Source organism: Sminthopsis crassicaudata, chromosome 1 (genome assembly GCF_048593235.1).
Source record: "Sminthopsis crassicaudata isolate SCR6 chromosome 1, ASM4859323v1, whole genome shotgun sequence".
NCBI lineage: Eukaryota > Metazoa > Chordata > Mammalia > Dasyuromorphia > Dasyuridae > Sminthopsis > Sminthopsis crassicaudata.
In genome coordinates this window covers 180,013,446-180,082,816 of record NC_133617.1, presented here as the reverse complement: position 1 = coordinate 180,082,816, position 69,371 = coordinate 180,013,446, and the positions used below count along the sequence as shown (strand labels likewise).

Sequence of the window (69,371 nt, the reverse complement as noted above, 5' to 3'; positions counted from 1 at the left end):
AGAAGAAGAAGAAGAAGAAGAAGAAAAGAAAGGAACATGAGAGAGAAGGAGGGAGGAAGAAAGAAAACATTTTCTAAAACATTGCTTTGTATAGTGATTCAAACTTTGTAAAATACTTTACATACAATATTTCTGGGATGGGGAGAAAGGATTAAATGATTTATCCAAAGTCACACAACCAATAAGAGTCAAGTATCTGAGGTCAAATTTGAACTCATGTTCTCCTGACTCCAGAGCCAGACTCCACAGCAGGAGAAGAAAAAGAAAGAGGAGGAGGAGGAGGAGGAGGAGGAGGAGGAGGAGGAGGAGGAGGAGGAGGAGGAGGAGGAGGAGGAGGAGGAAGAAGAGGGGGAAGAGGAGGAGGAGGAGAACAACAATAAAAACAACAAAAAGGAGGAGAAAGAGGAGAAAAAGAATTGAGATTTATAACCAAGAATATCTTGCTCTAAAAAGCTAAGTTTAATCCTCCAGAGAAGAAATGGGCTTTTAATGGAATAGGAAACTTTCAAGAACTGAACAGAAACTTTGAAAATGCAAACACAGGACTCTAGAGAAACCTAAAAAGGTAAATGTACTCAAGCCATTGGAAGGAATTATATGATGATTCAGTGCAAATATTTTAATATGGTGAAAAGAAACAGTTTCTCCTTAGAACCTTAATGCTTTTTGGAAGGTGCTACTGATAAAGAGTTAAACCAGAAAAGCCAGAGGTCTTGGGTTAGATTGGTTCTATTCTAGGAGTTTGAAGAAGGGAAATAAAAGAGAAAACTATAGCAACAATAGTAATGATGATAATGGTAGCTAACCTTTATATTATACTTAACATGTGCAAGGTATTGTGCTAAATATTTTGTAATTACCATCCTGACAACAAGCCCTATTATTATCTATTTTACTGATCAGGGTCTGAGGAGTCACCCTGTTAGTAAATGTCTGAGGTCAAATTTGAATTCTGGCATTCCTGATGAAGTCCATTACTCTTCAATGAGCCACTTAGTTGCCTCAAAGGGAACTAGCTATTTCTCATAACTGGGGTGCATGAAAAAATAGCATACAATCTTGAAGCAAAAGATGAGAGAAGTAGGCATCAAATGAATCCCCTTAGTTTCTAGTTCTTTACTTTTCTTTTTGGATCCTTTTAACTCCTCCTTTGGGATCAGGAAGTTTATATTTTGATCATATGAAAGACTATCATATCTGCATTCAGAGAAAAAACTGATATAGAAGCATGTATAGAAGAATTTTACATATATGTCTATTTGTGTACAATGCAATCAACTCTAGAGTGGAAATGAAAAGGGAAAAAAAAGAAAAAATGAAATTTACATGATAACTTTATTATATATTTAAAAGGAATCACAAGTTGTACATAACAAATTTGCAGTTTCATGTGCAATTACCTTAATTTTTTTTTACTGTCATGGAAATGCTTGCTTTAGTCCATAAATTAAAAATAAATAATTTTTTAAAAATGTCTATAATAAATTTAAACCATTACTTTCAAAACTCCACCATGGACTAATAAAACATCTTTGTCTCAAACCCCTCTATCATACCATCAATGTAGTTTTGAGACAGAGCCTGAGAATCAGAGAAAGAGAGATTGGAGTGGATACAAGAAGGTGCAGTAAGATTTTAGTTTGCTTATAGGTTTTAAAAAAGTTAAGATCTTTTCTATGTAAAACTCCAAGTAATGGGAAAAAAATAGCTCAGATTAGTAATTGAGAAAAATAGTACTCTGCTTTTCAGGGAACTAGAGCACATCAAACCTAGACCATTTGGATAATTTGGGGGGTACAGAGTTGACCAGCATTAAGATCTGAACAGGTTAATTTTTTTTTGTCTTCTCTAGCAGCAGTTTTGCAAGGAGACAGCTGGAGGTTTGACAGTATCATTTTAGAAAATTCCTCTGAGGTATTTGCAGAAGGAAAGAATGAGACTCCAAAGTCACAATTTTCTGAGAAGTGGGTGGTAAGAAATAGTTGGCAAATTCTGGAAGATGATCAAGAAGTTAGTATCTGGGGATGTTTGTTACATATAAGATATTAACAGAGCTATTTTCTTTGTTTCTCAGCTACATTTATATGCAAATGGAGCAACTTTACCAGTGTCCCACTTGAACATGAAGGGCAATGAAAAAACAAATTTGTATTCATACAAGCACATTTATTATATGCAGGAAAAAACTTTATTATTTTTAATGATAGAAATTATAGGCCAGAGAGGGGATCATGTACAATTGACTAAGATTTGAATTCAGAGGGTCAACAGGCTTAATAGAACTGAGTGAAAATTAATAACCTACTAAAGATCACCAGAAAATATAGTCAGATTTTGGGGATTTTTAGTCTTTCTGAAACAACTAACTTGGTCACAAGCACAAACTCAGACTTATTGATACACTTCTAAGAATAATGGAGAATACTTGAGAAAATTTATTTTGAATCAGTGGAAGATATAGGATGAGTCAGAGATTACAGGAAGGCAGTAATGAAAATCTAAAACAGAGAAATTAATTACCCACAAGAAATGTATTCCAACAAAGTTCAACAGAATTCTCACTAGTAAATTCAAAACACTGTATTAATACTGAAAGGGATTTTTAAAAAAAGGAAATCTTGAGAAGGCACCCCTCTAAGTAAAGATAGATGAGCATATGATAATAGCAGGTGACATTTACATAACTTACTTCCCTAAGGATGGCTAAGCCTTTATTACATTATCTCATTTATTCCTTATTTAACCCAAAAGATCTCCTGAGGTGCTTGGAGGTGAAAGACAATGGCTATAGAATAGTTAATATGTACTACCACACTTACATAACTATTGAGAAATTGTGTTGAATTGCTTTCTACTCTCCTTGTCTTTTAAAAATCTTGTAAAAAAAATTACATACTGAGCAGGAGGAATAGTTTATCGGTGTTACATTTGGCGTGCTTGACCTGAAGTCAGAAAAACATGAATATTGAATCCTCCCTTCCATCATTTCCTAGATATGTAATTCTAGGTAAATTATTTAATCCCTCCTTGTATTTAGTTTTCTCATCTGTAAAATGGGAATAACATTGATCACAGGGTTATTGTGAAAATCAAATTAGATAACACATTTAAGATTTTACAAATCTTAAAATACTATATAAATACAAATATATGTATATGTATATATTATATAACAGATATTGTAATGCTGGAGAAACTTGAGGAAAGGTAAAGATTAGAGAGTATTTAATATTTTATTTGAAAGGGAGAGATTTACTGGGACCAAATGGATCCATGGTTTGGTCCCAGAGCTTGATGAGACTATAGCCTCCAAGAATCCAACAAACAAAGTGAGTTCTCAAAGACATATATATATATGGCTCACATACAGGGGGTAGACTGAGGCAGGGGTGGAATCAGGGTGCTAAGAGTGGGAATGGGACTCTGACAGGGTGAGGGAGGCACTAGAGATGGGGATGACATAATGAGGGGAAGACACCCCGGAGATGGGGAGAGGCATCTTGATAAGAGAGTATCTGATATTCAGATACATTGGGATGGGGAGAGGCATTTGATATTCTAAAATATAAGATCTTTTGTCCTTATCAAATATTCTGATGATTAAGAGGGAGGAGTAGTTTTGCAGGATTGAGCAGAACAATTAGAAACTGAGTCAGGACAATAAAAGAGAACTGTGGCATAATCTAATACATATATATTAATATGTAATAATACATTATTATTACTTAGAAATGAAATTGATGTTATGATAAAATTAAATAACATATGTATACATGCATATGCTTTTATATTTTATAAATGTTTCATTTTTATATTTTATTTTTATTTTAAAATATTAAATATTTCATTTGATCCTTATAATCTCTATTTTACAGATGAGGAAATTAGGGCAAACAGAGTTAAGTAATTTGTACAGGGTCATATAGCTAGTAAATATCTAAAGCCATATTTGAACTTGTCTATTCTGACTTCAGATATGGTATTTTATTTGTTGCTCCATCTAAGTCCTTGCTAGCTAATTCATGTCTAGCAAGCCTTTGAATCTCACTAGACTTCAGTTTACTCATCTATAAAAATGAGTAGTGCTGGGCTTTCCAAACTGATTTTCCCTTGATAGTTAAATGCCTTTTTCTTGGTACTTCTGTAAAATAAGCACATTAGAAGGGAGGGAGGAAGGGAGGGAAGAAGGGAGGAAGAGAGGAAGAAAGGGAGGGAAGGAGAAAGGAATGAAAGGAGAGAGGGAGAAAGGGAGGGCGAAAGAGGAGGGAGGAAGGAGGGAGGGAGGAGGAAAGGGAAGGAGGCAAGAAGGGAGGGAAGAAAAAGGGAAGGGAGGAAGGAAAAAAGGGAAGGAGGGAAGGAAGGAGAGAAAGGAAAGCATCCTCTTTTCTCACCTCAACCTCTTAGGAACCTTAGCTTCTTTCAATCTCTCTGGTCAGTTTGATTTTTTAATTTATCATACTTTGAAGATATATATTCCAGAACAGATTTTATCTATGTATCTAAACAAACATATCATAAAGCAAGGGAAAGACGGTAAGATGTTTTAGGCTGGGTCTCCCAGGGTTTGGCATCTTGGTAGTATTACTGTGATCAAGAATATGTTTTCTCATTTCTAGCTATCTTTATATTCAGCTCTTTCAAGAGTAAACAGTTTTCATATAAATGGCTCATATACTATTGATTCATAAACTAGAATCCCATCTAGAAATTTACAATGTGGCAAAGTCCTGCTACAGATATTGAAATACTCCTAACAGCTAGTTAGTATCTTCCCAGTATCAATATGCTAGAAAATCAAATAAAATAGAAGGATGTTTGGTGATGAAAGAAATTATTAGTTTCTTATTATGGTACCAACTAATTATTAAATTAGGATTGACTGGATTTTTTTTCCCCTTATTCACGGACCAGTCCTTGTAAATTAGTCAACCAGTCTTTGAGAGACATGATTGATAGAGGAGAATGCTCTAATCCTTGGGGAATATGCTCCATAATACTGGATAGGACCCCACTCATGTAGATCTTTGAATTCTTGCCCTTAGGAAATAAGCCTATGTCCTTGTACCACCTCCTCATTAAAATGTTCACCTATCATGATTTTTTACTTTTTAGGATCTCTCCCTTTTCTGAAAGTATATCAAGACTTTGCCATGATTTTGTCTTTGGATACTGAGAGAAGGTATGCACCATAAATTTATTATTGTTAGTCTAATTAATAGATTATAATTACTCAGTATTTCTCAGTAATAGTTAATATGGAAACACATCAAGGAAGCAAAATATTATTTTCATGGAAGTGTATGTATGTTGTATGGTGAGAATTTTTATTACCTTAAGATGGTAGGAATAAGTTTGTCAGTTTACTATAAATTGACATTGTATTGTTTTAAGTCTAAATTTTGTTTTTGAGTTATTTTGAGTAAGTTGTTTTTCAATAAGATAAACACTTGGTGGGGTATGGTATAGTAAACAATATGTGTGTGGTCTTAAGTGATAAGCATATATCTAACCTCTGACATAAAATAAAAATAAAAATAGAAAAATAATGTAACAACTTTATCAGTAATATTATATAATAAATTACTAAATTATGTGGTCAACAAATTAGAGACATTCATATTTAAACTTTAAGAAACTCACTTGAAGCTTTAGCCATAGGCCGGCTTCTAGATTGTGACTGGGACCAGCTCCTACACACCTTGCACTTAAGAGTCCGTATTCATATGAGGACAGTGCCAACTTGCTAAAAGACCCTTCACAGGGGGAGATAAATGGCTTCCAGCTGACAAAGAAGCCCATTAAATAGAAGGCCAAGGCTTGTATTGTTTTCATGTATTGCTTCATAAAGCTGGATGATATGCATTGAAAACTATAAATTTAATTAGTGTTGCTGATTCACTTGTTAGCATATGTAATGGTAAATTAATTATAAGATTTCAGGGTGCATTACATGCTGCTAACATGAAATTAACCCAGTAGGGAATGCTCAAAGACTAGTCTCAACTCAGGAGCCAGGTTCTTTCCCTTCTTTTTACTCTGACTTAATTTGATCCTTACTGCCTGGTGCCCCTGGGCCACAGGAGTCATGTATCTTGCCTATTATTACCATTAGTCCCTCTCTTGAAGACTGAACATGATTATTTCCTTTCTTCCCTTTAGTGTAACAATTGAAACATTGGATTATTAAATGATTGAGGAAATGAAAGAAACTTGAAGAATTAAGAGTTGGGGAACAGAGCATTATTTCATTGGTTTTATATCTGTAGCATCTAGCATAATAGTGTCAGCACATAACAGGTGGTAAATAAATGCTTATTGATATGTCTATGCTGATAGACACTTGATACACATTTCTGATATTGTTTAGCTTAACTCCAGCTTTTAATTATAGTTTTAAACAGTCCACTGAATATTAAAGAGTGGTCTTTAGAAACAAGTATTTACTTTAAAATAAGTCCTTCTAAAAAGTTGAATTTTATTGATGGCTGAGTCTAACATAGAAATAAGCCCCAATCCCAAATTATTGCTAATGGCTACAGCAACTAAGAAACACCACAGTTGTCAAATTTTTATTGACAAATGGACCCATTAACATGCTCAAAGTGCACATTCTTCTAAATGGATGCATGTGTGTACTTTGGAATAAAATCCAATGTCAACTTTTTTGGAAATATATAGGCATACCTGCCATAATTTAGAGGACAACATATGGTCATAGAAAGATGGCTAAATGTGGAGTGAGAAGACTCAAATCTGAGATCAAATCTCCTGATACTTTAATAGATCTGTGACTAGGATCAAATTACTTACCTTCTCTGGGAATTCTCATCTGAAAAATAAGGGGTCAGGTGAGGCTCAAAAGATTAAATAGAAATAAGGAAGTTGGGCAGAATTGAGAGGGTTGGATGTAGGTGCTATCTGAAGACTCTCTCAGCTTTAATGTTGTATGAGATTGACAATTATCCTTAACAGTATGAGATTGACAATTATCCTTCATATCATTTTTATCTAACTGATCATCATTCGTGAAATTAAATTGAAAACTCAGACTGTAACTTAAAAAAGCATTTCAAAACAATAAATAAAACAACAACCACCACTACAAAGGTCAGGTATGCTTTCCTATAGTTTATTTTATAGCAGTGACTGGCTCCAGATTCTTTCCAGTATCCTTTTTGTAATAAATTTGGCCGCCTTTTCCAATTGTTCTCCATCACTTCTATGGTGAAACATTAATTTCTTAGTGTAGCTTTTTAAAGTCTTTCACAATGTGGTTTTGACCTATCTTTCTCCTTTATTTATTCCCCCTCCCACATTTTACAATCCAGCTAGTCTTCTCACACATACAGCATTTCTCTCTCATCTTCCTGCCTTTGCACTAAATAAATTTAGCACAAAGAATAAATATGGATAAGTAGAAGGTATTTAAATACACCATAGTTAGGGAAGGAAGACACTCACATTTAGAAGGATCAGAAAATGTTTCATGTAGAAAGTGTTGCTTGAGTTGACTTTTGAAGGAAGAGTGGAAATCTGAGGCAGAGGTGATAAAGGAATTCATTCCAGCTATGGAGGACAGCCAGCACAAAGATATGCAGATGGGAGATGGGGTAATGGTTATGACAAGGTTGTGCTGGAGCCAGCCAAACCAACTTAAGAGAATTGATTGTTAAATTTTCAGGGTGAGCATTTATACTTTAGAAATCAGTAAATGGTACAAATCAGGCTTTAATTTATGTTTTCTTGACTGTTTAGACTTAAGAAAATGATGGAGAAAATGTTAACAATGCAGATTAAACTTAAAAATGTGTCCAGCAAACTTTCCTCCCAGAGAGTCAAATGTTAAACATTTTTGCCAGCATACACTTGGTTGTGAAAAACAAAGAGATAGCCCATTTATCTGGATTGTAGAGTCTAGGAGAGTAAGCAAGGTACAGTGAGGCTCGAAAGATAGTTTGAGGACAGATAGTTTAGGGATTTAAAAGCTAAACATGAATTTGTATTTTATCATAAACACAACAGGGAAATAATTGAGATCATTGAATATTCAGAAGAATGAATTGGTAAGATATATACTTAAGGAAAATCACTTTCCATTATATTAATAACCAATTATTAAATTAGAATTCAGGTCTTGTTTTCTTGTTTCTTCATTGGAGCTCAGTTCTTGTGGAAGGTCAGCCTCTGAAGGACAGACATGAATGATTGAGATTAACTTTAATCCTCAGGGAAGCTATTTAGTCTTGGGCCAGACCCACTAAATTGGATAGGGAGGAGTGTAAATAGAATCAGTCTGGGCTAGTTTTTGTCCTAAGGAGAACAGCCCCTGTCCTTGTATCCCTTCCTGTCCTTGTATCCCTTCAATAGAATTCAGGAAGAAAACCAATCAGAGTAGTCTGGATAGAGATGGATTCTCTTGTCCTAATTGCTGGAGGTGGCTGAGTCTCATGATCAAGCCATGTTCTCTGCCCTGACTGAAGACTCTCAGCAGACCTCTTCATTAAATGTCCACCAATCAGGGTTAATTTTCATTTCTCAGGAGAATTCCCTTTTAAAAAGTATTTAAAGCTTTCAGCCTCTCTATAGTTTTATCTTTTTTTTTTTTTTTTTTTTGACTCAGTTCATTTCTTATTAGCTAGGCTAATTAATACATTGCTTATTAATTCTCCAGACTATTTTGTTTTGGGGGGGTCTGTCCATTGTCACTGCAGCAATATGAAGAAAGGATTGGAGTGGGGAGAAGCTTGAGGCAGGGAAATTAATTAAGAGCTCATTGTAGGGGCAGCTAGTTGGCCCAGTGGAATAGAGCACCAGCCCTGAAGTCAGGAGGGCATGAGTTCAAATTGACCTCAAGACACTTAACACTTCCCAGCTGTGTGACCCTGGGCAAGGCAATTGCCTCAGGGGGAAAAAAAAGCTCATTGTAGCAATTTGGGCAAGAAGTGAATGAAAGCATAATCCAAGGTGGTGACTATAGAAAGGAAGTGTCAGTTGAAAGATGTTGTGGAGTTAGGAACAACAAGGTTCGGCAAGTGATTGGATATGTGGAATGGAAAAAAGGGAGAAGCTGAGGATAATACTGAGGTTATGAACCTGGAGAACTGGCAGAATGATGGTGACTTTCATAGAAATATGGAAATTTGGTAAAGGGGCAGTTTTTAGGGGGGAAAAGAATGAATTTTACTTGGGACATTTTTGAGATTTCTCCATGGTGTAGTTTTAAATATCCAGTAATCAACTGGTAAACCTGGAGCTCAAGGGAATTGTTGGGAAATCAGCAAGTCATCTGAGGGAGATAAGAGGGTCTTCTCTCAGTTTAAATAATTTGGTTGACATTACAACTAAGTCAGCTAAAAGAATTATGCTGATTAACCTAATCTATACTATAACCTAATTTTTACTTGTCTGCCTAAAGATTCTTATCTGCTTTTAGCAAAAAATATCCTGTGTGTCTAGAATTTGTTTTGTAATAAAACTTGAATTGTGCTTGTATAATTAACACCACACATTTTAAGACCATAATAAGCTGAATCTTTAAAAAAATGTTTTATTGCTATTTTTTGTTTTTATATCACAGTCATTTTTGAATATTGCCCACCTATACAACTCTTCTTGTAACAAAAGAAAAAGAGTTAAACAAAAATGACCAGTACAATGACTATATATAACAATATATTCAATGTCTTAGCCTGCTGGCCCCCTGACTCTCTGCCAACAGGAGGAAGGCATGTTTCCCACCTATTCTCAAGCAACAATACTGGTTTTTACCAATTCTTCCATAACTTGGCTTCCTTTTCATTTCCATGATTTTAGTTTTATTGAATAATCAATTGTATTGATTATTCTGATCCTGTATTTAACTCTGTCCCCACTTATTTACATAAAAGCTTTGAATTTTTTTTATTTCTTATGCTCAATGAGATAAATTTTATTTATTTTTGTTCATTTTTTAAAAATCATATTTTTATTTTTTTCCAAATTCCATGTAAAAATACTTTGAAACATTCATTTAAAAAAACCCAAAAACTTTTGAGTTTCAAATTCTCTCCCTTTCCTTCCTACTCTTGAGACAATAGCAATTTGATAGAGGTCATACATATGTAATCATGCAAAACATATTTTCATATTAGTCATGTAGTGAAAGAAAACACAGACCCCACCCAAGAAGCAAACCTATGAAAAAAATAAAGTAAAAATAGTATGCTTCAATCTGCATTCAAACTCTATTTTTCTTTCTCTAGAAATGGATGGCATTTTTCATCAAAGGTCCTGTGGAATTGTCTTGCTGAGAATATCTAAGTCATCCACAGTTGATCATTGTACAATATTGCCACAGTATTCTTCTAGTTCTGTTTACTATACTTTTCATCAGTTCACCTAAGTCTTTCTAGATTTTTCTGAAAACCATCCTTCTGATTATTTCTTAAAACACAATAGTATTACACTACAATTATATATTACAACTTGTTTAGCTATTCCCTAACTAATGGATGCTTCTTTAATTTCCAATTTGCCACCACTGAAAAGATATGTGTGTGTGTGTGTGTGTGTGTGTGTGTGTGTGTGTGTGTGTGTGTGTAATAGCAAAAGTCACCATTGCTTTTGTTTAATAAATATACATAATGGCAAATATTACTGTTGCTTTTGTTTAATCATTTTCAGTTGTGTTCAATCTGTGCGTGCTTCTTTTGGGGTTTTCTTGGCAAAAATAGTGGAGTAGTTTGCCATTTCCTTCTCCAGCTCATTTTACAGATAAGAAAACCGAGGCAAAGTGAAATGACTTGCCTATGGTCACACAGCTGGTAAGATTTTTAGACTGGAGTTGAACTTGGATCTTCCTGACTCCAGGGCTGGCACTCTATTCCTTGTGTCACCCAAATAGCCATTATTATGTTTCTATTTTCCAGATTAAAAACAACAGTAGAAAACATCTATAGGATTTAATTTGTTCCTGTTTTTCAGTCTTTTTTTTTTTAAAGTTTAATAGGCCTTTAAAAAATAAGTGAACATTCAGAATTTCTGTATTCATAGCTAAAAGTTCTACTCTCTCCATTGTGAAAATTTGTTTCAGCTGTTATTACATTTTACATAATTGGTAAATATCATTACCAGGCAACATTCTGAAATGATTTTTTATTGTTCCTATACTAGAATATAACAACAATGGGTCTTTTAAATAACACATTTGTGTGATACACTTGCATGATAACATTATTACTGTTATTCCATAGACTATATGAAATGTATCACATTGTTGCTTACATGACATTTTTACAGTGTTTTAAATGATGAAACCTTCATCTAAGATGCATTTAAGCTATGGGGTAGAGGCAGCTTTGTGGTACAGTGAATATAGTGCTAGACTTGTAATCAAGAAAATCTGAATTTAAATCCTGCTCCAGATTCTTACACTCTAACCAAGTCAGGTTACTTAACTTTTGTGAGCCTCGGTTTCCCCATCTGTAAAATGATGATAATAACATCTACCTCTGAGGGTTGTTGTTAGAACTATAGGAGAGATAACATATGTAAGGTGCTTTGAAAACTTTAAAGATCTCAATGAATGCTAATTATTATTTTGTAGAATTGTCCTAGAATGATATGTTGATAATTAGATGGATTTAGAAGTTCCAATAAAAATAAAAACAGTAATAATAATAATATTAATAACTAAGCTCTTATCTTTCTCATTTTCCTCTTTCTGGTCAACCAAGGCTTGTAACCTAGTGACGATCCTCAAATTCCCTCTACTACTTATATCCAGTCAAATATCAAGTTTTGTTTATTCTGTTCCACTGGATCAAATCATCACTTCTCACCTGGATTATTGCAACAGATTTCTGGTTGTTCTCTTTGGCTCTCCTCTCTCTTTAACCCAATTCTCTGAGCAACTGCAAAATGATACTCTTAAAGCACTGGTCTGGACCTATCACTTGCTTTTTAAAGATCTTTTAGTTGCCTCTAGTATAAAGTACACCCTTTTCTTTTTGGCATAAAGATCTTCTTAGTCTCCAGTTTACCTCCCCAGGCTTATTGCACATTAGTCTATTTCAACAATATCAAGTATGATAAGTTAAATAGTTCTCAAAGTGTGATCCACAGACCCCTGAGAGTTGCTGAGATCCTTCTAGAGGGTCTACAACATCAGTTATTTTCATGATAATAGTAAGTACTTACTTATTAAGATACCCCTCCCTTTTCCAACTACATGTCTGTATGAGGTCAGATTTTCTTCATGTACTTCAACCAAAATAACATGACACAACATATTGAATATATATACAAATATGAAAATCCAGCTGCCTTCTATTAAGCCAGACATTACAGAGTTTATTAAAAATATATAAAGCAATGCTACTCTTCTTAGTAATTGTTTTTTTTGTTTTGGAAAATGTCATTTTTCTGAAATATACTATTTATATTAACACATAATGGGATGATTTTAAATGAATTGATAAATATTTTTAAATAATCAGTTTTAATTTCTCATAGAATAAATATGATTATAACCCAATAAACAAAAACTCTTTGGAATCCTCAATAATTTTTAAGAGCATAAACAAGTTTTAAGACCAAAACATTTGAGAACTCTCAATCCTACTTCACTTAACATTTTAATCAAAGTTGTCCATTTTAATATTTCCCTACTCACAACATTCCATCTCCTTTCTCTGTTTTTTTTTTTTTGCCTATGCTCTTTCCTATGTTTAGAATGTACTTCCTCTTTCTCTCAAATTTTTTTCTTGCTGTTTTGTTTTCATATCAAAGATATTCCCACTTTGTGAGAAATCTCATGTAACAAAGTAAAAGCTAATAATCCAGGGAGTTCATCTGAAGGTATATACAATATTTCATATCCTTAGCTCCTCCACCTCTCTATTTAAAAAACCCCCCACAAAAAAACCTAAAAGAAATGTGTTTTCTCTCCCTCCCACCTTCACCCCATTGGGGAAAAAAAAATAAGAAAAACACATTTTTTGGTAACAAATATGCATAGTCAAGTGTAATGTTTCGGCCATTACAATTAAGCAAAACAAATTCCCTCACTGACTGTATACAAAAAATATGTGTCTCATGCCAAACCCTAAATCTGCCCCCTTTCCAGTTTATAAAATCATTAATTTCTTTCAAGGATTAGGGCAGGGGCTGTATTGGTTTTATCTTTTTATTTCGGTGTCTTCTATAGTGACTGTCCCATTTAGGTGTTTAGTGAATGATTATTCAATGAATGAATGATCTCACTTGATCCTCACAACTGGAGAAGTTTGCATTGTAGATATTCCTATACCCATTTTATAGGTGAAGAAACTGAGGCCTGGAGAGATTAATTCCCTAGTTCAAAGTCCCATAGCTAGAAAGTGTCAGCAATAAAATTCAAAACCAAATCTCTCTGAACATTTTAGGACTTTTCCTATTATACAACATCATCTTTCAATAGCTGCAATACCCCTTCAGACTGATGATCTCATTCACTTGCTTAGCATTGAGAGGAAAGGCCCAAATGGTAGAATTACACCAAGCAAAGAAGTGCTTAGCTGAGCCTGAACTGATCATAGGCAGCAGGGCAGAAGCTTCCTTATGGGAAGCCTTCTTCTTCCTCCCTCTCTTTGTTTGGACTATATGGGAAACCAGAAACCTTGACATCAACAGTCTCTGTATCCTTGAGTACTAACAGTGGAGCCAAGCAATACATATTGTTGCCCACTGGACCAAATACTGTGGTAAGATCTGTAGAAGGAAAGTAAAGGGGCAGCGCAAAGACTTTTTAAAAAGAATTATCAAAAATAGGGGAATAGCAATTAGACTAGCGTCCCTAGAGTGGACTGCCAGTGAATCAGAATACATCTTCGGGACTGTTGTAGTGTACATCAGACTCCACAGTCCCAAAGACTTCATAACTTTGATTTATTTCACGTGAGGCCGTTTTGCCTTTCTCAATACTTTTTTTCCTTTTCACTTGCCTTCCTGTTTCCATGGTAGAGAGCTGAAACACAGCAGAGTCCATAGAATTAAATCTTTTGTCAATTGAAGTATTATCCTCTCTCACTTCTGCCGTGTTTGAAGGAACAATTGGTGGCAGAGGCCTGTCACTTCTCAGTCTTTTTTTCATTTCTTCACCTTTAACCTGCAGAACAGTGTTGAGGGTAGGACAAATGAGTAAACAATTCCTTTTAGAATCTCAGCATATTGCTCTATCTACTCCTGCCCTCAGGAGTATAATATTATTTTGTTAAATTTCAAGTGCTCTTATAAATTCAATCTGTTATTATTCACTCAACTTCCTCCTCCCTCCTTCCTCTCCCCCCCCCCAAGAGAATCTCTGATTTGGAACTGGAAGAGACCTTAGAAGCCATCTTATCTACACTTCTCATTTTAGAAATGGGAAAACTATTCTTCTACTATTATTTTATATTTAATGTTCTATGGACAACTTTTGCAAAGTTGGATAAGATAATGGCTTATATAATGAGATAGAAACATTGTCTTGTAAGCTAATTTTCCTTAGGCTCTCTGAAGGCCACCTTGAGATAACTTCAGTAGCAGGCAAGATGCCAGGGATGAAAGATACCTCATCTTGTTCCCACAGCATTTTGATGTTCACTAGTAGCTCTCTATAGTTTGAAAGCTTTTCCTTACATGTAGCTTGAAGATTATGAGTCTTTGGCATGGTAGCACCTATTAAAACATTATTCTTCTATTTTTATAGATTGTTGTTGTGTCCAAGCAATTTGGGACTTCAGCTAAGTTTGTGATAATGCTCCATTTGAGTACAGTTTATTTGTAGAATTCCCAAAGGTATTTGAGGTCTATATCTGTACTAGGGAAATTCCTCATCTATTAATTTATGAAAGATGGTAAATTTATTATTGCAATTCTTTATTATTATCAACATCATCATCATTATCATCATCATTGTAATTTTTATTTTATTATTCCAGTTAAATTCTGGTCAGGGCATTCTTCCCAATCTATCTTCCTCCTTTCTCTTCCTCCTTCTCTTCTAATAGCTCAAGAAGCTGCTCAAATTATGATATATCTTCAAGGACTTGAAGACTTAGGTACAAGGTAAACAGATCACATCCCTTGTAGCCAAACTTTTATTTATTTATGTTTTTCTCTTCTTTTTATTTCAGCTTTTTATTTTCCAAACCACCAGAATTTTTCTAGAGGTGAAGATCAAGAATGAGAGGAGAAATGCCCAATGGGACAAATCCATCTCTTGTGGAAGTTCTCAAAACTTTTGGTCTCAAAAGGGTCTCCTTTTATGCTCTTAAAATTATTGAGAAACCCAAAGAGCTTTTGTTTCTGTGGGTTATATCTATTAATATCTACTATATTAGACATAAAATATCTTAGTATTATGACAAAAATAGTTTTGACTTGGAAAACTTGCTGAAATGGTCATAGGGACCCTCAGGAGTCCCTAGATTTCATTTTGAGAACCTCTCAGAAATATGAGTAAGATGTTCAGGAAACTTTCCTTCACAAGTCAAAACTGGAGCACCAAATATCTTGTTTGAATCTAACAGAAATAAGGGGGATATGGCTTGTATCAATGAATTAAACAGTCCTTCCACTTATGAAATTTGGTATTTCCCCCCCCCCCCTTTTCAGCACTAGTCTTCTAACTGACATTTTTCAGCACTGAGATTTCCTTTTTGCTACTTCCCTGTAAAGGAAATTCTGCTTTTTTTTGGTGGAAGGGAAGAATGAAGAGAAGTGGCATATTTCTTATGCTGCATAGATTACATAATTTTTACCTCTTAGTCTAAACCCATAATTGTATTGTCACAAGGCAGTACTAAAGAATAAATTCCCTGTACCAATTCAGATCAGCAGCTGATAACAATAATTTATATTCGACAGCCTGGGACACTGAGGTGGATTCTGAACCCAGATGTTCCTGATTCCAAGACCTTTAAGTCTATTACCCCATACTACTTCTCTCAGGTACAATTAAAATTATCAATTTAAAATTACTTTATGCTATTCCTAGATTTAAAAAAGCTAAGAAAAGAAAATGGACTAGTATTTATTATTTAGGCTTTCTTGAAATGGAAATTTATTATTTTATATATTGAATCTTCTATGTTTTTCTTTGCACATGACAATGTTTTCCCTTCTTTTTCTAATTCTATTTATGTTTTAATTGACTAATAAAAAGAACAATATATAAATAATAAAAAGAAAAAGAAAATTTATGAAAATATAAGCTTTCTTGTAATATTCAATCAAGAGAACTTGTACAATACTCAATTTTATAATTATAAGTCAATTTTATAATAATATAATTCAAAATTATAATTTATAATTTTATAATCCATTCTAATAACATTCAGTCTAAATATTCTTATAACATTCACTCAGAAATACAAAGTCCTGCCACAAGAATTTGGAAGGACAGATTTTAGTAAGTGGATCTTCACCCCATGAACTTCTGGTAAATATAAAAGCAAAGTTACCTTCCTTCTTTCATCTGCAGCCTTCATCTTGTCTTCAATATTTTTTATTGTGAAACCATTTGTTTCCCTTTTGGTCTTAAGTTTTTCTAGTCTGGCAGGAAGCTTCCTGAGAGGCTTCTCATCTGTGTTCACCTGGGGAAAGAAAGTTTTTGAAATAAAAAAAGAATAAACCACAATTTGGTAATAGTGTAAGAAAAAGGAGGTAGCAGGCAGGCACTCAAGTTTTGTTCTGCCCTATTCTTGAAAAAGACAAAAACCTATTGAAGAACTAACGTTATTTAGCAGTACCAGGATAAGAAGTAAATGTTGATAATAATGGAAGTCAAAGAGTTTTAAAAATCACAAAGTATGTATGAAAGAAAAAATTATGGCAAGGCAACAAAACTGTTCTGAAACTAGATTGAAAAGAATAATAATAAGAAGAAAGGAATACTGAGAATAATTATAAGATGGGAAAATGAGGTAAGTTAGCAATTGGTTTGTGGTGGTGTTCAAATGTGTCTAACACTTCATGACTTCATTTAGGGTTTTCTTGGCAAAGATATTGGTATGGTTTGCTATTGCTTTGTCCAGATCATTTTATAGTTGGGGAAACAAGGGCAAGCAAGGTTAAGTGATTGCCCAGCATCACAGTTAGTACATGTCTGATGCTATATTTGAATTTAAGTCTTCCTGATTCCAGGGCCAGCACTTTGTTAATTTCACATAATCCTTCCACTTGACCTCAATCAATAATATCTTAGATGATGAAATTAGTTTTGAGTCATATGTTGGTGTATCTAATATATCTGTATTTATATCTATCTATCTATCTATATCTATAGAGAGGGAGGGAGGGAGGGAGGGAGGAAGAGAGAGAGAGAGAGAGAGAGAGAGAGAGAGAGAGAGAGAGAGAGAGAGAGAGAGAGAGAGAGAGAGAGAGAGAGAGAGAGGTGGGAGGGAGGAAAATGGAGGGAAAGAGGGAAAAAGGAGGGAGGGAGGGAGGAAGAGAGAAGAAAGGAAGGAAAGAGGGAAGGAGAGAGACTATAGTCTTATAGACAATCAGGATAGAGACTAATGCCTGCATATTTTCCATATGGACTTTCATTGTAGTCCTTGTTACCTTTTTATGCAATGGCCCTTATGGTCTTAAGAGAAACCAGATGGTTTCCTGAACTAAGTCTTTGGACGTCAAAGTTTGATCAGAATGGATAGATTTCGATAACCTTGTCTTTCAAGTCTTTGCTGGACCAGGAGTCAGACTCTTGATTTGTGGGAAAGCAATGTCTTGCAATGGTGTGTGTGTGTGTGTGTGTGTGTGTGTGTGTGTGTGTACATATTCCTCCTTTTTTCTTTCTCCCTCTCTCCTCCCCCCCCCTTCATGTGTGCATATATCTCTCTAGTTTTTACTTTTTAAACTCTCCTTCCTGCTCTGCTTCTTCTCTAGAAGCCCTCTCATAGCTGGAATTTTCCATTTGAAACTAGCTATGTCTACTTTATTAACTGACTGACAATCTTAAGGAGGGGAAAACAATCAGACCATCTGAGAGGAACCCCTGTCCTCCCTTTGATTGAAGAGCTAACCTAAACATGGAATGAAGACACATTGAGGAATCTCAGGAAGAAATCTCTCCCAAGACCATTATGGATTTGCTCATGATTCCTCAACAGTATTTTATTTTTCCAAATATATGGAAAGATAATTTTCAACATTAATTTTTTTAAGGTTTTGCGTTCCAATTTTTTCTCCCTCCCTTACTTACCCCTCCCTAAGGCAGCAATTAATCTGATATTGGTTAAATATGTCAATCCTTTTAAACATTTTTCCATATTTATCATGTTGTGATACCATGACCTTTTAACTAAGTTTGATCTGCTGCTTTTGCCCCTTCTGTACTCTTCCCAGATCCACACTGGAGGAATCCTGATACCCATTAGGAGGAAGTGGGCTTGGAATGTCTTCTTGTAGTGTGGAGAAAATCATGGAATTTGGAATATCAGTTTCATTCAGTGAAAATACTGACCAAGAACCCAATAATAAAATTTACAACTATTATACTATATTTATCAAGAAAGGGAAAATGAAAATCAAAAGAAAGGCACAAGAGCCATGGATTTTAGGGAGAATCTGAAACATGCTATATAATCTTGATCAAAACTCTTAATTTTCTTGGGCCTTAATTTCACAAGTACTTAAATTAATTGCTCTCTTAGATATTTTCAAAATTTTCATAAAATTTTATGATTCTGTGAAAACTGTTTATTTTTTTCTTAAGGAGAAAAAAAAAATTCATTTCTTTGGCTCAGTTGCAGCTATTGGAGAGTTCATGTGGTGAGAATTTCTTCTCGCATATAGACCGTGGGATGTGTTTGACAAAAAGGGTGTTTTTTGTTGTTTTTTGTTGTTGTTTTTCTTTTTTTTCTTTTTCCTTTTAATGACAATTGGCACTTGAGCCTCCTGCTGGTGAAAGCCATCTGCTGAAAAAGAAACTACTTGTTACTCTAAAAATGTTGGGGCTCAGAGATATTACAATCTGTAATAGTTGAGTTAGATGAATTTTTTCAATAGCAAAAACTAAAAGGAAAATTAAATCTGTTATCTTATACCAATGGACTCTAGGATTTTGGGTGGTTTTAATTTAGCAATATGAATCTAGAAAAGGTACGCTTTGGATACAAATTGGACTTTCTATCTTATTGAACATTGGAATTTGGCTCCATTCTGATGGATGTGAGATATCATTCCATCCATTCCTCAGTCTTTCTATGGAAAGACAGACCTTCCCTTCACTCTATCTTGAGCTTAACTTCAAAGCCAGATTGGGATTTTTTTTTTTTTTTTTTTTTTGCAACCCTTATATTAATAGAATACACACTGGGTCTGGAATCCAAGAATGTGGATTCAGATCTTACCTCTGCTACTTACTATCTATATGAACTTGTACAAATCACCTTTCATCTCTGCATATTACTTTTTTCTTCTATAAAAAGGTTTGATATCTATGATCTCTTCCAGTTCTAAATATCTGATGCTATGTTGATATCTTAAAATACTAAAAAAAAACCCACCAAATTAACTATCACCAATCTAAATATTTTTTTAAAAAATACTTTCAAGAACATCACCAATTTGTTATTGGAGGCCATTTCATCTTTGTTTCTGTATTATCCATACTTTGTACCTGCATGTGTAGGTGTTTCATAAACATCTCTTTATTGATTGATTGACCAGTGTTCAAGTCTAACAGTCCAACATCCTGGAATAACATTTGATTCTTATTTCTCTTTTTTGAGTCAACTGAATTTCTACATACCATTTCCTGAATCTCCTAGGCATTGCTCAGAAGTCTCCTAATTAGCTATTGACCTAAGTCTGAACCTACCTTGATTCAAGTGCCTAACAGGAACCCTATGCACAGAATGGCACTAGGCCAGAGCTTCTCTTAAGAGATTTGTAAATCTTGTTTTGCTTCTCAAACCTTCTTGGGAAGACCACTGGGCTTTGGCTGGTATTATTCATTCTGGGTCGAGTCAAACTTTCTTCTAGTTAGAAATCTCCCTGTAAGGTTCAATAAAAACCATCAGATAGGTCACTAAATTCAGTCATGTTTATAACAATTTTACTTACTTTGAGGGGAATTATTTTATCCTTTTCTCCTCCACACCCAGTTATCCTAGGCAGTTGACTCTTAATTTTTCATACTAATGAAAAAGACCCATGATATAAAAGATCCAGAAAGTCATTCATATTTACCTTGACAATTCTAACAGAGAGATATGGCATGGCCCAGTAGATAAGACTCCTGAAGATTTGGGTTTGATTTCTGCCTCTGAAACATATGGGGCAGTACTTAATCTCTTGGGGACTCTAGGCAGCTCTCTAAAACTCTAAATTACACTTAAGTAACTTTTACTCAGAGGAAGTTTTTTTTTTTTTCACTCAAGAAATTCCCCACACTAAAGAAACCACAGATCTAGGCCAAATTTTTAAAAAAATAATTTTAATAAAATCAAAATAATATTTTATTTCTCAATTTATCTTGCTAATTGTTTTTATTAACTTAGTATTCTTATAGATTCTCATTGATTCATCCAGTTTTAACTGAAGAAAGGGATTATAAGGATAACTGATCTCATTGTATGCTAAATGGCAGGGAGAAATTCAGGAATAAAGTATTTGTCATATATGGGGGTGGAGAATGCACATATATGTGATTGAGAGTCACCCTCTTCTTTCTCTCTAAATATATCTAGCTATATCTAAGCTTATATCTTGACATATATTTTGATATATTTAGAAATATCTTCAGGATGCTTTAAAGTTGCTAGCAGGTCCATTTAGCATATTTTACATTTAGTTACACTGCATTTTTCATCTAGCACTTTGTGTACCACCTTAAGAGTAATACTTGTGTGTGTATATGTGTATGTGTGAGAGAGAGAGAGAGAGAGAGAGAGAGAGAGAGAGAGAGAGAGAGAGACAGACAGATAGACACACAGAGAAAGACAGAGACATATTTACATTTAGTTACACTGCATTTTTCATCTAGCACTTTGTGTACCACCTTAAGAGTAATACTTGTGTGTGTATATGTGTATGTGAGAGAGAGAGAGAGAGAGAGAGATAGAGACAGACAGATAGACACACAGAGAAAGACAGAGACATAGATAGAGTGACAAAGACAGAGAAACAAAAACAGACAGGCAGGCAGAGACAGACACACAGAAAGAAATAGAGACAGAGACACTCAGAGAGAGACAGAGCCAGAGATAGATAGAGACAGTTGGATAGATAGATATAAAAATACATAGATAGAGACAAGCAGACAGAAATAGAGACAGAGACAAAGAGACAAACACAGACACACAGACATACAGATAGACTGAAGGGGAAGAGGGGAGAAAGGAGAAAAGGGGAAGTGAGGAAGGGAGAGGAAAAAGCTCACAAGTTGCTTATCAAAAAGGCAGAATGGAATTCCTTCAGTACTTAGAAACAAGCAAATAATCGAAGTAAAAAAAAAAAAAAACAGACAAAAGGGAGTCCCTGTGGTGGGCACAGATGCTCCATGGCCCGCCTGAGATTGGTTGTATTCAGACTCAGGGGAGTCTCCCAATTCGGAGGATGGATGAAGCTCATTTACCTGCTCACTGTAACTGTCTTTAGACATAGATGACAAATGGGGCTTAGGATAATGACTTGGGTTGGTGAGGGACAGACCTTCACAGCTTAACAATGTCACCTCTTGAGTAGCTATATAAGCACCATTTTCTAAACCCCTTTCTTATTTATTTTCCTACTTACCTCATGTTATTTTTTTGAAAAAACATTTTTCTCACTTGGTAATTAAGAAAGATCTTAGGAAAAAAACACTGAAAGCTACTTTTGTCAAAATTTATTTTTTTCTATTTCTATTTTAGTAATATTATTTTATCTATTCTAACACTATTTCAATAATTGCTACATACATATTTTCTTTTGCCTTTTTTTTTTATTTGCCCTAAGTGGGGTTTTCCTTTCTATTTAATGCCTTTGATAGCATGTTCAGTCCTCTCTAAAAAAAAATCCCATGTATTCTCTGAGAGGCATCATGGGAAAATGGATAGAGAGCTATTTTTGGAGTCAGGAAGATCCAGGTTCTAGTCCCTTAATGTATATTAGCTTTATGACTATGATTAAATCATTTAACTTCTTACCATATCAGTCAGTTCTCTCAGATAACAAGTTGCCAACTGGAAGAATTGAGAGAAATTTTCATATTGGAAGTTCCCTTATATCAGTGCAATGACATTCACTGTTCAGGAAAAATACATCTCTAAAGTTATTATGTAATGTTTCAATTTTCAACATTGATGACCTATACTTTTAACTCATCCTCATCTTTTTATATAGCTATCATAGCTTGGAACATGGAACATAACATGGAATGTTAATGTTGTTTTAAGCTTTAATAGGTTATATATTTACTTTCAGAGCATAAAACTGCCCTAAGACTTTTGAAACATCCTTTATATGTAAGATACCAGATATTTAACAATCCTACATTCTCTTTTAGCTATATATAGTTGCTATTTATTGACGATTGAGCAATCCTCCCCTGAGATAAGATGTATAGCATAATGGAGAAAGAGTTGGTCTCAGAGACTTGGCCTATTTATTTTTTTTAAGACTCTGGACTAGTCACTTCTCTCTCAGTGTCCTAAGTAACATTCTAAGATTTTAGTTGCAGATAAAGTAAATTAGTAGAGAGAATTTTCTCATCTAAGCCCTCCCAATACTAAGGAAATCACAAATCCAGTCCCTAATTTCCTCCATTTAGATATTTCCCCTTCCTCCCCTCCTCCAGGGACCAACCTGTTCTCCTAATCACCAGATTCACTGCTGTACTAGACTATTAATACTTTTTTGTTTCCCCAAAACTATCCAAGCTCTGCATTGAATTAGGGGTCAGGGAGGGTTTGATGGTGGCACAATTTCCAGGAATATAAAGGGCCTTTAAGTATGGTATGTCTTCATCCTGCCTCATGCCCGAATTATCCTGGGTCACTCTGGCACTCCATTAGAGCTCCTGATTGCTATTTTATTTGTGCTGTGCTCTGCCAGTCCCGCCTCACATTTATATCCCTCTGACAACGTTTTAGCTATGTCTCTAGCAACCATTCTATTTCTAAATAATATGTAAACAGTCTTTATCCTTGGCTGACTTAATGCTATTGCTACAAAGTCAAGTCAGAAGTTCTTTCCTTTTTTTTCCCTACAGATATATTTCTTCTAAAATACATCACATATTAATCTTATCACCACCTTTACTAAGCTTATAATACACTTTTGTCTTTGACATCTGAATCACGGAAAAATATTTTAATGTTATTCCCCTGGCTTTATAATTAACATTCTCATGATATCCTCCTAGGTGGGCATTTGTTAACTCTAGTCATTTGTTAGCATTAGTTGACCTACCACTTTCTCTCAGAGACTGCACAATGAGTTGTCTTCTTTCTTTTGTTGGCCTTCCTTTTCTGTTCTGGGAGACTCACCAGTACCAAAAGCATGCTTCCTCTTCCTCCCCTTGGCACAGTGTTCTGCACATAGTGGGTACTTAATAAAAAAGTTGCTCAGTGAAGGAAGTAAATTCTCCCCCTTTCACATGTGTCTTTGTACTACATCCTTTTTTTTCACATTGCATCCCCTTCCTACTCCAAATCTGATGACATTTAGTAGGCTCTCTAAAATCTTGCTGCTCCATGTAGGACATGATGTGGCTGCTGCTCCTCTTCCAGTGACAGCAGGATGGAGCAGATTGAGCCCTCTGCTTGGAGTCAGGAAAGCCTGCTTCAGGTACCTACAAGCTGTGTGACCATGGGCAAGGTATTCACCATTTCAAGTGTCAGGTTTCTCATCTTTAAAATGGGCATAATGATAGTAAGACATACTTCACATAGCTGTTGTTAAGCTTAAATGATATTAGAGATGGGAATCACTTTGCAAACCTGAAAGAGATCTCTAAGCATGAATTTTTTATTATTAGGGCCCCCAGTTCCTCTACTTCTTATCTTTGCTTCCTACATTTTCTTTCTTTTCTTTAGTCTCTTCCTTCTGGGGTTCACTCCTTTCCTTTCCTTCAAAGAAAAACTACCTTAAAGGACAGGGAGATATCATGTAGATAGAACAGTGATCCTAAAAGTCCAAATTCACATTTGACCTCAGCATTTACTAGCTATGTGACTCTGGGTAAATTACTTAACCCCTTATTACTCTCCCCCCTACCAAAGGCTACCTGAAACAGATGGAAGATGTCAAGGTGAGGATATTTTCTTGAAGCAGGATTAGAAAGAGGTTAAGTACCTTCTCCATTACAAGCCCATACAAAATAAAATGTTCTGATTTCTCAGCCCAGTGCTTGTTTTGTCTACTATTATTATTAAAATACAGGAAAAAATTGTGGCAGAAGGGGAAAGTACTCTAGAATAGGTATTAAAAGATGTGAGTTCAAGTCTTGACTGACCCATATGGCATGTCCCAAAAGTCTTAGTGCAGTTTTTAGTGTAGTGTAATGTAATATTTAATAGCTTGAGTACTTTCATGGATTACAACTGCACTAAGACTTTTGGGACATCCTGTATTAGTTTATGGGCAAATCATTTAATCTCATTCTCTTTATAAAATAGAGATGACAGGGGGTAGTTAGGTGGTGCAGTGGATAGAGCACCAGCCCTGAATTCAGGAGGACCCGAGTTCAAAATCTGATCTCAGATACTTAACACTTCCTAGCTGTGAGACCCTGGGCAAGTCACATAACCCAGCCTCGGGGGGGGGGAAAAAGATAACATTAAAAGAGAGATGAGAGCTCAATCTTTTCTTTAAACCAAAAAGAATAACAACACATCATCTTGGTAAAAATAAGTGCTTTCCATATTTAAACTATATCACATTGCTTACTGCCTTGGGGAGGAGGGAGGTAAGGGAGGGAGAGAAAAAAAATTTGGAGCACAAAGTCTTACAAAAATGAATGTTGAAAACTATTTTTTCATGTATTTGAAAAATAAATACTATTGAGGAAAAAAATAGGCGCTGACCCTTCAGTAAGAATATCTGGGTCAAGTCCAAGTTCTTCCTCTTACTACTTGTATCATCTTATATATGTAACCTCCATCTTATTTGTAAGATAATGAGGTTGGACAAGAGGGCATCTGAGGTCACTTGTGGCTCTAGATCTCTAGATCTCCAAGGATAAAAATGAAGTAAGTCATTACAGGGTAGTGGGAAAACCCTGGATTTAGCATTAGAGGAATGTTTTAAATCTCCCCTTTTGCTACTTACTAACTGAATAATTTTGACCAAGATACTTCACTTCCCTGAGTCTTCTCATTTTTAATATGTGGGTGTGGCTGGGCTAGATGGACTTGTTAGCCTTCATCTAGTTCTAGCATCTTAAGAAACAGAAAAGGGTGTTGTAAACTCTTTTGTAAGCTTTGTAAAAGGTCTATACAAATACAAACTTCTATTATTACAGACCAGGGAAAGTTGATGAATCTCCATTACTGGTATCCCTGAGTCCCACCTGATGCCATTTTTGATCAATAATTTTCCTTCCTTCCTTCCTTCCTTCCTTCCTTCCTTCCTTCCTTCCTTCCTTCCTTCCTTCTTTCCTTCCTTCCTTCCTTCCTTCCTTCCTCCCTCCCTCCCTCCCTTGCTTCTTTCCCTCCTTTCCTCCCTCCCTCCCTTGCTTCCTTGCTTCCCTTCTTCCTTCTTTCCCTACCTCCTTCCTTCTTTCCCACATTCCCTTCCTCCCTCCCTCCCTCTCTCCCTCCTTCCTTCCTCCCTTCCTTCCTTCCTTTTTCTTTCTTACTCATATGTACCTCTTCCTTTCTTATATTTCTTTTGCTTTCCTCTCATCTCTTCCTCTCCTCAATCACAGTACATCATCTTATTCTCTCACCTCCCATCTTCCTACCCCCTTTCAAAATTATTTTCTTTTTCCTTCTCCCCTTCCTGTGGCTTAGACTCATCAGTGATTCCCCCAAACTGTTTCATCTTCTCAGTGGCAGGCTGTCTGGACTGGAGACAATTTTGGGAACTTTTCAGTCTGTCAATGGTGGTCATGGCAAATTCTACTGATAGAATCAAATAGTACAGTTATCTCTTTTACATTATGATTTTCTTCATTGAATTTTCAATATATTGCATATCAGCATAAGAAATTAAATGGGAATATTTGGGGAGTTCTGTGGAAGCTGCAGATGACTTGCAAAGTAGCAGACAATAAAGAACCTATGACCAAATATTTAACCCAAACTTTACAATAAGGTACTGTTAATACCGCCACAAAATAAAAGGAAAAAAAAAATTCAGACTTCTTTTCTGGTAGGAAGGGAGGGTGAAAAAATCCACATGCACCATGTCCCTAGTCCCCACAATGTGTACAGGATAACTATATAGTCAAGTGAGCCAGGCAAACAGATTGGTTTGAGCTGACACATAATTAGCAATAGAGTAACAATCACTATAACTGTAGTTTCCTTTTAGTTTTCCTCAGGTTAGGATGTATGTTTGCATTTTGTGGTTGATAATCTTTACCCTGAAAGAAATAGACTTCTATTTCAAAAGTGCCTTTATTTTCCTCACAATCTATAAGCATTCATAAGCACATTAGTGTTTCATGAATGTTTAGGGCAGCCCAGAAATTAATTGAGAATTTTTCATTGCTAGGGCAGAGGGCATTCATGGGAGAAGGGAAACTAACTCAAAAAGATATTTTGAGAATTATACCTAACAGGCATTCATTAGAGTTTATGCTTTCTGATCAACAATAATACACTGCTTTTTCTTTTAACTACATTTTAAAGTTTATTATAAATTACTTGCCATGACATTATATGATTCTCCATTTCTAAATACTTTACTTTGACTTTGTATTATTCCCTGAATGATCAGTTCCTCCAAGATGTCTGATGACTTTGGTCTCTCTCGATTTTGGAGTTGTTGGGATGTACCGATTAATCCATTGATTACTGGTTCTTAAAACAAAAACAAAAACAAATAACCATCACAGTTTACCTCACAATCACACCACTTTATTTCCTCAGAGCTCTAATACTATGGCCCACAGACTATTCTGGGCATGGAATAAAATCTGTTATTCTTTGAGCAAGTTCAAGTTCTCAGCGTTCCTACTGAGGGAGGGACCATAATGAAGAGGATACCCTATTTATTTGGGAGGCTGCTTCTTAGGAGAACAAAAGGCCTTTCTTCCCTGCTATGCCTGATGACTGTGTTGTCACAACATTCATACACTTGGGTATGGCTACCTGTGTTGCTTGTCCTCATTACAAAGCCAGAGAGCTGTGAAGAGTATGAAATTCTTTGAGTAACTCTTTGCAACTGCAGCTTGGTTTCTATGCTTTGGATACAAATGATAAACAGTGTGATGTTGCCAAGAGATTTCTGGTTCGGCAACCCTGGGTTTACAATTACACCATCTGCTAAATCTATATCAATAGAGCTAGGTCTTCTCTGAAGAGTCTTTGGACCATATCAGACTCAGTCATATAACATCAGCCAATCCTTCAACAAAGCTATTTTTAAAAATCAATATTGAAATAATTTATAGGAGAGTCTTTACCATTAGTACAAATGGTAGAGAAGTCCCTTTGCTAATCACCCAAATAAAAAAGTAAGCCAATAAGCCTCATTTCTGTATTATGCAAATGGACTTGTTTTGGGCAAATGCAATTCTATTTTGTTGTGTTCTGTTCTTCTCTCAGTGACAACACTTTGTATTCTACTCAGAAATACTCTGACATCTATTCTTTATTATAGCTTTTTATTTACAAGATATATGCATGGGTAATTTCTTGCCATCTATTCTTAAAAAGTAAAGGAAACATGGAATAGGAAATATCTAAAAGTAGAAACAGGAAAACTGCTTTCAAGTCCCACCTGTCACCCTTACTGGGTATGTGTCTGATCATGACATCTTTTTGTGTCTTAAGCAATCCCAGGGGACTCTATATATGTAGCCAGGTGGTGACAGGCTCATGTGTGTAGAAGTAATTAGTTCCCACACTGGGAGTTAAAAAAAAAAAAAAAAAAGCCTAGTTTCAGTAGAAAATAAACTCCCTCTATTGAATTGGAGAAATTTCATGGAAATTCTTAACTCATGGATATTTACCATGAAATTGTGGAATAAAACGTAAGAAGACATTATAGATTTATGGCTTCAAGTGCTTTTAGAATTCACTTAATCCAAATGTTCTCATTTCTCTTTAGAAAGCTGAGCATCAGAGAAATTAATTGACTTACTTAAGGTCACATAGATAACAAGTGACAGAGCCAGCATTTGAACTCAGGTATGTGGCTTTCAGATCTAGTGGTCTTTTCACTGTCTCATGAAGTTGTCATTTTCCTTCACACCAGCAAATGTGTGAATATTTTAATTTTAATATTTAAGTGAATATTTTAAAAATCTACTCCTCTCCTTCAGTATTGCTTTTTCAATAAGCCCCTAAGAATATCCAATTAAGTGCATAGTTTCACAGTGTTAACAAAAGGAGTTAAATGATAGCTGTCATAAGAAGCGATTCCCAACTAAAGGGACTCCTTTATCACATAAAAATAAGTATACTCACATATAGAAGTTGATTTCTCAATATGCAATGATTTGGCATGTTTTGTGGGGAGGTTGAGATGACAATACTTGGGATATATTTGAATTAGCAGTTTAGCATATTCCTCAGTAGTTTCAGGGTATATAGTCTGGGATTCACTGGGTCTCCAAGATATCTGCTCTTGGAATTTTCTTCAGTATTTTGATCTCAATATATACTAAACTGAATTTATGATTTTATTATGTAAGCTTATTCTGTCTGTTTTGCAATGATTTTGTCTAGAGAATCACCATTCATCCATCTTTTGAGAGCTTGTTGTTGTATGTAACTTTTTTCTCTCACATTTGTATAATTAACCAATCCTATTCACTTTACCTCAGTACTAGCTCTTATATCTATCTTTTCCTTTCTATTTCCATTGATACCACTCCATTATAGAACCTAATTACCACCCATCTAGCTATTGCAACAGCTTTCTAACTAGTCTCCCCACCTTACTCTCACTTTCTTGTAAGATTTTTTTCATATCACTGCTAGAATAATTCTTAATTCATAGAGCTGGTCATTTTATTCCACTGCCTAAAATCGTCAGTGGTTCCCGAAGATGAATGAAGTTCAAATTTCTTTGCCTGGAATTTAATATACTTCATAATCTGAAAACCATTCACCTTTTCTAGAATGATTTAATTTTATTACCTTCCATGCATATTATAGTCTAATCAACTCTGTTCTCCAAATTCGAATTGCTGTTTGTCTTCTGTACTTTTTGATCTCTGTACCTAGCATGCCTTCTGCTTCCTTCATCACCTTTTGGCTTATTATTTATACTCTAGAGACATTGTGAAGCTTTCCTTGGCCTATGTACATTAATAATAATTTCCCATTTGCACTTTTTGTATTTAATAACCATTACATTGAGACCAAGATTTTTCACCTTTTCTACTTCCTCATTCAAAAATTAACCAGTGTGGGATATCTTGGGCAAAGATTTATTCAGGCTAAGATCTAATCAAAGATGGTAAAATAAATTCCAAGTTTAGATGAATGAATGGAAACCTCATTGTATTTGCTAAAACAGGTCTGGAAAGATGTTGATTCTCCCTTTTGTCAAATTAGTGATATGGAAATTAATAAATTTCTTTGACTAAGATTTGGTTGCTCAGTGTCACATACTTCAAGACTCTCATTATAACATAACCTACTTTTCACTGTAATATTCATTCTCTCATTGTAAATCAGAGTTCATTGCCACCCTCAAGAACACCTAGGTTATATGAGTCCACTGCCATGAAGGATCTTTGGCATTTGAGAGTGTCATTGACCACTTTTATTATAACATGCTGGCATTATTAATAAAATGACTAATTACCCAGAAACTATGTCTCTTGAACTTTTAAAACATCATATATTTTATATTTTAACCAGTCTGTAAGTGTCATTAGAATAATGATTATTTCTTACCTAAATGTTGGTTCTTCTCTAGTACCTTCTGCAGAGCTTTGCTTGCAAGAGGCGCTCAATAAATAAGTAGTGAATTATCAATCAATAGCTTTTATTAAGTGTTACTATGTGCCAGGCACTGTACTAAGTATAATGGACAACCCCTGACCTCAAGGAAATCACATAATTCTAATGGGGAGACAAACATGAAAATAATTAGGTATATATTAGGTCTATAAAGAATAGTTGGAAAGTAATATCAGACAGGAAGGCATTAACATCTAAAGAATTGAAAAATGCCTCCTAAATAGGGTTTGAATTGAGGGAAAGCCTGCATAAAGTTAACTTTAAGAAGAATTAGAGTCATCTTAGAAGCAGTTCAATTTTCCCCACATCTTTAATAGCCAGGTCAAAATCGAAGGAAGCAATATGTTCTCTAACTGAAAAAATTAGAATTACTATAGGCCAAGGTAGCATAGGAGTAGTACAAACATGAAACTAAAACATTTTTTTTCTTCTATGCTTGATTTAAAAACTTGTTGAATGTCACACTTATTGGGATAATGCCTTTCATTTTTATTCTATTTTAAATGTAAATCTGCATATAAAGAGAGGTGAATATAACAAAAACAATGTAATGGCTGTTTCCAAAAATAAATGAACAAACAAATAAATAGATGAATGAATGAATTAATGAATGAGTTTCCTTGACATTTTAACAGGAAAGCTTCTGGACAACACTATTATATTCTAAACCCACAAGGGAGCCAAGTTCCATTTTACTATCTTGGTTACAAGGACCTCATCATGTATGGTACGGCTTGGTCCAGCAACTGGAGAAGACAAAGCTGCTTGGAGGAGGTGAGAACTCTACGCCTGATTTTACCACTTAATTATGTGCATGACCTTGGAAAAGGTCATTTAGATTTAGAAGTCCCTGACCTTTCTTGTAAAAGGAAAGGGCCGCATTAGATTATCCCATAAGGCCCTTCCTAAGGTTAATAAATTAACTAGATAACCTCTAAGTTCCATTTTCAACATTTTGTTCCTGTTTCTTAGGTTACTTCTTAATATCAGCATTTAAAGAGGAAAAGTTGCCTGACTTTTTAATTCAGGTCCAGTAAAATGATGGAGCCATTTCTGATCAACTGTTAAACTGCTAGCCAATTGTTGAATTTTCAGTGTGAGTAGTTATACCTCAGAAATTGGCCAAGGGTTATTTAAACCCTAATTCTACTCCAATTAATATTAATAAGTTTAAGATCTTATATAAATCATATAGGAATTAGATGAGATAGGTTCTTATAGTAAGCTTTTATAATAGGCCTCAATTTTAATGTAATATTTACTATTTGTTTACCAATTATGAAGCTTATTTGCTCCACCACAAGAATGCTGACAAAAATATCTCCATCCTGTTTTGCTCAAATTCCATGTCCAAGCCTAGAGTGGGAGGGATGTCTTGATTCTTTGGAAAGTCCATTAACTTATTTTTGTACTTCTATACCACTCTTTCTTGTCCAATATGAGCAGATGACCCTCTTGTGACCATCATATGACCACTTAATCAGTGGAGATGCCCTGTCCTTTAACAACCCATGACACCCTTGCTGATATATAATTTTTTTTTTGGGGGGGGAGCTGATACATCATTTTTGGCCCTCAAGAACAAGGTCTAGTATCCTGTATTTTACCATGCTTCTTTATATATATGGGTATCAAACTCGACAAAAAAAACATCCTGGGGACCACAAGGAAGATATAAAATCCACTTCATTAGAGGGAACTATGGACCCTATAATAAACTACTATTGGTTAGAGCTCTTCCTCAGTGTTTTTTTTTTTAATAGATTGGACAATTTCAGCCCTCACATGTAACAAATCAGGGCTTTATTTATTTTTTTATTGATTGTCTAGACTTAATAAAATAATGAATTAAATGTTCATGATACAAATGAAATTTAAAAGTGTGATCATATATACTTTTATATATATACATACAGATATTTTATAAATATACACATATATGCATATATGTGTACATATTTATATATACTTATTGTTAAGAAGTTACCAGTATATCAAGGGATGTAACTACTAATGATATTAAATTTACTCATGTCATTGCATAAATTGACTCAGTCATAGAATCTGAGATTTGGAAGGGATCTAAGAGGTGTACTGCTGCAATTTTAGTTGGATCCTTTACCTGTATTTACTTCTTTATTTCTTTCATCAAGAGATGGTGAATTTTCTGGAATGGTTCCAGGTAAGCTTCCCATCAAGACATCATCTTCTATTCCAAATCCACCATCCACAATAGTTTGAGACATTGCTAACCCATCCCAAGGCCCAGAATTTACAGGTCTGTGAGATTCACCACCATCAACCTATGGGAAAAAAAAAAGAAAAAGAGAACTCTTCATTTAAGAATGACAGGTTATTTGAAAAATGTTGGACTCTATTTTGTGAGCACCCCTTCAATTGTTTAATAAATATTCAATGAGCATCCTCCATGTTCAATGATAATGTAATAAAACAGCAAAACTTTGTACTGGGCAGGACATTCAAATTATTTACAAATTTATCATCAAACCAATCAAAATACCAAGTCTTTACACTATAGATCTAGATAAGATGATATTAAAATTCAGTTGGAAGAATTAAAAATTGAGAATCGCAGGAATACAATGAAGGAAATATAGGAATTAAGGGGACTACATTATAATTATCTATTATAATTCCTAGAGTCAGGAAGACTCTAGGTGAGTAATTTGGTGAGTTCAAATCTGGTCTTACACACTTACTAGCTGTATAACTCCAGGCATCTATAAAATTAGTTGGAGAAAGAAATGGTAATTCTCTCTGCTATCTTTGTCAAGAAAACTCTAAATGGTGTCATGAAGAATTTGAAATGACTGAACAATAACAATATAATGTCATGAAATTTTATTCTGTAGTAAGAAACGGCAAATATGGGGAATCAAGAGAAAGATTAAGATTTGTATGAATTTGTGGAAAGTGAAATAAGAACTAAAATAGTAACAACAGCAATAGAAAAGGAAAAGATCACTAAGATGAAGGCAAATTCTAATTAATTGAAAAATCAGTGAAAGCCCATAGTGAAATGTGTTTCCCTTTCCATGTCAGAGAAATGAAAGACTATTAGAACAGTGGTTTTGCATACATTGTCAAATGTACTGAATGTTTGTGCTTAGTTATTTTTCATAAGGAAAGTTTTATCTGGAGGGTAAGCAAGTGTTTTCCCCAGGAAAAGACTGTGACATTAATAACATGCTTAAAAAAATTTAATGGGAACAGAAGTGTCTTTTTGTGTTAGTGTAGCTTTGTGGTACAGTGGATAGAGTGCCAGTTTTGAAATCAGGAAGACTCATTTTGTGGTCATATCTGCTCACATACTATCTGTGCAGAAAATTGCTTAATCCTCTGCCTCAGTTTCTTCAACTGAAAAATGATTTGGAGGAGGACATGGCAAACCACTCCATTATCTTTGCAGAGAAAATTCCAAATGGGGTCACAAAGAGTCAGACATAACTTAAAAACAACTACAAAATAACAAAGAAAACATGTAAGAGTCAAAAACGTGTGGGTTTAAGGACCATCAACCAGCTTTGCAGCATTGACAGACAATTCAAAGATCATTGATTAGAAATGAAAATATTCAGGTTATGGTAATGTTCTCTATGGGTAGGAACTTTGAACTGACTGGTGACTATGGTTTTGTTCTGAAAAAAAGAAAGCATAACAGGCAATGGAACCTCTAAAAGAATGGTTTCTCTTCCTTCCCCCTTTTCTCTCTCTCTCTCTCTCTCTCTCTCTCTCTCTCTCTCTCTCTCTCTCTCTCTCTCTCTCTCTCTCTCCCTCCCTCTTCCTCTCCTTCCCTCCCTGCTTCCCTTCCTCCTCCTCCTCTCTCTTACTCAATTTTATTTTTTCACTTATTAATATTTCATCTTTCCCAGTTACATGTAAAACAATTTTTAACATTTGTTTTTAAAGATTTGAGTTCCAGATTCTCTCCCTTTCTCCCTTCTCACCTCTCTCCATTGAGAAAGCACATGTGAAGTTATGCAAAACATTTCCATAAAAGTCATGTTGCAAAAAAACAAAACAAAACAAAAACAAACAAAACAAAAAACATAGATCTCCAGATGCTCAAAAAAATCCGTCAAGAAAAATAAAGTAAAAATAAAAGTATGCTTTACTCTGTATTCAGCGACAATCAGTTCTTTCTCTGGTATAGATAACATTTTTCTTCATAAGTCTTCACAGTAGTCTTGGATCATTGTATTGCCAAGAATAGTAAAGTCATTCACAGCTGCTCATCCCACAACATTGCAATTATTTTGTACACAGCACATTCCATTTTGCATGAGCTCATGGAGGACTTTCCAGGTTTTTTGGAGAGCATCCTGCTTATCTTATAGAACAATAGTATTCCAACAGAATCATATACCACAATTTATTCAATCATTCCCAGATTGATGCTCATGTCCTCTATTTCTAATTCTTGTCCTGAAAAAATAACTGCTATAAATATCTTTATACATATAAATCATTTCTTTTAAAAAATATCTTTTGAGATGCATGCTTAGTAGTGGTATTGAGAAGTCAAAGGATATGGATAATTATATAGCTTTTTGAGCATAGTTTCAAATTGTTCTACATAATGGTTGAAGCAGTTTACCATTCCACCAATAATTCATTAATGTCTCATTTTATCGACATTGTCTCCAACATTTGTTATTTTTCTTTTCTGGCTCATTAATCAATCTAATAGGTATGAAGCAGTATATTTGAATTATTTTAATTTTTATTTCTCCAATCAATAGTGAGTTAAGAGTATTTTTTTTCCAAAAAAAAATGGTTATAAATAGCTTGATTTAATCTGAAAACTTTTTATCTTTTGATCTTTTATAAATTGGGGAATGACTCTTTTTTACAAAATAAATTTGACTCAGTTCTCTATACATTTGAAAAACTGAGGACTTCATCAGAAAAACTTGCTTCAAAATTCTTTTCACAATTGCTAACTGTATTCCTTCCTGTTTATTCTATTCTCTCTCTTCTTTCATCCTGTTCCTCCTCAAAAGTGACCACCTCATCCCATAATATGCCCCTCATTTCATATCCCCTTCCCCTCCTACTTTCCTACAGGGTAAGATAGTTTTCTATATCCATATAATGTGTGTTCATGTATTATTTCCTCTTTGAGCCAATTTTGATGAGAATAAGGTTCAGTCTCTCCTCCTTTCCTCCCCATTTTCTTCTTCACTGTAAAAGTTTTTTTCTTGCCTTTTTGATTTATGCCATTTGACCTCTCTTTTCCTTTAACCCAGGATATTCCTCTTTCACTTCTTAATTTTTTAAAGATAATATCCCTTTATATTCAACTCACATCTATGCCCTTTGTCTATATATACTCCTAACTTCCCTAATAATGAAAAAGTTGTTTGGTGTTACAAGTATCATTCTCTCATGTAGGAATATAAACAGATTAACTTTATTAAATTCCTTTTGATTTCCCTTTTCTGATTACCCCTTTATTCTTCTCCTGAGACCTATATTTGAAAGTCCAATTTTCTATTCAGCTCTTTTCATCATGAGTACTTGAAAGTCCTTTATTTCTTTGAATATCCATCTTTTCCCCTGATGAATTATACTCAGTTTTGTTAAGTGGGTGACTCCTAATTGCAATCCTAGCACCTTTGTTCTCTGGAATATTATATTCCAAACCTCTTATCCTTTAATGTAGAAGGTACTAAATCTTGTGTTATTCTGTTATTCCACTACACTCAAATTGTTTTTTTTTGGCTGCTTGTAATAATTTGTCCTTGACCTGGGAGTTCTGGAATTTGGGTATTGTATTCCTAGGAGTTTTCATGTTGGGATTTCTTTCAGGAGGTGATAAGAGATTATTTTAACTTCCATTTTACTCTCTAGTTTTAAAATATCAGGATAAATATTATGGAATATTATTGTTCGGTAAGAAATAACTAGCAGGATGATTTCAGAAAGGCCTGGAGAGACTTACATGAACTGATGCTGAGTGAAATGAGCAGGACCCGGAGATCATTATATACTTCAACAGTACTATATGATGATCAATTCTGATGGACGTGGCCCTCTTCAACAATGAGATGAACCAAATCAGTTCCAATAGAGCAGTAATAAACTGAACCAGCTACACCCAGTGAAAGAACTCTGGGAGATGACTATGAACCACTACATAGAATTCCCAATTCTTCTATTTTTGTCAACCTGCATTTTTTATTTCCTTTACAGGCTAATTGTACACTATTTCCATGATGAGGAAAGGGACTTATGTATGCAAAAATATGTAAAACAACTCTTTCATAGTTACCTGAAACTGGAAACAAAGGGGAATAGCTAACTGAGGTATAGGAATGGAATGGAATATTATTGTGCTGTAAGAAATGATACTTTCAGAGGAATCTGTGAAGTTCTCAGTGAATTGCTGCAGAAAAACCTGAGAAGAAGTAGGAGAGAGCAGGATGATTGGGCCCAGCAAAATGGTTCATGGGAAGCACAATAGTGATGACATGATAAAAGATCTGAAGAAACTGACTGCTGTTTAGATAGGCACCCATTGGGCGATACTGAGAGAAAGTATTATTAATAAACAAAAATTTGGGTAGATCCAGAGTTCACCTCTTCTAAATTTCTGATTTTAAAAAGTCCTGTCTCTTGAAGGACATTATTGATAATGAGATTGAATTAACTCTCCTAATTTTAGAGCTCAATCTAATCTTCCAAAGAATTTAATCTAAGGTTGGCAAACATATTATATTCCACTTAGGTTTGGGTGGTATTAAATCCTTTGATTAGATTTCTCAGAGATGCTTGGCTATAGAGATAAGACTTCTGTCCAAGAATAACATGCTGTAACTTTCAGCCCCTCATTTTCATATAGCCCATCTTCCATTAGGTTAGCCAATCAGAATTGACTGCTGTTCTTCTTCCAAAAAACATATAAGCCCTAAGATAGCTATCATAATTCTCTTTGATGGCCAATTGACCATGCTTTTAATAATATTGTTGGTTTTCTTTTTAAATAAAATGATTAAATTACCCAGAAACTATGCCTCTTGAACTTTTTTAATTGTCACAGTACTGAAAAAATGTTGTACAGTCTTCAAGGACCATATTTCCCTGTCTGACTATGATCTATGACAGAAAGAACACAAAGCTTTTTCCTTTTTTTTTTTTTAAGCTTTTTTTTGCCAATAGGGTCATAGACTTGCCTATTCTGCAATCTATCCTCTACTCCCCCTTCCTTCATTTTAAAAGTCTAACTAATAAAAATAATTTAAATGTTATTATGTACAAAGATACATATACAATGACAATATCAAATGACTTTGAAAACTTTACTCAACAGTGCTGTGATAAACACTTCCAGAAGACTGAAGATTAAACATGAATAGATTTGAAATACTGAGTGAAAAATAAATTTTTGGACTTAATACAAATTAGGAAGATATTTCTGTGAAGATACTTGTGAGCCACAGGATGAGTTACAGTGTTGGAGTTCTTAGTGGAGTTCCCTCACAAAACTTAAGAACAAGAACAGGCCTATCGGCTTCCTTCTCGCTTCCTTCACCTGTCTTTCTGTGTTTGCCTGAATCTCCTTTCCTTCTCTTTCTTCTCCCTAGCCCACAGTATAAATACTGCTAGGGGTGTTGTACTAGAACCCACTTAAGTAAGCTCAAACTAACCTAACAGACAATTATTAAATTTATATTTCTAAAATCAACAAACAACAGCTTGTTTTCTTGTCTAGACTTTAAAAAGTTATCAAGAAAATAATGTGTATTAATGTTGTTATTTAGTCATATCCCAAATGGTATTTATTTTCTTGACAAAAATACTGAAATGGCTTGCCATTTTCTTCTCCAGAGTTTAAGTGACTTGCTCAGAGCTACACAACTAGTGAGTATCAGGGACCTTCCCTGATTTCACACCTTATACTCTACCCACTAAGTTAGCTAGCTGCTTCTAATACATATTAATAGTGCAGATTAAATTTAAAAATGCATCACTAGTACATTTCCCACCCACCCCAAAATCCAGTTGTTAAACATTTATGAGCACATCCTTGAAAACTGAACAAACATTCCCACTATTTTAAGGAGGAAAGGAGATATGTATTTCATAATTTAGGAAAATATATATAATTTAGAAAAAACAAAACAGAACCCAAAGAGAAAACTTTATAATAGGTTTGGGGAAGGGGTGAGATGGATTTTAAGACGAATGTAAACAAACAACAAAAAAAACAAGCATGCTGTTCATTTCCTGCAAATATTCATAGTAAGAAAAAGATTGCCACTGCATCATTGGGGAGTGGAGGTAGAGGGGCATTCATTAGCTTTTCAGATCTATCATTTTTTTATACCTGGTAAAGCAAAACATCCCTTAATTAGAAATCATGAAGTTTAGCATTTATAAGTGTAGAATGAAAAAAAATCTTAATTGAAAATCAAGACTTAATTAAAAGGACATATTCAAATTGAGAGCCAATGAACATATTACGGCTAAAAAGCCATATTTCTAATATGCGTCAAAACGACCACTGAGAATCGACATATATTTCCCCTGCTATTATGGAGCAGCCCAAAATTACATCATAAATACTAGACATTTATGACAGGTTCATGTCATCAAGTTGAATTCCAAGGATTATAGGATCATGGGTTCTTATTCAATTTTGCCAACAAGCATGAAAACTCATTCACCTATTACCTGCCCTGGAGAATTATTTAAGGCAACATCATCATGTTTTGATAGATTAAGCTTTGGGTAAGACAATGACATGGTTAAGACATGTAATTTCTCTAGCCAGAAGTCAGGTCTTCTCATTTTCAAAATTGGGATATGGAGAGGGTCACTGAAATGCCTTACCTCCTAACACTGTTTAAGGTAAGAATTAAACTTCTTAAAAATAATCTATATTTCTAATCTAAGGGGAATAACATTTTTCAGAGTATAAGTAGAGTATCCAGAAAGAGGGAGGTAATTCATTGATCTCTGCCCTCAACAGACCCTATCTTGGGAAGAATGATGATAAACAGGAATGTATTCACACAAGTGCAAGCAAGATAATGATTGTATTAAACCTCACTGCATATGAAGTTCAGTTGAAGGGACTGGAATTAATTATTCTGGAAAGAAAAAAAAATCTGTTTCTCTGGGCTATTTAAAGAGGGTTAGCTTCCAGAAATAAGGATGTGAGTTTCCCTCCGTAGTCTGCCCTTCCCAGATTAAAATACCAAATTCTGGATACTACATTTTAGAAAGAACATCAATAAACTGTATTTCTGCAATATTTCAGTCGAGGAAATGGTGACCATGTTTCAGCATAAATAAATCTATTAGTTGACATTTTGTTCTTAGAAGAGATAATCCAGAACTATCCCTTGTACATCATGCTAGGCACTTAATATTGTCAGATTAAACTGAATTAAAATCAAAGGAATTTTAGAAGTAGATTTCAAGGAAGATTTTGATAAAATTTAGAACTATTTCAAATTTAATGGTCTGCTTCTACAAGTGATGGGTTAGCAGACTGAATAGAAAAACTGGAGGCCTGAAGTCAGCCTGACTTCAAATCCAACCTCAGATACTTATTAGCTGTGTAACTCTGGGCAACTCAGCGCCTCATTGGCTCCGTTTTTTCATTTGTAAAATGGAGATTGAAGAGGATTGTGGTCCCTTTAAGAAACTAGTCTTTTCAGATGGATTTATTCCTTTCTGATTCCCAATCCCTCCTAGGTGATGCATTATCAATTCAAGAAGCTAGAACCTTTGATGCACAAATCCTGGTCAAAAGCACCCTTTTGAATTCCAATAGGAGATCCAGGCCTGTCCTAGCCCCCATCAGATCTGAGCCAACTTGGGACTCCACAGCCCCTTTAGCTAAATCTCTCATAAAAGAGCCAAGCTGGAGTCCTCTCTTTGCAGAGCCTTATGTCTGGCATGCCAAGGGGCTCTTCCCACTGGAATACTGTTTTCCGGTGCCACCCTCTCTTTACCTAACACCTTTTACTAACTAGACTTGAACCTCACTTCCAATCCCCATAATAAACCTCTTTTATCAATCTAGGTTTTCGGGTCTGAAAATTCCTTTACAGAGGACTCTTGACCCGCTACTAGACCTACTAGATATACATATACATGTAAAAAATCTGTATGTATACATATAAACATAATTTGCATTTTCATTTCATCTCAAAAATTAGATAGTGAATTTTTTTTGGTAGTAATAGAGAAAAGTATAAGTTTTTGTCTCAAAACACGGTCCATTCCCCTCCCACCCCCCAAAACCCCCAACTTATTTCTGTTTGGCTTTTCTTTTCTTTTTAAAAAAGGAGTAATGTATTTGGAATTGAATAGGTTTGAATCCTAATCTGAATCCTAATTCATGTGTCTATTTCCATAGAAGAATAGGAGGGGGAGGGGAGCAGGTGTTAATGGGATATAGAAACACACTGACTTAATTTACTGCCAAATATTCAGGTAAAATTCTGTTATTTTCAGTTGTGATATTGGAAAGATATGACTTTGAAATTATCCTGTATTTAGAATTGTCATGTGGAATCTAAAATAATGGTTGTAAGAAATCTGAAATTGCTCTCTAAGAATTTAAGTTTTTGGAGAAGCAAGAGTTTTCTATGCAACCAAAAGGACATTATTTCCTAAAGATTGAGGGAGCTGATTGGTAGCCCCAAATTTAGTAATTATAAGTTGGTTTGTAAGTGGATTTGACTGTAAAATAGCTAATGGAAATAGCTTAAAAAATAGTGCTACAGGTACGAGAGGGCAAATTTTGTTTCAAAATTTGATTTTCAAAAATAGTTTAATTTTAGTAAGTAAAAATATATAGGTTCATAAATTCATCCAAAAATGAGTTCTTAGGCACAAATAGATATTTAAAAGTAATTTAGTCCACCCCCTGCCAACACCAAAGGTTATTCTTATCAATGTTCAGAAAATTTATTAGGTAACCTTTGAATTATGCATGTAGGAAAAGTACAATTCTCCCACTGAGAAGAGTTTCAGATGCTTTACTGCACATCATACATTATTCTATTACAATTTCTTCTCATCACTTCAGACTTAGGCAGGAGTGAAGAGAATGCATGTAAACAGGTCTTACTAAGTCTTATTCAGAATATTTTAACGTTGTACAGTTAAAAAAAAGATATTTCATGCAAGGAAATATGTTCATATTGACTCATTTTTAAGGCACAGTTGAAATGCTGAATTTCTAATAAGTATGCTCTCTGGGGTCTATGCATTTATGTAAGCAACTGAGGTATGGCAGAACTGTACTAGAATACTAATGAGACTTCTCCTGAAACAAGATCATAGATTTGAGTGTTTGCCTCTATTTATTTTTATAAATAAATGAAAGAATGTAAAATAAATTAGAATATAAAAGTGAATTGTTAGGGAATTTAAAAATTAAGGTTTGGTTATTGCTATATAAGTTGGCATCAACCTATGTTCAATCCCCTTTATCTTAATGGCTTCCTGGTTTATAGCTCCTCCCTTCTTGAATCCATCTTCCATGAAAGCTACCAAAATAATTTTCCTCACACACAATTCTGACCATGTCATTCCCCTACTTAAGAAACTTAAGAAACATGACTCTCACTTGCCTCTGTAATAAAATAGAAACTTCACAGCTTGATATTTAAAGCCCATCACAATAGGATTCCAATCTAATTTTAGTGATGTCCACATTGATAATGAGATTGACACATGCATTGTCAGAGTTATCTCAGTGTTTAGAAAGCTCTGAAGGAAAGTATGGTAGAGCAGAGGTATTAGACTGGTTACCAAATTGAATGCCTGTGAAACTTGGATAATTTACCAATGCTATGCCAGGAAACTGAATCACTTCCATTTGTCTTAGGAAGATTCTGAAAATTGCTTGGCAGGATAAGATAACTGAGGAAGTGCTCTTCAGAACTAAATTGCCAAACATTCTAACTCTATTGCAGAGTACAACTCTATTGGGCTGGCCACATGGTTTGAATGCCAAATACATACTTGCCAAAAAGATTATTTTATGGATAACTCACATAGTACTCATAAGGTGGTCAGAAAAAGTGATGCAAGGACACTTTCAAGGTCTCTGAAGTACTTTGGAATTGTATGTCATGGGAGATAACAGCACAAGGACTGCCCAATATAGCATGATCTCTTCTCTGATGAGCAAAACAGAATTGAACTAGTCCAAAAGAAATGGGAGATGCAAAAGGTTAAAGAAGCCACTCCAAATGTTCATAGGGGTTATTTGTGTCTGATCTGTGGCAGAGCATTTTGAGTTTGTATTGGTCTGCTCAGTCACAGTTGAACACACTGTAATTAAGTGATAACAGTGGAAAACATTTTTACAGTTAAAGGTTCTGATAAAGGCCTCATCTCGAATTGACTCTATAAGAAATCAAGCCATTCTCCAATTGATAAATGGTCAAAGGATATGAACAGACAATTTTCAGATGATGAAATGAAATTATTTCCACTCATATGAAAGAGTGTTCCAAATCACTATTGATCAGAGAAATGCAAATTAAGACAACTCTGAGATACCAGTACACACCTGTCAGATTGGCTAAGATGACAGGAACAAATAATGACGAATGTTGGAGGGGATGTGGGAAAACTGGGTCAATGATGCATTGTTGGTGGAGTTGTGAAAGAATCCAGCCATTCTGGAGAGCAATTTGGAATTATGCCCCAAAAGTTATCAAACTGTGCATACCTTTTGACCCAGCAGTGCTACTACTGGGCTTATATCCCAAGGAAATACTAAAGAAGGGAAAAGGACCGGTATGTGCCAAAATGTTTGTGGCAGCCCTTTTTGTAGTGGCTAGAAACTGGAAAATGAGTGGATGTCCATCAATTGGAGAATGGTTGGGTAAATGATGGTATATGAATATTATGAAATATTACTGTTCTCTAAGAAATGACCAACAGGATGAATACAGAGAGGCTTGGAGAGACATCAACTGACGCTGAGTGAAATGAGCAGAACTAGGAGATCATTATATACTTCAACAACAATATTGTATGAGGATGTATTCTGATGGAAGTGGATATCTTCAACATAGAGAAGAGCTAATCCAATTCCAATTGATCAATGATGGACAGAATCAGATACACCCAGAGAAGGAACACTGGGAATGAGTGTAAACTGTTTGCATTTTTTGTTTTTCTTCCCAGTTTATTTTTACCTTCTGAATCCAATTCTTCCTTTGCAACAACAACAACAACAACAACAACAACAACAAAAATTCGGTTCTGCACATATATATTGTACCTAGGATATACTATAGCTTATTTAATATGTATGGGAATGCCTGCCATCTAGGGGCGGGGGTGGAGGGAAGGAGGAGAAAATTCGGAATGGAAGGGAGTACTAGGGATAATGTAAAAAATTATCTATGCATATGTACTGTCAAAAATGTTATAATTATAAAATTAAAAAAATGATAACATAGTGAAGTCATTTGAGTCCTCTTTGAAAAGGAAAGACAACAACCAACCACTCTACCTTTCCAAATTAATTGCAAATAATTTCTATTTGTATACTCTAAGTGACTTATTTGTTATCCCCGGTCTAGTACTCTTATCTTCCCTTTTGCCTCAGGGAATTCTTATCTTTCTTTAAAGCTTAGCCAATGTACCATATTCAATAGAAAATCTTCTCTCCTTTCCTTTCCACCATTAGTACTTACTCATTCCTCCTCAAATTGTCATTTATTAAATGTTACATCCTGGCAGAATAATAAGAGAAAAGGGGCTTTCAGAAGAGAAGCTGTTGATTTCTCTTTTTATTCCCAGTGCCTAGTATGGATCTTTTATACAATAACAACTTAATAATGATACACAAAAAACTTCAAGTTTCTCTTGTATTAATTTTTTTGGCCCACCATCAAGTTACCAGTTATTCTCTACCATACCATTAACATAGAGAGGATGAAAATACCAAGAGCTAAAGGAAAAGACACAGCAAGGTTAGCCAGAAACATTTCCAAGGCTACTATTGATAGTTTGCAGTCATGTCTGATCCCTCATGACCCTATTTGGGGTTTTCTTGGCAAAGATATTAGAGTGATGTCATTTCCTTTTTCAGCTTATTTTACAGATGAAGAAACCAAGACAAATAGGGTCAAGTGACTTGCCTAGGGTCACACAGCTAGTAAATGTCTGAGACCAGATTTGAAACCAGATCTTCTTGATTTCCAAGCCTGGCACTTTTATCTACTATACTACTTTGCTGCCCCAGACTCATTCTTTAATTTTACTTTTTTGGAATACTGACATATTTTGGTTATCCGTGGTATTGGATTATATCCAAGATTATAGGATCATCAGTTTGGAATTGAATGGGATACCAGAAATTCTTTAGCTCAACTATTTCATTTTACAAATGAAAATAAGACCCACAGGTAAAATGTACTTGCTTCACTTTACAGAAAATCAGGAGCAAAACTGACATTTGAAACTATTGTCGATCTTTTACTATAGAGCAAGCATAATGAAGGTCAGCTTCCACTACAAAATTTTAGCTAGGGCTAGTCTAACAGTGACCACTCTCTAGTGAACTGAAAAGATTTCTGAGAACATGAACCTGGGGATTGGGGGAGGGAAGGGAAAGTAGTGGCTTTTGCTATTTCCACCAGATTCTCTCTCTGCGACTATCAATTTTTATTATCTTGGTATAATGGAGAAATCAATGGGCCTGGTGTTCAAATCTGATCCCTCAGGCTTACTCCTCCATCATATCCCACCTCCTAGATCTCAGTTTACTCATCTTTAAAACAATAAGATTGCCCCTAGATGCCCACTGGGGTTCAACCCAACCCTTCAACTATAACCCTATGACCTAGAGAGATTTCTAGGGAGTAAACGGTATTTTGTGAAGCTGCTGTAGCATCTTATCACTGTAAGCCGGCAGGTGGCAGCTCTCTGAGAGAGCTCAGCTCTTCCATTTTCCGGGAAACTCCCTACCTGACTATTTTGTGATTCTGTTAAGCCCAGCTACACGCAGGACTCAGCGTTCAGCAGCCAGTATTCCCGTCTTTGTCCTTTTGATTCGACTTCTACTGATCTACTTGGCGCTCATTAAATTAAAGGCTGTCAGCCTTAAACTGGATGGCATCCTGCCAAACCTGCCTGTTAAAAGTGAAATTGCTTCCCTCCCTTCCCTAGGTACCTTGGTCCAGTTGTTCTACAGTTGCTAGAGGTAGTAAAGGGACATTACTTGCTCAGTCTTATCTCCCAGTGGTCTGTATAGGCCAGTATCCTCTCCCCCTCCCCTTAAAGGGGACTTGGGGAGGAAGAGGCTCGCAGTGGCCCCCACCGAACGAAACGGATTGCAGAAGTCGGTTTTTATTTTTACCTCGCTCCCTTCCTCCCAGCCTTTCTTAGGCTCCGGTACCGGTCGTTGCTCTTCCAGAGGCTTAGAAGCCCCCGCACCCCATCACTCTTGTTGCTCTCTTTGGCCTCCTTGGCCCCTCGTTCTTGTGTCCTCCCCTTTTCCCTACCTCACTAGCCCCAGCAGCCTGCAGCCGGGACCCTGCACGCTTCCAGCAGCGCCTCTTTTATAGGCTCTGTAAAGGAAGGAGCTGGGGACTTCGGGCAAGCGACCAGGAGCTGTTGCTACAATAAAAGGCGTCACAAATACCCTTCGGGAGTTCCGGACCCGCAACGGGGTTCGGGGCCCAGCTTTCTTTTGTAAGTAAGAACTCGAACGGGCAGACGTTTGTTTATAGGGACTAGCAACTTGGGGCGCTGTCCATGGCATTCCAGCGTGGAGGGGATACTCCTCACAGGGGTGGCGGGAAAGCTCTGTTAAAGATCAATTGTAGTCAGTTTCAGTCAATCAACAAGTATTTATGGTGCGTTTAATATGTACCTGGGAATATGGTAGACATTGGGAATACAAGGCAATAAATTTAAAACAAAGGAGTAAATAAATGCATAACAAATGGATAGGTAGATTGATGGACAGACGAATAGACAGACACATATATAAAAAGAGAGAGGGAGAGGGACAGGGAGAGGACAAGGAAGAGAGAGAAAGAGGGAGAAGGAGGGGAAGAGGGAGAGGGAAAGGGAAGGATAGAGGGAAAAGAAGATGGAAATGGAGAGGAGAAAGGAAGAGGGACAGGGAAAAAAGAGAGGGACAGAAACAGGGAGAGGGAGAGGGAAAGAGAAGGGTGAAGGAAAAAAGGAGAGAGAGAAAGAAACCCATACACTTTCTGCCCTCAAGAAACATATTGTAATGAGTGAGATAATATACATACAACTATGTACATACAAGACACTGGGTAAATTGGAGTGGGAAAGGGGAGGCCAGGAAAAGTCATTTGCAGAAGGTGAGATCTGAGCTGAATCTTGGAGGAAACCAAAGAATGCAGGACATGGAGTAAGGAGGGGAAGCAAAATGCGGGAAAAAATCTGGAGCCTGGAGATAGGCCTCTCTGGAGTATGGGTCTAAGAGGCTTTAAGACCAGTATATAAAGTGATCCTAGAGTATATGGATGGTGTAAAAGTATGAGGACTTTAAAGGTAGGAAAGTACAGGCTGTGAATGAATCTATTTCTCTTTTCTGACAGATAAAAATCTGTTCAGAAGCTTGGCATCAGGTCCACGAAGTCTATTTTATTTTCACCCAGAATGAGGGAGCCTGGGAAAGACATTTACTGATAATCGAATACTTCCCAAAAGGACTGGTGAGCAGAGAGACAGGAAGACATATACATCAAGTGGGTCATAAAGCAAGCACTGTGTGACCTCAGAAAGGGCCCATACTATGAAGCACCATTTACTTGTAACAGAAACTAGTAGAATCAAACAACCTGTAAACATGTATTAAATTCCTATTATATACCAAGCACTGTGCTAAATGGTAGGGATACAAAGAGGCAAAAAACAGTGCCCATTCTCCATGCTCACAATATTTCATTTCAATGAAGAAAATCAGAGGCACACACCCATAAACAGCCACTAAATAATGATGCATATTATTTCTGTTGAAAGTCCAAAGAGAGCTAAATAGCATAAATACATAAGCCTTTCACCAATTTACTTTCAGACAAATATAAGCCAATAAGGCAGACTTAAGACCATCCAATAAAATGGACAATAAGTTTTCTCCTCAGAGCATAGTTTATTCCATGTATATTTCTATATTTAATGACACTTTGGGAAGCTTTTGGATTTCCTAGTGCTAGAATGCTAAAAATATAAAGGACCTCAGAGATCATCTAAGGTACTAACCCTTTCATTTTAGAGATGAGAATCCAGTTATCCCTTCTACATAGAGGTTTCCCTCACTATAGTTTTGACATAACATAAATTGTCATAAGAAATTAATGCAAATTGAAATTTCTTGGAAGTTTTACAGAAGCTTTAGATTACACAGAAAGGCCAGCAGATGATACAGAAAAGTTTAGAAATTTAAAAATGCTTTACCAAAATTTTACAATAGGTTTCCTGTATTACCTTATATTGTAGGAATATTTTTTGGATTTATGTTTGAATATATCTGTTATATATTCTTCTGGTAAACTCTCCAAGTTCCCTGGTAAATGGGATTATATTGATAAGTATATGTTTATCCATGTCTTTATCCAATGCACTAATAACCAGTCAGTCCCTTGTATATATGAATTTAATAAATGTTTGTTGATTGGTTTGAAACATTTAAAATAGAGTACTTAGCCTGTTGTCTAACACCAGAAAAAAACATATACATATATTCCAGGTGTAAAATTTTAAGTATATATACACACACACACATATATACATTCTTATATACATATAATATCTATATAGCCTGAGATATATATGTATATATATATATACACATATGCATGAACTTATACATAAATACATATTCATGTTCATTATATACATGTGCATATATGCATATATGTGTGTACACATATATACATATACATATATGTGTATATATATGTGTGTGTATGTTTATATATATGTGTATATATATAAATATATATATATATATATATATATATATCTGTTGTCTAACACCAGAAAAAAACATATACATATATTCCAGGTGTAAAATTTTAAGTATATACACACACACACACACACACACACACACACACATGGTACTTTTCTGGTGTTAGCCAGTAAACATTTATGTTCTCTGTCTTAATTAAAAGCAATCCAACAGTATACATGTCAAAAATCTACCTGCAATATGCTTAAATCATACTAATAAGCCATTTACAGGACTGTGTCAAAAAGTTTAGTCTGGCATATTTGTTGTATAAAGACTCTAAGAACTCAGAGAAAAAAAAATCTACTTTGGACTCAGGACTATCTGGAAAAGCTCATGGTCTATGTCCTTCTCATGAACTGTATGTATTTAATTTCCTCTGCTTCCTTGAGTAATTAATCACTCATTTTCCTTCCTTTTCCTGACTTCAGTTGGTCTGGGTATATTTGCCTGATGTCATTGCAGTTACCCTGTTTCCCTCCCCCTTTTGTTTGAAATCTCTATAGCTAATGGACTATTTCAAAGGTATTTTAGGGATGTGATTAATCCTAAGCCATTTTGAAAGCTTATTTGTTGAATCATCATTCTACCTATCTACTATAATTTAACATATAATTTATAATATAAATAAATTGTATACTATATGATATATACTATATTATTATATAAAAATTTTAATGTACTATAATTAATTTAAACCTGGATCCTCCAAGTATCTTTGCTATGTGCTCTCTCTCTCCCTCTCTCTTACTATGTATTCTCTATGCTCCTCCTTAATGCTATATAGTTTATGTAGCTCATCTCTGGGTTACCTCCCTAACTAAGCACTCACAGGTTGTAGGTTGATACCCACAGGAGGCAACTTTATCAGATTTAAGGTATTCCATGCATCTTTATTCCTAAAATTATAACTCATGAGCCCCACAAACATGCTTACCTTTATTATGTAGACAATAGATACAATTAGCTCAAAGAAAGGGCATTTAAGGAGATAGCATAGTAAGAACAATAGCTATAAAACATTCCCACCTCATAAAGGTGGGGCTCGTTCTCCTACAAGTAATACAGTATCTGTGGGAAGAGTAAGCCCATACATAGACTATACTGGTAATGAAGTACACACATAAAGAACACAAGTGGCTAAAACAACTCAAGCCTCTAAAATTGCAGGGCCTCAATGTCCTTTTCTTCTTATGATATTTTTATGCTGCTTCTCCTGCTCCTCTCCAAAGCTCAACTTAAAACTGCCAATGATAATTAAATCTGAATCCATTTTTCTCTACCGACAGGTGGGTCAAGGTGCCTCTGATGACTATCTTCCTTGATTGTCTGGGCCTGGTACCTGCTGTGTGTGCCATATACTCCAGAAGCAAAATTCTCTCTCAGAACCTGAGATTTTATTCCATAGGTGTCTTTCACTTATGCTTGCCAGGAGCAAGTCCTTGCAGAGTTGGCAACCTGGAATTATAATCTTCAAGTCATCCTTGACCCTTCTCTCTTCTTCACTCCCTCCTTAGCAAAGTCTTGCTAATACTATTTCCATATGTTTCACATCTTTTGTCTTCTCTCCACTTCCATAGACACTACTCTAGTAACAGAGCTCTCATTGCCTCCTTTGTATACTATTATAATAGCTTGTTGTCTATAATTACTCTCTTTTCTTCTAGCCTTTCTTCTCTTGATTCAATGCTTTATACATGTCAAACTCAAATATAATTGGGGCTACCAAGCCATATATAAAGATTCCTGTACCATATATTGATTTAGAAAATCATAGATTAACATGATTTGCATCATATTGTATTTTCATCAATTTTGTTAAACACAGCATAGAGCTGTACATAAAGTAAATGCATAATGTGTCTGCTGAATTGAATATTGAAAAGCATTCACCTGTATTTTTTGTTCAACAGAAATGCCTGTTTAGCTTCAAAACTACAATACTTGTGTTTCTTTTCATGTTTGAATAGAACTGAGAAGGCAAAAATGAAAAAAAAAGGTGAACTCGTAAATTGCACAGGTTAGACTATTTATTACATTGTTTGCTTGCTCTTTGGGGGGCCGAGAGTGGTGGGAAAATCATTGAACTGGAAGATAAGAAATCCAGGTTTAGGTTTGACTCTGTCATTAAGTTATTTTGTGAATTTTGGCAAATCACTTAATCTCTCTGAGCCTCAGTTCCTTTATCTGTAAAATGAGATAGGTGGGGTTTGGACTAGATCTCTAAAATCCTTTCCAGACCTAAAATTCTGTGACTCTAAATTTAATTCCTTTCTAACACTTCCCCATCCCACCCTCCCCAGAGATAAAGGTGTTATATGAAGAGCTTCTGAACAGTAATAACTTAAGGAGAAAAGAAATAAGAAAAAGTATTGAGAGCAGCTAGGGCAGTGGATAGAGTGCCAGGTCTAAAGTCAAGGATATTAATCTTTTTGAGTTCGAATATCTACTCAGACTCTTAATAGCTATGTGACTCTGGGAAAGTCACTTAATCCTATTTGCATCAATTTCCTCATCTGTAAAATGAACTAGATAAAGGAAATGGCAAATCATTCCAATATCTTTGCAAAGAAAACCTCAAATGAGGTCACAGAGAGTCAGATACAATTCAAACAACTAAACAACCACAAGTGAGGGTAACATAGAAACATTCTTATGGCATCTTTGAATGTCTTTTCTATCACCTAGGACAGCATATTACACAAAGTAGGCATTTACAAATGTTTGTTAAAGTTTGATTACTGGTCAGTTGATGTGAAAGATGCTAGAGAGAAAAAAAAACTATGTACAACATCATTTTTTTGGCTTATATGTTCTCTCAAGCTAGAGGAGTGAATGTCTAATTTTGAAACTTCGTCATGTGGCAACATGATGTGAGGATGAGGTTGTTAAATTAAGTCGAGGCAGCAAGCATCTGGGGTTCCTATTGCTATCAGTCACACAATGACTGCTCAACTATCTATTTCACTTAATCATCAAGTGGTTATGAAGGACATACTATGTGCAAATCACTCTGCTAGGTGATGGGGATGTGAAGACAAAGGGAGAACAGTGTTGTTCTCAAGGAATTTCTATTTTAATGGGAGCAGCAATAGACACATATATTTGCATGTATAAAACAGAAACAAATTTCCCTTGGGGAGGATTGCACCAGTCACTGGGGGCACTATAAAAGGTCTCAAGCAGAAAATGTCCCTAGAGCTGAACCTTGAAAGAATTCAGGAATTTCAAGAGGCTTAAGCAAGGATGGAATGTGGACTGTGATATGGAAGACAACCAAATGCAATGATGCTTAGAAAGTCATTCTATATGAAGCATAAGAGAAGGATGGAGTATAGATATGAGCAATATATACTAAGGCAGGATAGGTAATAGGCTGAATTGTGAAGCACTTTATATTCTAAACTTTGACTAATTCATATTTGATTTGTAGTCTTGATTGGCTGTGCTTTCTCCAGATGTTGACAAAGACATGAGGATAATAGAGATGGAGGCCTTTGGGTTTGCTGTGGAAATCTCCAATATTCTATTTTATCCTTTTCTTTGAGAGTCTTATCATGATCTTTGGGCTGACCTGGGAGGATGTGATTTTGACTTTTTCTATCCTATGCTTTAGGTTTGTAGGAATGAGGAGGAAAAAACTCAGAATCAGTAATAGTAGACGCTTGAGGAGCTGAAGTGGGAGAGGGGTGTATATCCATTAGGTTGCCAACATCACATTAGTGGATTAAGCAGATACTGGGGCTGAATCCTGATTTTAATAATCTGTTTCCTACTTTAGTGTATTCATAATAGCTTGGAGTATATTCCCAGTTCATCTCTACTTTTCAGAATCTTTATCTTCCTTCAAAGCTTTGTTCATGTGTTATCCCTTCCCTAAAGTCTTTCTTGTATCCTCTAGCTGAAAGTTTTTTATGCCTCACTTAATTCTCTAGAATATTTTATTTGAATTTCTCCTTTACTCCTTTATTCCCTGTTTTATTTAAACTTATTTGTATACATCTTATATTCTCTCCCCACTCCCTTCAGTAGAATGTATTTGACTCCTTGAAGGCAGATACTAATGCTGATGGGGTACTTAAGCATCAGGCCCCTAAATATATTGGGGTTCCAGGACAGTACCACCAAATGTTGGGGAGAGGGATTTGAACCTTAAAACCATATGAGAGATATAGTCCAGTGTTGAGTGGCATCTCAAAAGAATTTGGAAGTTTAGATCTCTCCAAATCAAGAGGTCAAGATTTTATTAACTACTGATAGGGAATTAATTTCCAAAAAGGGGGATTTAGCAGTTAATAAGAGAAAAGACTGTTACTAAGTTCCCTAGCAAAACTAATAATTAGCCAGGGAGAGGATGCCATCATCCTCCAAGAATGGGAGGTGTCCCATTCTTCACTACCCCTCACTATTTGCTCTATGAGTCTACTGAGAATCACTATTAGCAGCTTAAGGTTAAGATGTGAAAGTGAATCTACTTCCTGGCATTATTTGGTCAGGGCACATTATATGTGAAAAGGAATAATATGAAATGAGACTGAAATGTAGATTTCCAGAGTATAGCAAGTCTTTAATATCAAGCTAAGGAATTAATATTTTAGTTTCAGTATAATTAGTATTAAGCAGGTATTACATGTCCTTGATCCCACTAAACAAATATCCCACTGAACCAGAAAGCTGCACTGTGTTAACAAGGCACAGATATTTTATAATATGGATATTCTTCTGATTATGCTACATGACAATGAATAATGTAACATTACTATTTCAGAAGAATCCAAAATCCAGGGAGCTAAAGGCAATGGAGGAACACATGGTAGATGTAAATAGACTATAGAATTCTACCAGTGATAATCTGCTCAGGAAAAGTGGTATAAAATACATTATTGAGGACATGTCTGAATGGAAAAGAAGGTGAGTAGCTCATCTAGTAAGGCAGCATGGCCAAGTGGATAGAATGACAAAACCAGATATTGGATAAGATAAATATGAGGCAACTAGCACAGTGGTTATCTCTGACTCCCCATGCGAATAGAAGCAAAGTAGATAGAGAAGAGATTCAAGAGAAAGAAATGGTATAGAATTGACTGTTTACTAAGGGGTTGAGATTAGGAAGGGAACAGAGTGAAACCAATTGAATAGCCTAGTGTAAAACTCATAGGTGTAGAGAGTGGATGTCATGGTGAGCCTAAAAAAAACAGGGTTGGGATCCTAAAATATAAAGAAAGATGGGAGACTATAATCATATAAAGGAATTTTGAAGTTCATGAACATGAAGTAGATCACTTGTAGGCCATTCTAAAATTGGGATTATGATTATTTGGGTATAGATGAGATGGAATAGAAAATAAGGTAATGGAAACTGAGTAGACTGAGGACCTGGGAAGTTAGTATATTCAAAGAAACATCAATGTGTATGTTAAAGTACCCTCAAAAAAGGCAGGAGGGAGGGAGGAGACAGGCTAAAATCTAGGTATTGAACTCATAGAAGGAATGAGATTTTCCAGTAGAGGATCAGTAGATTTACCAGGATCTGCATATAATGATAAATTAGGAGAGCATGGACCTCAAAGAGGAAAGGATCCTGAGTGATGATGGTAGAAGAATTTAGATGTGGCCGTGGAAGTAAGTAATACTTCTCCTCCCCTACTAGCTCTGGGGCAAATGTAAGAAAAAGGGTGGCTGGGACTGGAAATCGGTAGTGAGGAAAATATCTTCCAGAAAGAATCAGGTTTCAGAGAATACCAAAAGAAAGAATAAGCAAGAAAATCTAAGATGAAAGAAAACTTGTTAATTACAAAAACAGGGATTCTAGAGAACATAGTGGAATAGGCAAGCAGATCTGAAATGGGATATTGGAGAGGGGAAAGTTGCTGTATTTGGGAATAAAGAAATGGGCAGTTGGAGCTAGGGAATGGAGTTTTTCCACTAGCAACTGAGGAGCATAAGAATGTGAGAGTATATTAATCTTTAAGGAATGAGTTTAAGCAGAATATTGGTGGAAGGGAAGAGGTCATTTGGTAAGCAAATAATCACACTATTCTAGATATGAGGAGGAGGTCATATAATGCCTCATGATGGTTTTATTGCTCTACTTGCCTCCCCTACAACAGATCTGTAACTTGGTCAGATTTCTTAGGTATTAGCCTGGAAAAAGCCAATTATGACATTTAATTTTACATAAGACTGATGGAGAGGAGAAAGTCAATTTAATAATTGACAATGACAAATATAACTGCCAAGTGACCTGTATGCTGTGTTCAATACAATTCAGTTTAACAAAATATTAAGTGCCAGGTGCTAGGATCCGATGGTGAAAAATGGCATTGTGCTGCTCTCCAGAAGTTTATAATCTGACAGAAGAAGAGACCCATACTATAAATATATAAAATTATTGCACAAATAACTTTACTTTACATTAGAAAGTGATTAAGTGCATATCATTTTAGCATAGTACCCGGAACATAGAAATCACTTAATAAATGTTTATTGATTGCTTGATAAATTTAGAGAGGTCAAAGTTAATAGATTCATGTAAAAAGGGTCATTTGTAATAATAATATTCAGTTAATTGTAATAATTTTGTTGTTGTTTAATCATTTCATTTATGACCAACTCTTTGTGACCCTATTTGGGGTTTTCTTGACAGAAACACTGGATTGGTTTGACATTCCTTCTACAGCTTATTTTGCAGGTGGTGAAACTGAGATTATCAGGATCAAATGACTTGCTTAGGGTCATACACTTAGTAAGTGCCTGATGTAATAATATTCAATTGCAAAAGTTATTTTATCCACCTTTGTAATATAGTCTGTAGCATATTAAATATAAAAGAATGGTAGCGAGATAGCAACTGGTCCTGAGCCTATTTCTCCCTGAATGTCATTGAAAAAGATGAGAAGAATGAGAAACTAACAATCACACTTGAAATAAGAATAGGAACTAGATGCATGATTTTGTTAGTAGAGGGGGGAGTCTCAGGTAACAAAAGAATTTAGCTTTGCTAGAAAGTGACCAAAAAAAAAGCATGCTAACCATGTATCAAGAAGTTAATGATTATAGATTTGGATGAGATAAACCTCCTAATCATCTGCATCAGTTTGTGTGCTACTTCTTTCTCAATTAGTCAGCTCAAACACTCATCCAATTTCTGGGCCTAATAAGGAAACTCCCCCTGACCTCAGCTTGGTATTAATAAATGACAGTAGGATTTTCTCTACTGCATCTAGGTCTGAGTAGGAATGCCCTCTCCATTTGGCATTGATTACCTGTTTTCAATCAAGATAATTTTTAGGATATAAAATTTCCTTTCTAAGAACCCTACTTTGAGCATATATTTCCCCTAAAATCTTTGCCATCATACACTACTCCCTTCCCCTTGAGCTGAGGGTTTTTTTTTTTTTTTTTTTTTTGCATTTGTGGCAATGTTTCTCTGTTTCTTTCTCTCTGTCTTCTATCTTTATTGTTCTCTCTCTCTCTCTCTCTCTCTCTCTCTCTCTCTCTCTCTCTCTCTCTCTCTTTCTCTCTCTCTCTCTGCCTATATTGCCATATGGCATGTGTGTATGATTTTTTTTTTTTTTGCTTACTTGCTATGTCACATAATAATAAAACACATGTTTGTATCAGCTTCCCAAGTACGAATTTCCTGTGAATCTCTTAACCTAGTTCTTTGCTTTAACCCAACTCATGAGGCCAAATAAAGTAGGGTACTGAAGAACTTTGAGGAGAGTAGAATGTAACAGACCTGGCTCTAAGGCAGTAGGGCCAGAGTAGTCATTGTTACCCTTGTCACATCCACATTTAGGGGAAAAACTATGGTTGATTATCCACTAAGAGATTGAGACGGGATAACCAGAGAGAGAGGAAAACTAGGATGCCACAGTAACATGATAACTGAGGAAAGAAGGAGAAATGGAGAATGATGTGAAGATGAGTGAGGACAACAGCGGTAAGTAGTCCACTTTGACTAGATTGTGGAATATGCAGTGAGGAATAACATGAAATCAGGTTACAAAGATAGGTATAACGTAGATTTTGGAGAATTTTGAACACTGTCTAAGAACTTTGTATTTTAATTGGTAAGCCATAAAGAAGCATTGAAGAGTTTTAAACAGGGAAGCAACGCAACTTGAGTGATATATTAGTAAGATTTCTTTGGTGACTGTGTGAAGGATGGGCTAGACAGGAGAGAGGAGAGACCAGTCAATGATACTGTTACAATGGACCAGACAGAGGAAAGGAGGGAAATGGCTATGGTAGTGGAAGTGAAATCTCTAAAGGTAGAAGCTTCATCTTAATTAATCTTTCTGTGTTTCTTAGAACTCGGCATTTTGAATGTATAGGTTCTATGAGAGGGGTCCAATGGAAAAAGCACCATATTTGGAGTTTAAAGGGCTTAAAGATTCCAAGATGTTCTTGTTATGTAACCATGAATTTTCTCTTTGGTTAAATGGGGGAAATCATACCCATTTCACAGATTTTTAATAAAGAAAGTATAATATGAAATAAATAAAACTATAAAGTACAATTAAAAGATTACAGTTTTCATTATGCTATAAATTTTCATTTGTGTCTGACTTTGTGACCCCATTTGAGGTTTTCTTGGCAAAGATACTAGAAAAAATTTCCCATTTCATTTTCTAACTTATTTTACAAATAAGAAAATTGAGACAGATGGAATCTAGTAACTTGCCCTGGATCACCCAGCTATTGTATCTGAGGCTAGGTTTGAACTCAGGAAGATGAGTCTGGCTCTCTTATCTACTCTATTACATAGGTGCTCTTCATTTTGTTTATAAGGGAGAGATCTAAGGGCCTGTAATAGTAGATAGAGTTGGTTTGAGAGTCAAGAAGACTTGAGTATTCACTGATTTATACGCCTATGAGACCCAGACCAATCACTTAACTTCTCAGTGATGCCAGAAAAGTCTTTAAGACAAAAAATAATAATGCCAATTAACATTTGAATATGAAATTTTACATATTATCTCATTTGATGCTTATTACTGATATCATTTCCATATTGCTGATGAGCAAACTGAGGCTCAGGCTTGGGTCTTGCCTTGGGTCACACAGCTAGCAGCTGAACCAGCATTCAAACTCAGGTGTTCTTGACTCCAAATCCAGCATTCTTCCCACTGTTCAACTTAGCCAATGTTGCTTATGTACATTGGAAGAGAATTGATGTTTACCAAGAATTCATGGTGTTGTTATTTACTAAGAATTCAATGAAATCATATTTGGCCAAAAAAAAAAAAGTCAAATTAAATTATTTGTATTTAATTAATTGTGCTTATTAAATGCCTTCTGTGTGCACAGCACCGAGCTGACATAGATAAAACATAGACCTGGCCCTCATGCAGCTTACAATCTATCAGGACTTGTTCTTTAAACTGTGTGAATCCATATGGGAATCTTGTAACTAAAAAATGGAGATTGTAAAATTATGATTTATTATCAGCAAATGTTTGTTTTGTATACCTATTCTGTATACCCATAAACCTGGGTGTCACATAAACATTTCTTGGCAGAAAGAGGTCATGAATAGAATGGAGACAATAATGAATTAGGAGGATATTGTAACAGACCTATATGTCTGGAAACTAACAGGCTTCTTGTCAATGAACTGCTTCCCAGAAGGCTTTGGGGGTAGATTGTATACACATTATAAAAATGATTTCCTATGTGTGATGACCAAGTGTGAATGGGCAGTCTTTTAAGATGAAAATGACTTCCAACCAAGATGGCGGCGTGGAGGCAGACAGCTGCTTCAGCTCCACATTTTCTCTCAGAATATACTTCATGACAAGCCTCAGAATTAATGCTTGACTGGAAAAGAAACCCACAAATAATCACCAACAGAAGATCCTTGAAATTCCCCAGAAAAGGTCTGTGTTTGCTCGGGGGAGGGTCAAACAGACTGGGCACAGATTGAGGGCAGGCAGTGGCAGGCAGCTCACACAGCTCAGACCTGAGGGGGGAGGGGTTCAATCTTAGCCATTTCTGCAGAACTACTGTGGATATTCAGGATTAGCAGAGAAGGTGTAAACACTGGAGGTAAAGAATAAAACCCTGAAAAGCTAGAACCTGGCCAGTCCCACCGAGAGTGACTCAGTGTGTTCTTTCTTTCTTTCTTTCTTTTTTTTTTTTTTTTTTTTTGCATTAGTAATTTTTTTTTTATAACATTATCCCTTGTATTCATTTTTCCACATTATCCCCTCCCTCCCTCTACTTCCTCCCCCCAATGACAGGCAATCCCATACATTTTACATGTGTTACAGTATAACCTAGATACAATATATGTGTGTAAATAAATCTCATTTTCTTGTTGCACATTAAGTATTAGATTCCGAAGGTATAAGTAACCTGGGTAGATAGACAGTAGTGCTAACAATTTACATTCACTTCCCAGTGTTCCTTCTCTGGGTGTAGTTATTTCTGTCCATCATTGATCAACTGGAAGTGAGTTGGATCTTCTTTAAGTTGAAGATATCCACTTCCATCAGAATACATCTTCATACAGCATTGAAGTGTACAGCAATCTTCTGGTTCTATTCATTTCACTCAGCATCAGTTCATGTAAGTCTCTCCAAGCCTCTCTGTATGCCTCCTGCTGGTCATTTCTTACAGAGCAATAATATTCCATAACATTCATATACCGTAATTTACCCAACCATTCTCCAATTGATGGACATCCATTCATCTTCCAGTTTCTGGCCACTACAAAAAGAGCTGCCACAAACATTTTGGCACATACAGGTCCCTTTCCCCTCTTTAGTATTTCTTTGGGATATAAGCCCAATAGCAACAATGCTGGGTCAAAGGGTATGCACAGTTTGATAACTTTTTGGGCATAGTTCCAGATTGCTCTCCAGAATAGTTGAATTCTTTCACAACTCCACCAACAATGTATTAGTGTCCCAGTTTTCCCACATCCCCTCCAAGATTCATCATTATTTGTTCCTGTCATCTTAGCCAATCTGACAGGTGTGTAGTGATATCTCAGAGTTGTCTTAATTTGCATTTCTCTAATCAGTAGTGATTTGGAACATTCTTTCATATGAGTGGATATAATTCCAATTTCTTCATCTGAGAATTGTCTGTTCATATCCTTTGACCATTTGTCAATTGGAGAATGGTTTGATTTCTTATAAATTAGAGTCAGTTCTCTATATATTTTGGAAATGATACCTTTATCAGAACCTTTAAATGTAAAAATATTTTCCCAATTTGTTACTTCCCTTCTAATCTTGTTTGCATTAGTATTGTTTGTACAGAAACTTTTTAGTTTGATGTAATCAAAATCTTCTATTTTGTGATCAGTAATGATCTCTAGTTCTCCTCTGGTCATAAAATCCTTCCTCCTCCACAGGTCTGAGAGGTAGACTATTCTCTGTTCCTCTAATCTATTTATTATCTCATTTTTTATGCCTAAATCATGGACCCATTTTGATCTTATCTTAGTATATGGTGTTAAGTGTGGATCCATATCTAATTTCTGCCATACTAATTTCCAGTTTTCCCAACAGTTTTTTTCAAATAATGAATTTTTATCCGTAATGTTGGTATCTTTGGGTTTGTCAAAGATTAGATTGTTATAGATGTACCCTTTTTTGTCCTTTGTACCCAATCTGTTCCACTGATCGACTGGTCTATTTCTTAGCCAGTACCAAATGGTTTTGGTGACTGCTGCTATATAATATAGTTTTAGATCAGGTACACCTAGACCACCTTCATCTGACTTTTTTTTCATTAGTTCCCTTGCAATTCTTAACCTTTTATTCTTCGATATGAATTTTGTTGTTATTTTTTCTAGGTCATTAAAATAGTTCCTTGGGAGTCTGATTGGTATAGCACTAAATAAATAGATTAGTTTGGGGAGTATTGTCACCTTTATTATATTTGCTCGGCCTATCCAAGAGCACTGAATGTCTTTCCAATTATTTAAATCTGACTTTATTTTTGTGGCAAGTGTTTCATAATTTTGCTCATATAATTCCTGACTATTCTTTGGTAGATGAATTCCCAAATATTTTATACTCTCAACATTTGTTTGGAATGGAATTTCTCTTTGTATCTCTTGCTGTTGCATTTTGTTGGTGATATATAAAAATGCTGAGGATTTATGTGGATTTATTTTGTATCTTGCAATTTTGCTAAAATTCTGAATTATTTCTAATAGCTTTTTAGCAGTCTTTGGGGTTCTCTAAGTATACCATCACTCTTGCAAAGAGTGATAGTTTGATTTCCTCATTTCCTACTCTAATTCCTTGAATCTTTTTCTCGGCTCTTATTGCCGAGGCTAGTTTTTCTAGTACTATATTGAATAGTAATGGTGATAGTGGGCAACCTTGTTTCACTCCTGATCTTACTGGGAAAGGTTCCAGTTTATTTCTATTGCATATTATGCTTACTGATGGTCATAAATATATGCTCCTAATTATTCTAAGGAATAATTTTTAGTAGCGTTTTTAGTAGGAATGGATGTTGGATTTTATCAAATGCTTTTTCTGCATCTATTGAGATGATCATATAGTTTTTATTGATTTGATTATTAATATGGTCAATTATACTAATAGTTTTCCTAATATTAAACCAGCCCTGCATTCCTTGTATAAATCCTACTTGATCATAGTGTATTATCCTGGGGATGATTTTCTGAATTCTTTTTGCTAATATCTTATTTAAAATTTTAGCATGAATATTCATTAAGGAAATTGGTCTATAATTTTCTTTCTCAGTTTTCGATCTACCTGGTTTAGGTATCAGTGCCATGTCTGTGTCATAAAAGGAGTTTGGTAGGACTCCTTCATCCCCTATTTTTTCAAATAGTTCATATAACATTGGGGCTAATTGTTCTTTAAATGTTTGGTAGAATTCACATGTGAATCCATCTGGTCCTGGGGATTTTTTCCTGGGGAGTTGATTAATAGCTTGTTCTATTTCTTTTTCTGAAATGGGACTATTTAAGCAATTTATCTCCTCCTCTGTTAATCTAGGAAGCCTATATTTTTGGAGGAAGTCATCCATTTCACTTAAGTTATCAAATTTATTGGCATAAAGTTGGGCAAAGTAACTCCTTATTATTTCTCTAATTTCCTCTTCATTGGTGGAAAGATCCCCCTTTTCATTTGTAAGACTAGCAATTTGATTTTCCTCTTTCCTATCTATTTTATTTTTTAATCTATTTTATTGTCTTTTTCATAAAACCAACTCTTGGTTTTATTTATCAATTCAATGGTTTTTTACTTTCAATATTATTGATTTCTCCTTTTAATTTTTGTATTTCAAGTTTGATTTTTGGTTGGGGGTTTTAAATTTGGTCTTTTTCTAGCTTTTTAAGTTGAAGGCCCAATTCATTAATCTTCTCTTTCTCTATTTTGTTCAAATAAGCCTCTAACGATATAAATTTTCCCCTTATTACCGCTTTAGCTGCATACCATAGATTTTGGTATGATGTCTGATCATTGTCATTATCTTGGGTGAAATTATTAATTGTTTCTATAATTTGCTGTTTCACCCAGTCATTCTTTAAGATGAGATTATTCAGTTTGCAATTACTTTTTGGTCTATTTACCCCTAACTTCTTACCAAATGTGGCTTTTATTGCATTGTGATCTGAGAAGAAGGAATTTATTATTTCTGCCTTCCTGCATTTAATTTTGAGATCTTTATGTCCTAATATGGTCAATTTTTGTATAGGTTCCATGAACTGCTGAGAAGAAAGTATATTCCTTTCTATCGCCATTCAGTTTTCTCCAAAGGTCTACCATACCTACCTTTTCTAATGTTCTATTTACTTTTTAAATTTCTTTCTTATTTGTTTTGTGGTTTGATCTGTCTAAATCTGAGACTGCAAGATTGAGATCTCCCACTATTATAGTTTTACTGTCTATTTCTTCTTGCAACTCTCTTAACTTTTCCTTTAGAAAGTTAGATGCCATACCACTTGGTACATATATATTTAGTATTGATTGATATGGCTTCATTGTTTATGCTACCTTTTAGCAGGATATAGTTTCCTTCCTTATCTCTTTTAATTAGATCAATTTCTGCTTTTGCTTGATCTGAGATAAGGATGGCTACCCCTGCTTTTTTGGCTTTTCCTGAAGCATAATAGATTCTGCTCCAACCTTTTACCTTTACTCTGTATGTATCTCCCTACTTTAAATATATTTCCTGTAAACAACATATTGTAGGGTTCTGACTTTTGATCCAGTCTGCTATCCGCCTCTGTTTAATGGGAGAGTTCATCATATTCACATTTACAGTTAAAATGACTAATTCTGTATTTCCTGCCATCATATTATCCCCAGATTATGCTTTTTCCCTTGACCCCCCTGAACCCCTTCCCCAATATTTAATTTATAGACCCCAATTTTGATGCACAGCCCTCCCTTTTTTTAGTATCCCTCCCCCTTCCTTCCAAGTCCTTTCCCTTATTCCCCTCTACCTTTTTCCTTTTCCTCTCCCCCCTTTTAATGAGGTGAGAGAGAATTCTCTGAAAAACAAATATGTCAATTATTTACTCTTTGAGCCTATTCTGATGAGAGTAAAATTCACACAATATTTCTCCCCCTCTCTAATTTCCCTCAGATATGGTATATTTTCTATGCCTCTTCCTGGGATGTAGTTTCCCTCTTTTTATCTTTCCTTCTCCTTTTTCTGATACTACCCCCTTCCCTTTACTACCCCCCCTTTTTATATCAGTAAAATCAAATTATCCATGAGGACTTTCTATATATCCACAACAGAGATACAGTTCTCAAGAGTTCTTTTTACCTTTTTCTGTTTCTCTTCAGTCTTGTGGATGTAGATCAAATTTTTTGTTTAAGTCTGGTTTTTTTTCTTAGAAACAAATGGAATTCCTCTGTTTCATTGAATGATCATCATCTTCAATGGAAGAAAATGGTAAACTTAGCTGGGTAGTTTATTCTTGGTTGCAATCTTTGATCTTTTGCCTTTCAGAATATCAGATTCCAGGCCCTTTGATCTTTTAATGTGGAGGCAGCCATATCTTGAGTGACCCTTATTGTGGCCCCTTGATATCTGAATTGCTTTTTTCTAGCTGCTTGCAATATTTTTTCCTTTGTGTGGTAATTCTGCAGCTTAGCCACAATATTCCATGGAGTTCTTTTTTTAGGATCTTTTTCAGAAGGTGTTTGAAGAATTCTTTCAACACCTATTTTCCCTTCTGTTTCTATTATCTCTGGACAGTTCTCTTTGATGATTTCTGTAAAATAGAATCTAGGTTCTTTTTTTGGTCATAGTTTTCAGGAAGTCCAATGATCCTCAGGTTATCTCTCCTAGATCTATTTTCCAGGTCTATAGATTTTCCCAGTAAGTATTTGACGTTATTCTCCAGCTTTTCATTTTTTTTTTTTGTTTGTTTGACTGATTCTTGGGTTCTCAATGAATCATTCATTTCTATTTGTTCCGTCCTGATTTTTAATGAGTTATTTTTTTCATTTACATTTTTTAGTTTTTTTTTGTATATGCTCAATTGAGTTTTTAAATTAATTATTTTGCTCGATTGAATTTTTTCCATTTCCCTAATTTTTTTTAGAGAATTATTTTCTTTTTCCAATTCAGAAACCCTACTTTCTTGAGACTTTTTTTTATCTTTTCCAATTCAGAAATCCTACTTTGAGAATTTTTTATCTTTTCCAATTCAGAAATCCCACTTTCCTGTGATTTTTTAACCTTTTCCAATTCACAAATTTTGTTTCCCTGCATCTCCTGTGAATTCTTTATTTTTTCCAACTCAAATTTCAGAACGTTGTTATTCTCTATCATAGCTTCTCTTTCCTTTCCCCATTTTTCTTCAAACTCTCTTAACTTTTTAATAGTCTCTTCTAGGAGAGAGTTATGTGATTGGGGGCAGGTATCATTCCCCTTTAGGCTGTTATCTGCTGACTCTATGCTATTAACTTCCTCGGGGTTGGATACCCGCTCTTTCTCTGTGTAGAAGGAATCAATGGTTCTCTTTAGCTTTTTACTCATGATTAAAAAAATCTTTTGGGGTCTGTCCTTGGGGTAAGAAGTTTATTTATTTATTTCTTTGCCAGCTTCCTCCCTGACTGGATAGATGCAGCAGGTCCTGTGTCTGAGCTAAGAGATAGCTCTGGGAGAGAGTTCCCCTTCCCCTCCTTGGAAGTGCCTCAGAGGTGATTAGTACTACTGCGCTGTGAGGTTGTGCTGAAGGACCCCGCTGTGTGTCCTAGCGACTTCCCTGAGGTTTAAGACTGAACAGTAAAGGCAACACAAAGCCCAGCCAATGTGTCCTGTGGGGCGTGGATATCAGCAGCTGATGTGAAAAGCTTCTGTGCTCAAACTGGAAGTGTCTGCCCAGAAACCGTGGTCCCTATTTCAAAGGTTCCACTTCTCTGGGACTTCAGTGGCTGAGTTCCACAGCCTCCAGCCAAGCCTGGCACTATGTGAATTAAATGTTGCCTTGGGCTGTGTCCCCACTGTTCAAGCTCTTAACTACCCCAAGGTGAAGCCTCGGGCAGCAGAAAGCGACTGCACAGACTTGCCGAGATCTGTTAGGTCACTTCCAGATTGGGGTAGCTCTAGTATCTGGCTTTATATTTTAAAGTGGCTTGATTTCTCTTCTGAGCTGCTTTTTTATAAGCAGAGTAGAGCTAATAACCTGTGTCAGATTCCTCTATCTCAGTGGCTTCTCTGATCCCAGAGTTCTCCCTAATCGGTGCAGTATGCTTGCACTTAACTCTGTCTGTGCTGGCCTTTTTTCTTCCTCCCCTGGGAACCGACCTTTTCTGTTGAAACTCCAGATTCTTTTCAGCTGGTAAGTCGTGCTTCCAGTCCTTGTGGTTTCTATCAGTCCAGCGTTATATTTGAGGCTGGTTTAACTAATTGGTAATGAGGAAAGAAGGGAGTTTACAGATTCACATATATCTTCTCCGCCATCTTGGCCGACTCAGTGTGTTCTTAGAGCCTCAGGGCACAGACACAGCACAGCCATGGCTGTCCTATTAGTGCCTTGCTGCTGTCTCCCACAGTCTGTAGAGGAGGCCTGACAACACCATCCAGCACCATCCCCCTGCCCAGAAACAGACCAATTGCTTTCCTTATTAATTTGTTTTCTTTGTTTCTGCTCTGACAAAATGAACAAAAATTTTAAAAGGACTCTAACAATTGACAGCTTCTGTATGGAGAGAGAGCAGACTTCAAACCCTGAGGAGACTAAAAGCAGACTGTCCCCAGAGGAATCCCCAAAGGGAGATATCATCTGCTCCTCAATACACAAAACTCTCATAGAGGAAATCAAAAAGGCTCTCACAAGAGAGCTAGAAGAGAAATGGGAAAAGGAAAGGGAAGCTTGGCAAGAGAGTCTGTAGAAGTCATTTCACACATTTAAAGACAGAGTGGATAAAGAAATCAAATCATTGAGAAACAAAATCAGTGAATTGGAAAAGGTAAACAACTCCAAGGAAAACAGGATTAGTGAATTGGAAAAGGTAAACAACTGTAAGGAAAACAGAATTAGTGAGTTGGAAAAAGAAAATAGCTGTCTAAAAAATAAAATTGGTGAAATGGAAAAAAATTCCATAGAACAAAATTTAAAAACTCACTTGGACAATTAGAAAAAGATATAAAAAATGTGAGTGAAGAAAATACATCACTGAAAATCAGAATCGAACAAATAGAAGTGAATGACTCGAGGAGACACCAAGAATCAGTCAAGCAAAACCAGAAAAATGAAACAATGGAAAAGAATGTCAAGTATCTTCTTGGGAAGACAATAGACCTGGAAAATAGATCCAGAAGAAACAATCTGAGAATAATCAGACTCCCTGAAAAATATGAGGAAAAAAAGAGCATGGACACTATTTTCCAGGAAATCATCAAAGAGAACTGCCCAGATGTTTTAGAAACAGAGGGTAAAATAGACATTAAAAGAATTCATCGATCACCTACTGAAAGGGACCCTAAAATCAAAATGCCAAGAAATATAGTAGTCGAATTCCAGAAACATTAGACGAAGGAAAAAATATTGCAAGCTGCTAGAAAAAAATCAATTCAGATATGGAGGAGCTATACTAAAGATAACCCAGGATCTAGCAGCATCCACATTAAAGGATCAAAGGGCCTGGAATATGATATTCCAAAAGGCTAATGAACTTGGTATGCAGCCAAGAATAACTTACCCAGCCAAAATGAGCATCTTTTTTCCGGGGAAGAAGATGGACATTCAATGAAATAAATGAATTCCATCTATTCTTGATGAAAAAACCTGATCTAAACAAAACGTTTGATCTCTAAATATAAAACTCAAGAGATTTCTAAAAAGGTAAAAAGAAATCTTGAGAACTACATTTCTGCCATAAAGACATATAAAGAACACATGTGTAATTTGTTCTAGAAACTAGAGGTGGAAAGGAAATTATACCAGAAAAAAGGGTAAAGTGGTGGTGCTACATTTCACAAAGAGACAAAGGTAACCTATTATATCTGAGAGAAATAATGGAGGGGGATGAACATAGTGTGTATCATATCCTCATTAGAATTGGCTTAAAGAGAAAAATATAGACATATTTGATTTATGGTGAAATTCCTTCCACTTCATTGAAAAGTGGGAGGGGAAAAGTAAAAAGGGAAGGAGTAAGCTAAGCAGAAGGGAATACAGAAATTGTGAGGAAAAGGGGTAAAATAGGAGGAGGAACTCTAAGGTGGGGGAGGGATACTAAAAAGGGAGGGCTGTGAAAACCAAGTGGTGCTCACAAGTTTAATACTGGGTAGGGGGATAAGGGGGAAGAAAAGGACAAAAGCATAAGCAGGGGTTAACCTGATGGCAAGTAATACAGAATTAGTAATTTTAACCATAAATGTGAATGGGGTAAACTCCCCCATAAAGAGGAAGCGGTTAACAGACTAGATTAAAAGCAAGAATCCTACAATATGTTGTTTACAGGAAACACACCTGAAACAGGTGATACATACAGAATAAAGGTAAAAGGTTGGAGTAAAATCTATTATGTTTCAGGTGAAGCCAAAAAAGCAGGGGTAGCCATCCTCATCCCAGATCAAGCAAAAGCAAAAATTGATCTAATTAAAAAAGATAAAGAAGGAAACTTTATCTTGCTAAAGGGTAGCATAGATAATGAAGCAGTATCAATATTAAACATATATGCACCAAGTGGTGCGGCATCTAAATTCTTAAAAGAGAAATTAAGAGAGCTGCAAAAAGAAATAGACAGCAAAACTATAATAGTGGGAGATCTAACCTTGCACTCTCAGAATTAAATAAATCAAACCACAAAATAAAGAAGAAATAAGTTAAAGAGGTAAATAGAATACTATAAAAGTTTGATATGATAGATCTTTGGAGAAAACTAAATAGAGAGCAGAAAGGGTACACTTTCTTCTCAGCAGTTCATGGAACCTATAAAAAAATTGACCATATATTAGGACATAAAAACCTCAAACTCAAATGAAGTAAGGCAGAAATAGTAAATGCAATGAAAATTACATTCAATAAAAAGTCAGGGGAAAATAGACCAAAAATAATTGGAAACTAAGATGAAAATGAATAGATGGCAAGAGATTTGGAGTTTGAGGTCCTCAGTTTATTATCACTGCTATTTATTACCTGTTTCATTTTGAGTTGATCACTTAAACACCTTAACCACCTCATTTGTAAACCAATAATATTGGTTTAAATGGCTTCTGAAATTCTCTAATTCTGAAGGTGAGAGTTGGAGCAGTAGGACCCTTGCTGGTGCACAGTAGAGATCACCTCCAGGACAATCAACCTCCTCAGTGCAGGAAAGACAGATTATAAGTGGTTGTTGTGACTTTTGAATGAGCTATTCAAAGGAGAAACGATTATTGCTTTTCAAAGTAGAAAGTGCACACTAAGTAGGGCAACAAGTAAGATTCTTTTTCTCTTGCATGAGTCAAGAGAAAGAATAGTAGTGTCCACTTTGTGGCCTGTATGAGTGATTTCTCTACTGCCTGCTGAGAGCTGGGAAATTTGCATTAAACATTTAAATCAGGAGGCTATGACCTTAGAGGAATAGAAGGAAATCAAGATGATGGCTTTTTCTGAAATATAAGTGCTTAGATTTTATTACCCTTTTATCCAATCTAATTAAACTTCTTACTAAGATAATGAACTCTTAATTTATTTGGTATACCTAGGAAGAGGAAAGGACCTGGTAAGTATATAGGGAGTGAGTCAGATTGGTGTGACAACCTACTTTTAACCTAAATAAAATGAGAAAATAATAGTGGAGGAAAAAAGGAAGAATGGAGGCTTGAATAACCATTCATATGCTCATGGTCTGACTGGTATTAGAAGATAAAGCACTAGTCCTAAAATCCCCTACTTATTTTTACTATTAATTTTTTTAATAGGGGAGTTAGGAGAAGGGGCAGAGATTTTTGAAGGAAAATAAGTTCATCTTTTGATATATTGAGTTTTATATGCTGATAGGAGATCTAGGTGATGTCTACTAGGTAATTAGTTAGAAATCCAGGCAGGGCAGCCACTTGGGTAAGAGTTTGAATATAGTTTAAGAAAATAGGATGAGGTTCCAAGAAAGAAACTGTAGAAAGAGGAGAGGAGATATCTGTGTATTTAGAGCAGAGCCTCTTAAACCTTTTTCCACTTGCAACTCCTTTTGCCCAAGAATTTTTTTATGTAACCCTGGGCATATAAAATAGGCATACAAATCAAATACTTACTGATAATCATGATTTCATGACTTTCACAGACAGTTTACAAGATCCCATAAGCTGGAACTTAGAGAAAAGGATGAAGAAAAGGTTCCAGTGAAAGATGAAGATTGGGCTGAAACTCTGAATAGGTGCACTGGAATCAGACAACCAAGCACTTAAGGCTAAGTACCCATTGGACAATACTCTTAGCATATGCTTAGAAAATGGCCCTTCTCACTATTTCTTGCTGGCTCCATCTTTTGGTGTATACAGATAATCATAGGAGGGATTAGGGAAGTGGAGTAAGACAAGCCAGAGTCACTTTGGAGGAGAATGAGGGGAAGGGAGGTTGGTGGTGAGCCCTTGTGGAGTTTAGTTCATCTCCTTTACTTCTCCCCCTAAAGACCAAGGACTTTTGCTGATCCTGAATCAACAGGGAGCTAACTGGGACTTCACAGTAGGAGGTTAACAAGGAAAGAACAATGTTATATAAGTAAAGGAGATATTCTCAAAAAAAGAAGATTGTCATTATTATCAAATATTGCACAGACAGACTGAAAAATTAAAAGGCCACTAGTGAATTTGGAATAATCTTTTCCAGTAAAATAATGGAGAGG

At 35.5% G+C, this 69,371-nt stretch overlaps 1 protein-coding gene and 1 long non-coding RNA gene across 3 annotated transcripts in view; one reads left to right on the top strand and one right to left on the bottom strand.

Annotated features, from left to right (window-relative positions):
* Positions 1-9,531: 9,531 nt before the first annotated feature.
* Positions 9,532-45,758, bottom strand: STMND1 (stathmin domain containing 1). Of its 2 annotated transcripts, none has more exons than XM_074272287.1 (5): positions 45,442-45,758; positions 32,197-32,377; positions 26,806-26,957; positions 16,464-16,595; positions 9,532-14,125 (listed from the first exon to the last, which is right to left on the bottom strand). In XM_074272287.1, exons 2-5 carry the CDS (start codon positions 32,318-32,320, stop codon positions 13,835-13,837), a joined length of 699 nt encoding a protein of 232 aa, XP_074128388.1. In that variant the 5' UTR covers positions 32,321-32,377; positions 45,442-45,758; the 3' UTR covers positions 9,532-13,834. The 2 variants fall into 2 exon arrangements, with proteins under 2 accessions (XP_074128388.1, XP_074128390.1); XM_074272289.1 differs by lacking the exon at positions 45,442-45,758 and adding an exon at positions 45,256-45,340.
* Positions 45,759-68,489: 22,731 nt separating this feature from the next.
* LOC141545326 (uncharacterized) overlaps positions 68,490-69,371 on the top strand; it is a 17,035-nt gene continuing 16,153 nt past the window's right edge. The window contains exon 1 of the long non-coding RNA XR_012482988.1: positions 68,490-69,371. This exon is cut by the window's right edge and continues 375 nt beyond it. This is a non-coding gene — a long non-coding RNA (uncharacterized LOC141545326).

Coding starts and splice junctions, on each gene's coding strand:
- STMND1 (XM_074272287.1), bottom strand. CDS start 32,320: ATGTCTCAAACTATTGTGGATGGTGGATTTGGAATAGAAGATGATGTC. Junction 16,596..26,805: donor GAGAATCATATAATGTCATG/GCAAGTAATTTA, acceptor TTCTTTCCCCAG/GTGAACACAGATGAGAAGCC. Junction 14,126..16,463: donor CTGCAGATGAAAGAAGGAAG/GTAACTTTGCTT, acceptor ACTGTTCTGCAG/GTTAAAGGTGAAGAAATGAA.